We start from the raw sequence: 72,089 nt of genomic DNA, 5'->3' as shown, positions 1-72,089 counted from the left end.
ATTAGCTAATTCATCAGTGAACAGATGAAGCCAAGACTGTCAGGCCCAATATGATTATAAAATATTACTGTGGCCCGAGGACATCCTTTGTATTCATCAAGTGATAATGAAAGCAACCTATCACTAGGTTAGATTTTTAAACTTAAGAGAGAGAAAATCAAAAAGTGCTGACTAGATCCTGAAATGTGTCAAACTTGATCATGAACGACTTCAGTCTGATGTTGCCACTCAGTGGCATTACTACTAATCTTGAACATAGGAAAAATGGATTTAAGAAAAGGGAGAAGACAAATAGTACCATATTTGTAGTTTATACAATTCGATAGTGCACCAAGTACCAACAACTCAAAACAAGTACCAGATCATAATAACAAAATTCTGAGAGGAACAGCTCCAAATAATGACACTTACAACCTATCTGGTCACAACACTTGGGCTATAAATCTTTCAGAATACTCGCCAACAATTTCATTTCCAAGAAGTGAAAGAACATGGACATTGGTACAGTGTAACTTATTGCAGTAAAAGCTCCAATCAAAGATCCAATGGATCGAAACCAGCTTTTTGTTGTTAAATCATGAACCACAAGCTTCAAATGGCACAGCCACAATGACAATGAGAATTAAAGGTATAATGTATTTACCAAAGAAAATTATTACAAGGAGGACACTTCATGCCACCAAGGGATAAGAGCAATCCAAACAGCGTAGTGTTTTAGTTGAAAGAAAGCCAACAAAATACAGTTAAAAAAGATAACGAAAAACTCAAGAAAACCAGATGAGACAAACCTGCATATTGACTCAAAGATAAACATAAAAAATAAAGGATCGGAAGACAAGAAAACCATGCAGACAATTAACACTGGATATATTATATGGCACAGCCGCAAAGATACAGAGTCCAATTATGGGGCGAGTTGAGTTGTTAAAATAGGGCAATAGATTAGGGAACTAAAAGTTGTTCTCACCTGGAGTCTGGCTCTACGTTCTTCCTTACGCTGTGCGAGTGCAACATACAAAGGTTTTCCACCAATCATTTTGCCATTCATTTCAGCAAGCTACAGATAGGGGAATACAAAAACGTGTCATTTGATGAGATACACTGAAATGAACAAGGGAACAACTTACAGCTCGAGATGCTTCTTCAGGCGTTGAGAAAGCAACAAACCCAGATCCTCTGCTTACACCACTTGGATCCCGCATAACCTACATTTTTTTTTTTTTTTGAAATTAATACCAACCTATACAGATTTAGCTTTTGCATGTCAGTAACACAATTACACTCTTAGCAACAGTACCTTGCATGAAGTGATTGTACCAAACTCAGAGAACAAGTCTTTAAGTTTGTCATCACTGATGCTATCATCCAAGTTTTTCAAATATAAATTCACACCTTGATATTTATCCACGGCCTCTTTAATACTTTGCTCAAACCTGCCTTTCAACTCAGTCTCTCTTTCCGATTTCTTTTGTGCTCTTCCAACATACCAGTCCTTATCATCAACTTTCTTCCCATTTAGCTCCTGGACTGCTCTAGCAGCATCTTCAGGAAGCTCAAAATTGACAAATCCAAAGCATTTTGATTTGCCTTCAGAGTCTCTCATTACTACTGCACTGGTAATATTGCCAAACTTACCAAAAGCCTCTTTAATATCATCATCTGTTGTAGACTCTGAGAGATTTTTAACAAAAACATTCGTAAATTTTGCCTTGTCTGCAGCATTCTCTCTTTCCTGCTTACGTAGGAAAGGCCCGACAAAGACTTGTTTATCATTTAGAAGCATGCCATTGAGTTTTTCAATTGCATTTAGTGCAGCCTCCTCTTGATCAAATTGAACAAAGCCATACCCTTTAGATTGGCCACTTGGATCAATAGCAACCTTGCAGGAGAGTATATTGCCAAACACAGAAAATGTATCATAAAGAGCTTTGTTGTCTATTGTCTTGTCCAAATTCTACAAGATAATCCCAAACAAGGTATTAGAATTATAGACTTGATAAAAACCAAAGAAATGAATAACTAACCTTAGTCAGGAGTTAGAAAGGGAAAAAATTGTTGTTCGAAAGCAATAGATAAATACCTTAATAAATATATTAGCTGCCCCACTTTTGCGACTGCTAGGGTCACGGTTTGAGTACATTATTCGAATAGGTTTATTGTTAACTGGAGTGAAGTTCAAAACTTCCATAGCCCTCAATGCTGTTCACAACAAAACAAAACAAAACCAAAATGAGAAATGATAGGTGAAAACCACATTCTACATTGCATTATGCATCTTATTACCAACTGCTCAATATTATGAAATATGTATTCCATTGTCCAATCATGAGAGCTTTCATTCTTTACATGAAAAATACTTACAAAGATATGCTCACATGGCATAGGGTGGTCTCGGCTTACTTACACCTTTCAGATCTATGCCTCACTAAAAGAAGCAGAAAAAATAACTCAAGACCCAACAAAATCAAGCCGCCGATTCAATATAATACTATGAGACTATGAGACTATGATAGTAGTTTGCATTTCTCTCTTGCTGAGAATCTTTGAAATTTCAGATGAACCTATAAATAAATATGACCAATAAATTCTCAGTAGAGAGAAAAAAAAACAAACAAATATATCTCTATATGCAACTTCATAACATAAATCTCTAAATAGAAGTGCCAAGATCAAATTCACCGAACCAAATAAAACATTGAGTTACACAAATTTCAGACTGAACCAAGAGAATATTAGATCTTTAAGTGTCGCTCACACATCTTGAACAAAGCCTAAACAAGACCAAAGAGGTAAGTTTCCAAATTTATCTTAAATATGACTACTGGCCCAAAAGATGAGTTAAAAACAAAATTAACATAGTATTGACGCATGATGAGATATGCAACCATAAACAAGCATCAACATTGAGCACCGGCGGAAAAAAAAAAAAGAACAGAAATCAAACAACAAAGTATACAACCAAAATCCACCATTACTCTGTCTCTCTTCAATTTTACTAAAAGCTATTATCACGTCATACAGGAAAGCATTTGTTAGACCTACCATTTTCACCTCATTTGCATTGTCAAGAGTAATGATGACCATCCATAAAAAGCACCATGTCCAAGTATTCTCTCCAACCTAATCATCCTGTTAGATGATCTATGGAAACTAATTTCTAAACTAAACTTTCATCCAAGAAAAGAACAGACATTTAGTTGCACAAACAAAAGAAGAACGCATTAACAAACAAGTAAAACACAACGAATCAATAAAATTCCACCTTCTGTTCACCTTCAATCCAACCAGACACAACAACTCACCATCCATGGCGTTGCTATAGTTCACATACGCATAACCAAGCGAGCGTCGGGAGTTAGCATCCCTACAAACACGAACAGACACCACGGGGCCGACCTGGCTGAACAGATCGAACAATTGCGAATCCGTCACATTCAACTCAAGGTCTCCAACATACAGCGACGTCGTCGGAAACTGGCTGCCAACGACGCCATTGCCCGCCGGGCCAGTACCAGAATGCGGTGCCTGCGGCTGAACCTGCAACTGCGCCATCTCTACTCCTTGTTTTTCCGCCTTCTTTCACAACAAAAACGATCAAGAACTAGTCTTTGAAGCAAAATCAGAAAAATGAGATTGAAAATGAGGAAATGAGAGGCTTTTTCTAGGTCATTTTTTCGAAATTTTTTGGAATAACAAGAATGAGATCGGAGAGAGTTGGAGAGAAGGGCGGCGATAGAAGAGAAGAGGAGGGAGATACCGCAGTGGCACAGCGGTGTAGAGTCGGCGACCGCGTCACAGTGATATACGTCTCGAAACTCGAGTGGGAAACCCTAAACTGACCACGAAGAGAATGACAGCCGTTGGATGGGGAAGGTGGGGCTGAGATTGTCTGGTAACGGTAAAAGGACTGCCGTTACGGATAAGGGACGTGGCAACTGCTTCTTTGCCGCGGGTGATTGCCAGGGAGTAGTGTTGTCCGTTATCTTTTTTCTTTTTTAATAATGTGGGATTTATTTATTTTTTTTTTTCATGGATGGTAATGTGAAATATCTGAATTTTTGTTTTTTTTTTATGATAGTACATGTCTATTATGGGAAATTTTTTTAAAAATTATATATGTAATGGAATTTCTTTAATTATTTAGAGGTATGTGTAAATATATATTTTTCAACGGGGATATACACTCCTCGTTTATGAAAATATTTATGTAAATGTGAACTTTTAAAATATATACATATAAATAAGTTTGCAATTTTATATAATTTATTTTCTATACTTCAGATTGAGAAGTTTCGAGTTCGAATCTCTATTACAATGCACTTTTTTGGATCCCATGTATAAATTATATGTGAAGATTACTTCTCATTCTACTTTCCAAAGTTATATAATAGGGGGTTATTCTTAAAAGATCAATTAAACTATTATAATTAGTATAATTCTTTATTTATATATTCTTTGTTTTATCATTTATTGATTTTATTAAAAAAAAAAAATCAAACCTAATAACGTCTTTTTGTCTATGTATTTGAATCCAACAACTAAATTTTTTTTCTCTAATTTTTAGGCCAATTCCGCATTCGTACTACTAAAAAAATAAGATTCTTGCCGAAACAGTATATATAATCAGTATTGTTCTATTGTGGTCAATGTTTTCAGACCCAGACTGGATCGGGCGGTCAGATAAGATTGACTTTGACCCAGCCTTAAAACCAATCCGGTTCAATATATAAAACCGGATTTTAATAAAACCGGGGTTGAACCGGCAACCCGGGTGATTGGACCTGTGACCTGGCCGGGTCATCAACCCGGGTTTGTACCAATTTTTTTTAATTCTTATTTTATTTTATAATATATTAATGTTTGGGTTATAATGTAAAATTATAAAACTAAGGAAGGGAGAGACCAAGGGAATATTTTAATTTTAATTTTTTTATGAATTTCTTAATTGTGTATTTTCTTGTGAATATTTTTATGCTTCTCAATTAATTTTATATTAGTTTATTCTTATATTATTTGGTGTATTTCACATTTTTAATGTGTACTTCAATATTTATTTATATAAAATATTGGCTTAAATTTTTAAAAATCATATTTTTATTTTTTTTTATTTTTTATTTTTCAATATTAAATTTTTTTAATTATATATAATTAAAAATTATATTATTTTTAATAAAAATTATTGATCCAGTTTTAACCTGATTAAACTCCTTGACCCTATTCTTTTCCGATGTCTGGTTCAGGATTGAAAACCTTGATTGTGATAAAACAGTAACAATTTAGTGCCGCTAATTTGTTATTGTCGATATACCGATTTGAGTCTGTCTCACTCTATCACAACCTTTTCACCAACCTCTGACGAATTCTTTATAAATAATATGTAATTTTTATGAAAGTACACTAAACAGCTTTTTAAACAAATTGTGAGAAAACAAAACAGAATAAAGTTTACAGCGCCCCTCTATAACAAATAAAGTACATGAAATGATGTCTCACTATCACGTCAGATGACACATCAATTGATTAACTAAAGTTGACCAAAAGATATTCACCCGGCCACGTCATATGATTGACATGTAAATCATTTTTTTTTTACAAACATAACAATCTTCTTAAAAAAAACATACAGACATGAAAATAAATCAATTTTGATGGATTAATAACTACTAAAAATTCACCATGTGAATACACTAACACACAAAATAATAAAAACATATCAAATGCACTAAAGTAAATCACATTTTTTTCAACAAAATTCTCTATGAAATCAATCACTGTAGTAACTTCGCAATTGGTTACGAAAATATATTCTGAAAGCACATCATTTTTCTACAAATAACTAGAAGCACCTTAAAGACAATTCCTAATCAATTCCATTCTGTAAATTGAAGCTGAACATAGAATACATCCAAAAATAAGGTAAAGAAACAAGTTCCTAAGTAAACTATACCATATACACACTATTTCAATGGAGAGGTCTTAATAGTAACCGAGAAAATAAACAGAATGGCTCCGCTTGTTTGAGAAAGCTACATATTAATTGGATTAAATGATATCTTGGCCTGTTGAATAATACTATGGTATTTCTCTATGTAATCGCGAACATCGACTGCTGAAGACTGCATCACAGCCTATGTTTGGGAACTTCCGCGCTGTATGTGAAGCGCTGCTCTAACTACAGTTCCCCTTGTTATAAGTCCAACCTTGAAATGAGAATGGACAACATAATAAGAATTAAATGAATACAATTAGACCTTGAAGCAGCGGATGTTGTTGTAGTCTTACCAATTTGCCAGCACCATCAACCACGGGAAGTCTACGGTATTTAGTTTGAAGTAATAATCTAAAAAATGGGGGAAAAATTTAGCATTTTATCAGAAGGAAAACAAAATGGCCATAAAAATGTTGCGACGTCAGAGAATTCAGAAAGAACCTGGCTGCGTCCTCAAGATTCATTGTCTCATGAACTACCAAAGGATTGGTGGTCATCACATCGCCAATGACTTTACCATAAGTTTTGCTAAGAAGTTTCCGAATCTCATTAAATGTCTGCAACAAAACCAATATAGTAGAAGAATGAGCACAGATGAGGATTTTAATTAACATGGCAACAAAAAGTACGACTGACTACACTGATTTGAGTAGTATTAAATTTAAAAGGGAAAGAAACAGAAATTTTGCCAATCAAACAAGCAACAAATAATGATTATAGGCCAAGGCTCAAAACCTGATAGATGGCAATGAATTAGAAATTTCATAAGGGTGAGGTGCTCAAAAGTGTAATACTGGATTACTGATTGATGCCAATGAATTGGGAAAAAAACATAGGATGCCAATCCACCCTTGACAATTCATTAAGACCAAAGTTTTCAGACAAAAAACTTCGGGGAATTTTTGCAACTTATAAATACAAGGTTTTGTTCAGATGACTGCTCTACCAGTTAGGAGTCAGAGAATATCCAGCATCCCATTGATGGGTACAATTTTGACAATAATAGAGAATTTTATCTTGTTGTTCCGCCAAGATTTAAGTAAATCACCGAGCTCAGACTTGAAGTTCACAAATAGCAAATAAGATATACTATCTTTATCATGTACTACAATATTTAATCCAAACAAAATAATGACAAGGTATCCTTTTTGTTATCTCTTCAAATCATTAAAAAATCTCCAAACTTGGTGAGTGGTGCTAGATCATGACTTTGAGGAAGTAAAAAAACAAAACATGTAGCACTTCTACTAATGAGTAGATGGCGAAAGAACTAACAAGATCACAGGGTTACTTTTCAATAGATGTTAAAATATATGAATCCAGCTATCTCCCATAAGTCTCTTCAACCTTTTCACGTGCTACTAAAAGACCTTTAATCAAGAAAGGGAATACATTGAACTCAAATTAGTCAGCGGATTGAGAAATCTTCAATGACTCCACAAGATAAATGAGCACTTATCTATAAATGTGAAAAATATTAAAACCAGAAGTTTTAGCTAATAATGAAACCACACTATTTATCAAATGGAGCCTCCATAGCCAAATTTTCAGAATTTAGCATGATGCTCAAATATGGTATTCACAGAGCAAAAATTAAAGAAACACAAAGATCATCCTGATGATATGAAGAAGCTAGTTCATTGAAAATCTACAGAAGAGGAAGTAGTGAAACACAGTGATCCAAAACTGTCTTATATATATGCCACAAAATGCGGGAAACTAATAAACTTTCATTCTTTGAATGTAACTATCCTAAATGAAAGAAACTAGTTCACTGGTAGATGTTCACTCATCTACATAAAACAACAAGAAAAAAGAGAGCTGGCCAGACTTGCCTCTCAAGTCTCTCCTAGTTGCAAAGCCATTACTTTGTGCTTGTGCTAGGTTTCTAAAAGCAGCAGAAAAATCATATGTTCAGGTATCCAAACACAACACCAGGCAATCTCTGCCATAGTGATTCAGGTGTCAAAGAGGGGAGTGACCACAAAAACTAATCACGAAGTCTATAAGAGAGTGCCCTATCTAGTGGCTAGATGCTCAGCCACAACAATTTTTTTTCCTCTGATGCCAGCAAAGCATATGAGTAAGAACTGGAGAATGGAAGCAACTAACTCAAGATATGTGAGCAGCATTCTTTGACAGCACACAGCAAATTGACACATGCCTACTATGTAACACAAAAAAGCACATACATAATTAAGTTGAGGATTTTTTTAATTATTATTTTTTATTATTTTTGGCTATGAAATATCGGTATCTTGTTTAATACACAAATATTCACAACAAAGTGTACACCTTAATATTACCCTCGAGAGTTGAGCATCATAAAATGGTAATAATTTGGAAATTAAATCATTGGTGTATCCAACACATTTGGATATTCACCAACTTTGTAAAGGAAACAACACTGACGCTACTTTTCATTTCGCTTGCATGGGAAAGGAATTTGAGGGAGACTCTGACTGCTTAAAATCAATAATTTATCATCAATGGGTGATTTTTGTTTTTCCTGTGAACACCTTTGCATGTATATTTGTGTTGCTTAAGAAGAAAAGTTCACAAAAGCATATGATCAGATGAAGAAAACTAAATTTTACAAATAAAGCAACATGTATTATTTTTTTTATAAAGAAGCTAGTACAATGCATGTAAACACACACAGGATGTCATGATGATCAAACACTGAATTAGACATGAAAAAGAACTACTTACTTTCCAAGTGCTATCAACCTCAGGAAACAAGCCTGTATCAGCCCGTCCATTACCTAATCACAGAAGAATGGAATTTTAAGAACTAATACAGAATTTGCTCAAAAAAAAAAATACAATCACAAATTTACAATAAATAAAAAAATAAAAATCAAATTTACAAAGATGTTTCTATAAAATCCTAATCTTATCAAGCTAGAACCATAAGAATTCAGACTTCTCAATAACTTCAACCAATCATGCATAATAAAAATTGAAACCAAACGGTTTAAGAACTGGAGAATAATGAAATGGATCTTATATTCAATATCATATATGGCAATGAAATAGGAAGCTAGGCAAGCATCACACAAACCATCTATTAAATCCTCTGAAGAGAAGAAAGAGAGAGATGAGTATTACTACAAACCTGAGATGGAGTCTAATGCTAACAAATCATAATCAGAAACTACACCAACCTGAGAAAAAAGATGAATATAATATTGTTATTAAATGTTTAACCTCAAAATGGAAGTAGAACATACTCAGAACAAGAAGAGAAAAATATCTGAGTGGTCAAAAAGAGCATATATACAAAAAATAAAAACAACAAGGTGAATAACCAAATTGTTTTCTTTGTTACAAAGTAGGGGGATAGCTGGAAGATAATGACTTGCCATGGAAAGAAAAGGATATGGCACACAAAACTCTAATGATACTAACCAGAAGATTAATACAATAGATCGTACCGAAGAATTAGGCATAGAAAATTTACAGAGCAATCAAGGGAAAAACCCAAAAAGAGACATCCCAAAGAAAGCAGAAGGCATACCAGTGTCCAGTCATCATCAATGACAGGAAAACCAGTGATTCTATTCTCCACTAACATCTGCAATGCTGTCAACCAGAACAAGCCATAATAAGAAAATATAGTTCAAAAAGCAGGATCTGCCCAATAAAAATTCCTAGTACCTTCATCAATACTAGTTGTCGGCTTCACTACAACAAGATTTTCCTTCTTTGTCATAAAATCACGTACTGTAAAGGCAGAACCATTGCGCTACACAAACAGGAACATAAGTAAATAAAAAAAACCTTTCTTTTGTTAAAATTTTTATTTTTTAAGTTAAACTCGAATAAAGCATAGAATGCACAACAATTTACAATATAAACAGCCAAAGCATATTCTCAAAATAAATATATAAAAGCTTGTTCCAGCCTATCTTATGAATATCATAATTAGCTACATTCTTTCCCTTCTAGGAATCAAGCATGACTAAAACACAGAATCACTTCTCGGGATAAAGCAACGAAATTGAGCAGCTAGCTCACATAATTGATATCAGAAACTACAAACCAAGCATGATTTTGGCTTGCCTTACATTTTAAATATATTTGGATAGTTTGAAAAGGTACAATAAAAAATAATATATAATTTGAATAAGGCCCATCTTCGTCAGCGGTTATTCTTCAAGATCTTATTAAAAAAACTCAGTTCAATACTATATTTTGAACTTCTTTTCGTCCTACAAACCAATCACAAGCAAAACTAAGAACAGTATAATCCCCAGCCAACAAACAAAAAAAAAAGTACACTAGCATCAAACTCGCATCTTTGATACTTAAAAAAGCACAAATAAACAACAGAAAAATAATGGCACTGGGCAGAAGAGAAGACAGACTCACAGAGACAGGGCTACCAGTCATCAAAGCCCCAGCACGGGCCACACACGAAGGCGGCCGGCGAGGCAAAACGGAGCTCAATCCGACGACAGATGGAGGCCGGATCATCGACAGGGCCACAGTGCATCGGGATGCGACGGCAAGCATGGGGCGAGATGAGGACGCAAGCCTTGGGCAAACGATGGAGTCGGAAAGCAGTAAAGAATCCATGGGCAAGGGTTTGCTTGCCTTGTTACCTTCTCGCCTGGCTATATACCTCTTCTCAACGTCTCCAGGGTCGCTCTCGAAGAAGAAAAAAGGGAATGGAAGCGAAGAGACGGTTCAAAGAGAGGAAGAAGAAGAGGAGATGGAGAAGGAGAAGGAGGAGGAGTCGTGATTGGCGAGCGCCTCGTGAATGATGTGTCTATCTAAATTTGGGATATTTGTTTAAATTTTCAAAGGAGTATATTAGTGGAGATTTTATCCGCCAACGTTGAGGTTATGGATGGTATTTTATTATTATTATTATTATTATTATTATTTTGGCATGGGTAGGATTGTCAATTTAAATGTTTACTTTTTTTTTTTTTTGGGTTTTGTTGAAAAAATTGGGAATTTAAAGGAAGAAGGACTTGTATGATTATACTTGGCAAAATTTTTCAGGAAATCACTTGATTTTACTGTGGTATTAATTTTATCATCAAAGTTTAATTTGAATCAATATAGTCACTATTTTTTAATTTATTTTCACATGCTGGTGACTGACCATATTTTGGTCGCCCTTTGCTTATGTGGCACCTGAGAAATCCATGCATTCTGAGAATCGCCAACTCAGCATGCTTACCTGGCCAGTCCTCATCAGCAGCAGGTAAATTAAAAAAAAAAAACTAATGCCACATGTGTTTGAAAGTCTCCACGTCATCTTCATCTTCTCTGTTTCACTTGAAACCATGAGGTTAGACAATGGCGTTCCTTGGAAGATGATGAAATCGTGAGGTCTTCTGAAGCACCGAAATGCTCTCGCAATGGAGGAGGACTGAAGCACTAAAATGCTCTCACAATGGAGGAGGATTATGGCCTAGGACCCCCTACCCAATGAAGGCACACTCAAAGATGATAACTTTCTCTTCTTCAAAGGACTAGCACTTGCTCTAGAGGACAAAGGATTGAGGTGAGAAGGCAATGGAGACTTTGGTTTCATTAGCCAAACTCAATCTGAGCAGAGAATGGTAGCGATTTCTCATGCAAGGCAAGACTAAGTTCCATTGGTGTTCATCTTCTTTGTTTCAAAGAAGACCTTTTGATACAACAATGGTGGTGATTTTGGTTGACAAGGAGTGGTTCAAAACATGATTTTTAACCCAAGTTTGGGATGCTAGCAATGGAAGAGAGTTTTATAAGGTCTACTTCACTGACAAAGAGTTCATGCTCTTCTTGAGCTGAAACTAAGGAAAAACAAGAAAGGAAGAAGTAGATACAATGTTTGGAAAAAACAATGTAAATGAACAGGAGTATAAGGAGAGTAGATTACCAGTAAGAATAGGGAGATAGAGTAAGGAGCTGAGTGCTAGTGTTTTTCTCATCATCATCATCATCTTTTTCTTCTTCTTCTCGCTGTGAGAGAGTGAGAAGATGAAGATGACGTGGAGACTTCAAACACATGTGGCATTAAGTTTTTTTTTTTTTTTAATTTACCCGCTAACAAGTTCTGGCCAAGTAAGCATGCTGGTCAATTTCTCGGGTGCCACATAAGCAAAGGGCGACTGGAATATGGCCAGTCACCAGCCGGTGAAAACAAATTAAAGAATAATGACTATATTGATTCAAATTAAACTTTGATGATCAAATTAATATCACAGTAAAGTTAAGTGACTTTCTGAAAATTTTTGCCGATTATAATTAGTATCTTTACAATTATTAAGGGCGCAATAACTGAATAGTAATGAGTTTATTTCATGTACTAAAGAGTGTTTTTCTAAAATGTGGAAAGCATGTAGATTGCATCGATGATTTTCTTTTAAACAAATGCATACTCATCTATTGTTATCCTAAAATGGGTCATTTGATGTATGCTAATCTTAAAATTACCCCTGGATTAAAATCTAGATTCGTTTGGTGGATAAAGTAGAATATGGACGGATATAATATTATCATCGATAGGAGTTAAAAAAAAATATATGGTATGATAAACTTATATGCGCACTGGATAAACCATTATATATGGTTTTGTTATTTTAATTTATTTTTAAAGTGGACTAGATAATGACAAGATATACCTTTATAATATAGTTATATTTTTTTTTTTTAGATTTTTTTTAAAATACAATAAACCTAGATAAATGAGAGAAACCAAACATAATTTTACATTTTCAGGTGTAATGTGAATATTTTTTTCCCATTATAACTGCGAAATTTAATAAAATCTCAAAAACATCAAATTTTTAAAAAATTATTTGTATTTTTTCAAATATAATAATAGAATGTTTTTAATTCAATAAACCATATATATATTTTATATGAAAATATACTCATCCAACTGTTTGGATGTAGATAAAAATTATTTGAAATTATTTTTTAAAATATAAAATTAGAATAAAAATTAAACTAATATGTCATCCATCGTGTAACAGCTTCCCTCCCTCCATGCAAAAGAACTAAACTAATATGTCAAACAATATATTAATATATTAATTAACATAAATTACTTATTAATATAAATTACTTAAATTAGATACTTAATGATACTGATTAAATTGAAATAACATTTTTGTGTTAGTGATATATTTAATTAAATAAAAACAAGTACTTTAAATGATTAATTGCAATAATTAAAATAAATAATTATATTTAAAAATATTTTTATAAATAAAAAAATTATATTAAAAATATAAAAACAATTTTCTCATTGACAAATGATATCCATACATATACAGAAAGTTTTTTTATAATTTTTAATTAAATTAATTTATGGTTTAGACATACTTTGAAGGTAACAATTTGATTACAAGTTATACAACTATTAGTTTATAGTAAAATCAATCATGATTTATCTTCTTCAACTTACAATTTCAGCAGATTCATTGTAATATTTATTTCTCTGTTGTCTTGGTAGATGGAAGTGTTTTAAATGAATAATGCAAATAGGTAAAAAATTCATTTTTTAGCAGTGGAATAAATATTTATTATAATTACTAAAATTATATATATAATTAGATTTGTCTATTTATTTGAAAAGATCGCCAGAGGTCTCTACGACACTCACAAAGTCAAACAATCAAGACAACCAACCAATTAAACAATTCAATCAACCCATAATAAATCACAAACAGCACACACCAATTTATACGTGGAAAACCCCTTCGATGTGAAGGATAAAAACCACGAGACCGTTCAAGGAGTCCACCCTTTACTTCTCTTATTGATAAATTGAGGGCAAAAAGAACCCCCAAATCGGTCAACAAAAGGATTCACAACCCACCAACAATTTTCAAGAACAATAAGAGATCAAGATAGAGCAAAAAAAGTGTAGAAATCACCCAAAAACTCGCTGATGTCAGTTAAAAGCTGCGTTTCGACCAAATCAGAGCACCTGAGGACGATCCGACCGTTCAAAATGAAGCCCTTCTTGTCAGGAACAAGCTGGCCAAATTTGAGCAAAATCGGACCACGGGAGCACCTCCGATCGTAGAGTTGATCAAAACTGCGCACACAAAACCGGGAATAACAAACCCCTCTTAAGCTCTCTTTTCTTCTTTGATTGCCGTCCGCCTTTTTCATGTTGTACAGCCAAAACCAAAGAATAAAATCACCCAAAAGAAGATTCTCTTGGAAACCCTAATATCAATGCCAAAATGGACCCAAGAAATAAGACATATGAGTCCAACATAAAGGCCCAACATAAACAACAAAAGCAATATGAAATATTGCAAAATATGAGTCTGGACCCATAACAATCTCCCCTCCAGCCCTAACACGGGAAGATGAACACTCTTCAATCACCACTTGAAGCTCATACCCGCAAGCTTGACACAAACATCAAGCTTGCTTCCTGGGAACTCACTTTGGTTAACATGTCCGCACCATTCTTATTTGTATGAACTTTCTTCGGGTTTCATCATCTTTTTCTTCAATAATATTCCGCAACCAATGATATCGAACATCAATATGCTTGGTGCGGGCGTGATACATGGAATTCTTGCTCAAATCTATAGCACTCGACTATCATGAATACCACATACTCACCATGTTCCAAACCCAACTCTTGGAGAAACCTCTTCAACCAAAGCATTTCCTTACTTGCTTCCACAAATGCTATATACTCCGCCTCGATGAGTCGATAAGGCCACACACTTTTTGTAATTTGGATTGCCAAGAAATGGCTCCCTCGAAAGTGTGAACACATAACTCAAGTAGACTTTCTACTATCAAGATCACCGCCACGTCTGCAGATCAGTATATCCCTCAAGAACAGGGTTTGCCACCTCCATAACACAAACAAAGTTTGGAAGTGCCACGCAAGTATCTGAAGATCCACTTCACTGCATCCCAGTGAGTCTTACCTGGATTGGATAAGTATCTGCTCACCAAACCAACAGAATGTGCAATATCGGGCCTTGTACACACCATAGCATACATCAAGGAACCAACAGCAGAAGAATAAGGAATAGATGACATACTTGCTTTCTCCTTCTCTGTTGTAGGACAAGATCTCTTACTCAAGTTAAAATGTAATGCGAGTGGTGTGCTAACAGGCTTAGCATGCTTCATATTGAACCTTTCAAGCACACGTTCAATATACTTTTGTTGAGATAGCCATAACTTTCTAGCCTTGCGGTCACGAGCAATCTCCATGCCTAAGATTTGCTTTGCAGGACCCAAATCTTTCATGTCAAATGACTTGGACAAATCTTTCTTCAAGTTGCTAATCATCACTGAATCTTGCCCAACTATCAGCATATCATCTACATACAAAAGAAGGATAATGAAGTTGTCACCAGGGAACTTTCTGAAATACACACAAGGATCTGCAGAAGTCCGCTTATAACTATTACTTGTCATAAACGAATCAAATTTCCGATACCACTGCCTTGGTGCCTGTTTAAGCCCATAAAGACTCTTCTTCAACTTGCAAACAAGTCTTTCCTTCCCTTTTTCTTCAAAGCCTTCAGGTTGCTCCATGTAGATTTCTTCATGCAAGTCACCATGTAGAAAAGCAGTCTTTACATCAAGCTGCTCCAACTCAAGATCAAGACTTGCAACATACCCTAAAATAGTTCTGATAGAAGTCATCTTGACAACAGGAGAAAAAATTTCATCATAGTCAACGCCCTTTTTCTGGTTGCATCCTTTGACCACCAATCGAGCTTTCCGCTTCACTATCTTCTCACCATCTTTCTTGTTCTTGAAAACCCATCTGTTTTTCAAGACTTTCTTGCCTCTAGGAAGATTCACTAACTCATAGGTCTGATTCTTCTTCAAAGAATCCATCTCCTCTGTCATAGCCTCGAGCCAAAGATCTTTATCTTCACTAGACAATGCTTCTTGGAAACTCTCAGGCTCCCCCTCATCAGTGACTAAGATGTAATCTGTGCTTGGATACTTTGTAGAAGGTTTACGATCTCTGGTTGACCTTCTAATCTGAACATCATCCACTCGGCGAAGTAGGTTGTTCCACTCGCTCATGAACCTCTTCATCATCCGGTTGAGCATCATCAAACCGTGGTACATCATCATCAACATCAGGGTTGTACCTCCTCAATACCATCATGTGTTGCATCAAGATCGTCATGTGTTGGATGTTCAACGAAAATGTAAGGAACGGAAGAGTCATCGATGAGTATCAATAAAGCGAATCTGAGTTAGAATGATACCTTGCCCTTAAAAGTTTTTGCTCCCATCTCATGCTCAAAGAACACTACATCTCGCTTCTCGTTACCTTCTGCTTCTCGGGATCATAGAGCCTGAACCCATACTCTTCATCACCATAGCCAACAAACACACATGGAGTAGTCTTGGAATCAAGCTTCAATCTCTGATCTTTCGGCACATGCATGTATGCCTTGCATCCAAAGACTCTAAGATGTGAATATGTGGGATCACATCCCTTCCATGCTCTCTCGGGAATGTCAAGACCCAAAGGAATAGATGGAGAACGGTTGATCAAATAAACTGCAGTTTTCACTGCCTCTGCCCAAAATGATTTAGGTAGATCAGACATCTTCAACATACATCTCACTTTCTCCACAATGGTTCTGTTCATCCTCTCTGCAACACCATTATGTTGTGGAGTGCCAGGAACTGTCTTCACATGTCGAATACCTTGCTGTGAACAATAATTCCCGAACTCATGCGAAGTATACTCACCACCATTGTCGAGCGGAGGCACTTCAATTTTTCTTTCCGTCTCCCTTTCCACCATAGCATGAAATTTCGGAATGTCTCAAACACTTGGCTCTTGGTCTTCAACATATAAACCCAAGTTTTTTTCTAGTAGCATCATCAATGAAGGTAACAAAATATTTGTTGCCACCCATTTGACTCCACCTCAATGGGACCACGGACATCGGAGTGCACAAGCTCCGACTTAGTTTGCCTCCTAGTAGACTTCCCTAGCAAAAAGAAGCTCTATCTCGCTTTCCGCCGAGACAATGATCACAAGGGTCAAGAGCAACTGTAGTATCAGCGAGAATGAGAGATTTACCGCTAGACATTTTAAACCCTTGTCACTCATGTGTCCCAATCTTCGATTGCCACAAATTAGGGAATTCTTATCTTCCACTGCATTAATTTCATCGGAACATACACTCAAATATGTCTTGTACAAAGAGCAACACAACTCGCCTCGTCAAATGCATGTTATAGAACCTTTGGACAGTTTCCACTTGCCATTTCCAAAGGTGTGTCGGAAGCCTTCTTGATCAAGCACATTAGCAGAGAGCAAATTAAGGCGTAGATCAGGAATATGGCGCACTCCTTTCAATGTAAGTATGCATCCAAGACTAGTCTTCACACGAATATCACCTAAACCAACAATGCTTGCTGAGCTCTGGTTACCCATCTTAACACTACCAAAATCACCGACTTGGTAGTTCATGAAGTAGTCCCTTCTAGGAACACAATGGTATGAAGCACTCTGTATCTACAAGCCACTCGAGTCCGAACTATCAACATGATAACACTCAAAAGTTGCACAAATCAAAGTAACATCATCATCACTCTTAGAAGCTGTTGCTGCAGTGTTTTTGTCATCTTCCTCTTTATGTGAGTCATTCTTCTTCCTCTGCTCCCTTTCGGGACTGGAAACAATACTTCTTGATATGACCGAGCTTCTTGCAATAATGGCATGTAGTCACATTCTTCCCATCACTCGGACTTGGACCCGCTTCTTGGGTTATTGTGGCTTTTTGAAACCCCTACTCTTGCTTCTTCCTCTGTTCTCAACAACAAGAGCCCATGAATTATCAACTCCCATCTCCTTTCTTCTAATTTCCTCATTAAACATGCTTTCTTTGATGACATCCAAAGATAGAACACCATCCGGAGCAGAGTTACTAATAGTCACAACCAAGGTTTCCCAACTGTCGGCAAAAGAACTCAATAGAAACAAAGCTCGCAACTCATCATCAAGACAAATTTTTCATGGTAGTCAACTTGTTAATAATATCCCGGAAGTCACTAAGATGCTCGAAACGGACTTCCCACTTTTTCAATTTCAAATTAACAAGTTTCTTAATCAAAGAAGCTTTATTATGAGCGATCTTCCGCTCATAAAGACCTCCCAATTTCTTCCACAAATCATATGGGTGGGACTCTTGTGATACATGGTTGAAAATCTCGATATCAACCCATTGCCTAATAGTCCCCCAAAGCCTTTCTTTTTCAACTTTATCCATTCTTTCTCTTCCATCTTATCCGGTTTAGATGGTTTAGAAACACTACCATCAGAATTGGTGACAGTTTCAATTGGGTCATACAAGTCCTTGCAATATAACAAGTCTTCCATCATAGGTCTCCAAATAGAATAATTAGTTGATGTCAATTTTACCATCGAATGGCTACTACTCGACTCCATAATGTGACAAATTAAACTCGGCTCGATACCACTTTGAAAAAGATCGCCGGAGGTCTCTACGACACTCACAAAGTCAAACAATCAAGACAACCAACCAATTAAACAATTCAATCAACCCATAATAAATCACAAAGCAAAGACACACCAATTTATACGTGGAAAACCCCTCGATGTGAAGGATAAAAACCACGAGACCGTTCGAGAGTCCACCCTTTACTTCTCTTATTGATAAATTGAGGGCAAAAGAACCCCCAAATCAGTCAACAAAGGATTCACAACCCACCAACAATTTTCAAGAACAATAAGAGATCAAGATAGAGCAAAAAAGTGTAGAAATCACCCAAAAACTGCTGATGCATTAAAGCTGCGTTTCGACCAAATCGAGAGCACTCGAGGACGATCCGACCGTTCAAAATGAAGCCCTTCTTGTCAGGGAACAAGCTGGCCAAATTTGAGCAAAATCGGACCACGGGAGCACCTCCGATCGTAGAGTTGATCAAAACTGCGCACACAAAACCGGGAATAACAAACCCCTCTTAAGTCTCTCTTTCTTCTTTTGATTGTCGTCCGCCTTTTTCATGTATGTACCCGAAAAACCAAAAGAATAAAATCACCAAAAGAAGATTCTCTTGAAACCCTAATATCAATGCCAAAAATGGACTAGAAATAAGGCATATAAAGTCCAACATAAAGGCCCAACATAAACAACAAAAGCAATATGAAATATTGCAAATATGGGCTGGACCCATAACAATTTATACACAATATCAAACAATACTTAATTATATGTCACACCCTTTAATTATGTGAAACCATAATAACAAGCGTACATCATTATATAAATAATAACAGGTAAATCATGATTTAATAGTCGCCATTAAACATCTTTAAATTTTAATGCAAAGTAGTGGTCCCATGACTATAATAGGTAAATCATGATTTAATAGTCGCCATTAAACAGGTAAATGTATTATAATATAAAAATTTACTCCAAATCATTCAATGCAAAGTAGTGGTCCCATGATGCATCTATTGGTCGATTCATATGCATCGCCTTTACCGACCAAACCAACATCACTATTCTCATTTGTTGAGATTGGGACCAAGCTGTGAAAGAATCTGAATTTTCAGAGTTTTAATTAAATATTAATGAAATAATTAATGATATATACTTTAAAATACATTAATATCACTCATAATAAATGTATAAATATTAATTGGATATTATTAATAATAATTGCATGATTAAATATTAATTAAGTTTTATTTTTGATTAATTAGTGAATCTAGAGATGAGTTGATGATTGGGATCTCAGGTCCGTTGATAATGAAGAGATTTTTCTTGTTTTTTTATATAAATAAGTTAGTGCTAAATATTTTTTAAAATTAGAGATTTCAACAGCAAGTATTTATCAGCTAACTTTTAATATTGTTAATAAATTTTATAGGCCTAACTTTGTGTTGGAAGTTATGAGCACTAATTATTAATTATTAATTTGTGTATTCATTTATTACCAACCGACATGATATATTTCTTTGCACAACCCAATACGACACTCACACCTCCTCTTCATTGAAAACTTTGTTAGACCATTTTTATCCCAACTTAAAAAACCCCAATGTTGAAAATTATGATATAGAAAATACGTAATTAATTTTATATTAAAAATTGTATAATTGGTTGATGATATTTTATAAATTTAAGTAATTTTATTAATATAATTGTGATTATATAAATTATTCATTAATTGAACTAATTTGATTTTTTATTAAAATCATAGTTCAAAATATTTTGAATCAATTTATGATAAAGCTTTTAATATACTTAAATAAAATTCAACATAATTTTTTTTTTTTTGACAAATCGGCTTGTAAACTTGTTGTGGATGTTTTTCTATAACATAAAAATATATTGTTATGTGTGAAATTTTCAAAAAGCTCGGGACATGAATGACTCTAGGTAGAAAATGTGGCCATAATAATTAAATACAATTTTAAATTTCTTTACTCCTTTCTTATGGTCATTAACAACATTCTCTACAAAGAAATTGAAAGATCATTCGTGATATCCTAACATAATAGAGCTATTATTAATGAATAATTTAAAAAATGATCATTTGCTAAAAGTAATGTTTCTCACTCTTTCTTTAGGATAGTCAATTATTTTTAACGGTTCAAAGTGTTACCTCCTCCGCTGGATATATATCCCCTTCACTTATTATACTTCATGTGCAATCTATCTTTATTGTTATTTCTACATGTGTTGTAAATTTATTTGCAATTTCATTGTAAGATTTATTTAGTGAAATATAATATATATAATGTATTTTGAGTGGTTTATCCACTGTGTTTTAATATATATATTTATATATTTATATATTAAATCAAAGTTTAAAACCTTTTAATATCGAAATAAGTACAAATCCCATCACAACAGCTGTTGCTTGTGATGCGGGGAAGAAACAAGTGCAAAGGTTTAGCTCAACCGCATTAGGGTCCACATGCAACCTTGGGTTCATACTTTATGTGGAATAATGCTTACTAAAATATAAAATATATTCTAATTAAGGTTGGCAATCAGTACCCATCTGTCAATTTATATGTTTCATGTGGCAAAATAGAACACGAACAAGACATCATTAATATCTATTGTACATAACACTAGCACAATTTTTTTTATTGAATTTTATTGAGAGAATTAATTATTAAATATGAATATGTAAACCAGAAAGTAAAATATAAAACATTAAAAAAAAAAAACAATGGTCTATTATTTATTTTTTGTTTAATAAAATAGACAAATTATATCACAAATATACATAAAAGTAAATATTTTAATTTATATATGCCCTCATTTTGAGTGAGTTAAGGTTCGAGCTTATCTTTTCAGTAAGAATATAAATATAAACTATATCTCATATTTTTTCCTGGCTTTAAAATTTACAACATATCTTATTGATATATCAAGATGCAATATTCATATAGTAGTTAAGGCATCGGTTTCACCTTTTAAATAAATAAATATATTAATATTATTTATTTATTTTTACTACCAAATGAGATTGATATCGATGACATCTAAATGTACATATATATATGACATGTCGGCACTTGTTGCTTTTGTCATGTCAATAGTGATGATATTCGATAATATGGATTAGAAATTTAGAACTAAAAGTCCTATAATTCTTGTTTAATTACGTAAAACTCCACTAGCTCAAAAACAAAAACCATAGAAGGGAAATATATGAAATGGTGATGGTTAAATGAGGCTGTCTTGATTTTTGTCTGTGATTTTTAAATTTCATAAATTTTAATTGTTCTTATTTAATGATAATTATTGTTTGAATCTACTGTTATTCTATTACTACTACTAATAATTTGTTAAATGATGTATTTTCTCACTATCGTATGGGAGAAAATATTATTATGATTTTTAAAAGATCCGGTGTGTGTTCATTTGATATAAAAGTTTTTAAAATGATTTGAAATAATATCATTTTCATTAATTCTGATGTTTATTTTATATAAAAAAAAAATCTGAAATAAATTTAGTTCATTATTTGAAAATTATTTAAGTGAAAAAAATTTCACTTTCACAACTTTATAGCAAATGATAGTATCTTAAACAAGAAAAGTCAATCCATTTACCTACCATTTTAAACAAATAATGGCCTGAATGGATGATCATCAGTAACTTTTAAAATATCTTCTAAGTCTGCAAAACGTTTTCAATTTCTCCACAGTTTTCTCCTTCTTCTTCTTTTGTTTTCACATTCATACCTCAAACATCTCATTTATAAATAAAAATAAAAATTACCTTTTTTTTTTAATATATTTTTTCTTCATTTTCCTTAAGGAGCTACACTGGGGCATGCTAGACTAGAAGTGAACATAGCACATGGCTTAGTAAGACTACGGTGAGGCTAGCTTGGCAAGTTTATATTGCCTTGGAACTGACGCAAATATGTTTTGTGTCTTCTGTGTGAACTTGCAAATGCGATCAACCAAAAAATAGAAATACTTAAAAATAATAATAATAATAATATTTTCATATAAAATTAACTAAATAAAAAAAAATAGAAATGGGAATAGGTTTGAAATACAAAGACTTATAGGATTTTCGGTTATAATGAAGTAAGGGACTTTACACTCATTTAACATTTGTTTTCCTACAATACAGATTAAAATATTTCAAAAATATTATATAAATTTTAAACTTTTTAAAATTAAAATTATAAAAATACCAATCACCACTTTATATATTGGTATCAGAGCATTTACATATGGTGTTCATTTCATATATATATGGTGTTCATTCCATAATTTTCATTATGAGAGGAGTTTATGTCTTATTATCAAATAATAATAATAATAAAATAAAAAAATCTAATTTATTTAATTTATATATTTTTTTTCAACACTTGAGTAATAGATTAAAATTTAACTCCTCCTTAATGCATGGTTGTACTGTAACGGAATATGTACGGTGTCTTGTTCATATATATTGCTAATAAATAAATAAATAAAATTTCTCCATCTTAATAAAAAAATAACAAAGAAACTTAATACTAATTACCAACCAATGATTAGTGAGAAACACCATATCCAAATACATAATATTAATTTTAATCCTGCCTGGTAGCCTCTCCATTCCTCCTGTCAACAGGGCCCACATTTGGTGCAGAAGATAACCTGAAAGTTCCAAAACCAAAACATATACAATATATTCAGCTTATGAAAAAGAAACATCTGGATGCCGGCTTGGTCGGCATTGCAACTGAGAAAAATCGATAACAAAAAAATAAAATATTTTATACATAAAACTTTATGAATATATTCCTCATCAGTTACTCATCTATTTAATTAATTAATTAAATATTTAAATTACTAAGATAAGATAAGAACCAACACTAGTTTAGAATATTGGGAACCCCACTTAATTTCCCACTTCGCCCGCAAATCATTGCGTGGACGGTATAACTCCACCGACCTCATCAGCGTTTCCCAGCCGTTGGATCAAGCGTTGATGTTTTGATCGTTGATGGAAGCGCACGTGTCTTCGTGAACACGAGCGGTTTCCGTGGCTGAACTGGAAACGTCCTCGTCGGCAACATCACGTGCTGTCCCTCTGCCACCCTCTGCCACGTGGAGGCTGCGGCTTTGTCGGCGAAATAGTCCCGCATTCTTTATTACTTATTTACGATTCTACCCTAAATTCAAATACGTGGCCGCCGCCCCTGCCCGACAACCGCTTAAGCCAAATCACGACACGTACCTTCATGCTTTTGCGCGTCGGCCCTCTTAAAATGGCAAAATTGTCTCTGTTGTTACAAATATTTCTGATAAACCACCAGTGATCGAAATAAATGATTATACTGTTTTTTTTAAATAATGGATTAGTACTGCCCAGGAAATTATAACATTAAAACATTATTATATATATTTTAAAATTATGAAAATTTTAAAAAAAAATGTGGATTTTTTTATTTTATCATTATTTATATTTCTGAAAAAAATATAAATTTGAGAATAACATTTAAGTTTATTTATATATAAGTTTATTTATATATATATATATATATATATTTTAGAAAGATGACAAGACTGTAGAGCACAGGGGACGTCGATGTGTGGGAGAGCAGTCTCAACGCCGACCCACGCGTCTCTCACCTCACTTAGGGACATAAGGCTTGGCCCTCCCTCAAAACGAACGCCCTACGAAACGTAACATGACCAATCTGGATCCCAGAAGGGACGTTGATATTTTGATATAAATTTAAGTCATAATTTTTTAATTTTGTTTTAGCTCTTAATTATAAATTATTTATTTATTATTTATTTTTTTCCAATCATGATCCTTTATTTTATAATAAAGATGGTTTTATTAAATTTTATTTTTATTAAGAATAATCTCATATAAATTGGAAAAAAAATTTAAAAAAAAACAGAAAATAAAAATAATACAGGCACTTTCCAAACTAGAAAAAAACAAACAAAAAAGGCGCAAGAAATAATTATACTTTTTCTCAAGGGCCGGAGTATAAAAAACCCCTAAAATTAGAATTAAAAACACGCACATAAAACTCGGGACAAAAAGAGGGAAAGGAGGTGGGGCAAACGATACTAATGGGGGTTGCTGTTGCTCAGCGAGCGAGGAGGAGACGATGAAGACGGCGGCGCCGGCCCAGACGAAAGCGGCCCCAAACCAAGCCGCCACGGCGACCGGAAGGGGCCGCCCCTACAGAGGCGTGAGGATGAGGAAGTGGGGCAAGTGGGTCGCCGAGATCAGAGAGCCCAACAAGCGATCTCGTATATGGCTCGGCTCTTACGCCACCGCCGTCGCTGCCGCCCGGGCTTACGACACCGCCGTCTTCCATCTCCGTGGCCGATCGGCTCGGCTCAACTTCCCCGACGAGATCGAAGCCGATGGCGCCGATTTGGACGCCGAACCCTTACCGGCGGCTGCGATCAGGAAGAAGGCTATGGAGGTTGGGGCTCGCGTTGACGCCGCCCAAACCGAGCTCGTTCTGAATCATCATCAAAGCAAGAATAAGAATCCGGATCTCAATCTAAGGCCAAGTCCTGAGACTTCCGATGAAGATTAACAGCTTGAAATCCAAGAAAAATCATGGTAAAAATTGGAAATTAAGATGACCTCAGGTGAAGTAGATTTACCGGACTTTGTAGCGAATTTGGGTTTCTTTGTTTTCTTGTTAACAAGTTAATTAGTTGTGAATTTTGTTATAATTTTTCTTCTTTTTTTTTTTGTTTTGTTCTCTTTCTTCTTCTTCATCATCATCTTCTTTTTCTTTGGAGATTGGCAGTGGAGGTTCTAATTAATGTTTTATTTTTGGTTTATATATATATATGGTAAATTTAGAAATTTTAATAATAATAATAATTATTATTATTATATATGCATATGTATGTGTATATGGGAAATAAAATATCATAAATATGTATTTATTATGGTTTCTGTTTGGAAAGTTGAGACCTTTTGGTGTTTTAGACATGGCTGGCATCATAAACATTTGATTCTGTTAATTATTGTTTGGAAGATATTATATATTTTGTCATCTTGGTAATAATAAATTTCTTAATATTTTGATTATTATGAGATTGATTTTATTTTTATTTTTTATTTTTTAAACTGCAGTTAAACCACGAGTACGGCTTGAATATGAGCCCTGGATTTTTTAACAGAGAGAATAATTAGGAGATTAATTTTATTTTTTATTTTTAAACTCTGGTTAAACTAAACCACGAGTACCATTTGAATATGAGCCCTCTAGGTTTTTAACAGAGAGAATAATTAGGAGATTAATTTTAATTTTTTTATCTTTTAAACTCTAGTTAAATTATGAGTACCATTTAACCATGAGTCTTTGATGTTTTTTTTAACATAGAGAATAATTAGGAGATTAATTTTAACTTTTTATTTTTTGAACCGTAGTTAAACCACAAGTATGTTTTGAGTAGGAGCCCTCAATTTTTTATTCTTACAGAGAGAATAAAATATTAATAATAAAATACTAGTTACTTGTTATCCATCCATCAGTCTATTAGTCTATTACTATCATATAAATCATCATGTTCTATGAGTGAAGTTATGGGTCTGGTTTTTTTTTTCACCATAATGTACTATAATGTAATGTACTATAATGTGGAATTGCATGGTATAATTTAAAAGTGTACTAGAGTATATGGTATAATTAAAAAATTTATTGACATCTCCAACAATTATTCACAGGTGAAGTTATAAGTTTATTTTTTTTCAATAATTTTGATTTTTTTTTCATTATAGTACTGGATCACAATATGAGTGTGTGATATAATCAAAAAACTTTTATATGAGTGCGTGATATAATCAAAAAAATTTTGTACATCTCTAATATCACAATATAATATGACGGTGTGTGATACAATTAAAAAGTTTTTATATATTTCTGACATCACAAATGTGATTGTACATGGTATAATTAAAAATATCATGATCTTGTGGATATAATTAAAAAATTCATGTATAGCGCTGTTGATAGTGGTTTGGTTCATATTTATCAAATAATTATGTTAAAAAATTGATTTTATTTAAATATCAATAAAAATAGGTTTTGAATTTTCCACGATCCGAATAAATGAAATACCTTATTATTATTATTATTATTATTATTATTATTATTATTTTATTTTATTTTATTTTGTGAGTGGTCCCATTGTGTTTGTATGTTATTGTATTTTATTTGTTTTGGAATAAATATTTTAGTTTACTTTAACATGTTAAATTGTGCATCTTATGGCCTAAAATGAACTTTTGAAGCACAACAGAACTTACCAACAGAAACTCACTAAACTCAATCTTGCTATGACAGCGCCTAAATTTTTAAATTTTAAATAGAGAAAGTAATTATTACTAAAAAGTTTAATATTTTTCATATATACATAAAGAACCTATCAATATATAATATATAGAAATTAAAATAGAATCATGTGAGAAGATAATATATTAAAACAATCAATTATTATTAACAGTGCTTTCAAACTAGTACAACAATTGACTCCCTAAATTATTTGAATAAAATAATTATTAAATGTAGACTAAAAATTCTCACACCAAACAAAAAAGACACTTTTGAACATCATGCAATCAGTAAAAACATAATAATAAATTTAATAAATCAAAATAAAAATTAAAAATGGATTGGAGCCATTTCCTTTCAACTTGGTCCTCTTTGATTTTCTTCAGTTCTAAGTTTCTTGTTTATGAGTTTGTGACAATACAATTGGTGGAGACGGAGGAGGAGCTCATATTGTCTAAATTTAAAATCAGTATATTTTTTAATTTTGATCTAATTTAATATATGTTATTAAAAAAAATTAATAATATATATCAAATTATGATAAGTCAAAATCAGAAAATATCCGGTTCTGAAACAAAATAATATGAACTCAAGCCGGAGAAATAAGAAATAGATAAATGATAGCAAGTGGGTATGGGCTTGAAGGAGTTCTGCAGTGGTGGGGCCATGCATTTAAAGATAAGGGTGTTAGATTGAAGAGGTGGCAGAGAGAGGTGAGAGAGAGCAAGTTTGAGAATTTCTTTAGGTTTGTTGACTTGAAGCCATGATCTCTTTCAATTGCATCAGTGGTTCCATTTGTGGCCTTTTCCTTATTTTGTTGTCTAGTTAGTTTGGTAGTAGATTTGATTGCAAGAGATAAAGCCATTAAGAACACAAGTCTCACCTACTATCACTACGGATCATGCTGTTCAGCTTTGATTTAGGTGTTCTTTGACCTTTGTATATGTTTTGGGATTATGTTTTCCTTTTTTTTTTAAAAAAAAAAATATGGATAAATCATAAATAGAGTTGGTGTTAGGAGAGAGATGATATATATTGTCCTATGACATTGGTGGATTTTTTTTAAAAGGTTTTAAAATTTGGTATTGGAGAAAATAATATTTTAGTTTAAATTTTGTTTGAATTTGTAACAAAATAATATGTTTGTTTTGTATCCAATATAGAATTAATTGGAGTTTAATTTATATAGTTTGCTAGTAACATTGCTAGTTAAAATAGATTTAAAAAAGGTAAAAAAATAATGAATAGTATTATATCAATTAATTTTAAAAATATAAATTTTATTATATAAGCATAAAACAACTATTAGATGATTAATTGAGAAATCATATGCATGGCAGGTGAGTGGCACAGAGTCAAAACCATACATGCTAGTACTATACAGTATTGTGTAAAATTATTATAACAATATTGTATAGTATTATTATTTATCTATTTTTTTACTTTTTTTTTTATGGGAGGAGTTATATTCTTTATCGTTCTAAAGTTACTAGATAATGAGATTTACTACTATCAGGTTATGATCTCTGATCTATTATTTTGAGCGCATATCAAGCGGTCATTACTCCATATATTAATTCGCTTCACATGGTACATTAAGTTATTGTAATTGGTGTATCACCGTCCTCATCTATCTTTTTGATGAACTCTTTAATTTCTAGAGGATTTGTCTTCTTACTTAGACTTATATATGTATATATATAAGTCTAAGTTTCTAATCATATCAGCTATAAATACTGATATTTATCTATCAATTGGTTGTTGGTTTTTTTGTTGAAGTGGTACTCTCAACTCTGTTTACTTTGATGAAAATTAGAGTCAGCATGTGAACTCTCTAATCAGGCACGTTTTTTCCTCAATAGTTCAAACTGTTTGAAAAGCCAAGTCAAGCCCAACAGAGTCTATATAAAAGTTATTTTGAAATTTTGTTGAAGTGTCTTATTAAAAAAATAAAGAAAAAGAAAACAACAACAACAACAAACGTGTTGAACTTTCATTTGGAATTAATTAATTTTTAACTTAACTAATGTTGATTATAACTAGTGTCATGTGTTAAATTTAAGGTTTAAATATATTGCAATAGAAGATATATTATGTGGTATATTTTGTGACATATTTGTAAAAATAAGCTTTATTATATGTAATTATTTTTTTTAAATCAAATGCATATAACAACAAAAAACACTATTTATCTGTGGATATATCAAGTTTGCTGCAACTTTTCCACTTATATTAAATGTAAAATTCATAAAAAAAATAAAAACAACAATTAACATTGATAACTTGTGACTCGTGATCTTTTATGACCAAAATAAATAAATAAAAAATAAATATAATAAAAATAATAATAACTCCAATATTCAAGAAAAAAATAAAGAACCAATGAAAGGATATTAATTCAATTACACGATTGTAGATTAAAGAAAAAAAAGGGATAAATCTCTTTTTGAGAAATGGTATTTTTAACTATAAGTGCAACTTTTTTAAAAGTACTAATGTCTACATTACAAAATTAAATATATGTGAATCTTTTCACATAAATCGAATATTTATCGACAATTATATTAAATTACTTAAAATTGAAATAAGATTTTAAACATTGTTAATTAAGATTTCCTAAATAAATCACTATTGAGTTTCAAAGTATTTGGGATTTTTACATGTGGCACCTAGTTCAATTTAAATATAGAAGAGTAGAAAAAAAAAGTAAAAAAAAAATGCAAGAAGTATCTTTATTATGGTTTTTTTTTTGTTTATCGTCATTTATTTTTGTATAAGTTAATTATTTTATATTTTTGTCTGTTTGTACTTTTTTTCTAATTAACTTGTGTGTTATTTATTTATTTTTAAATTGTCAAAAATTAAGTGAATAATATTTGCGATAAAAAACATTTAGAACAATAAGTTAATAACTCTAGTTTTATGACTTGAAAGTGTCAATGTGAATGCTAATAGATGAGGGGATGCAGAGACTTCACGTCTTCTTTTTTATAAAAGGTATATTTAGAATTACAAAATATAAAAATAATATAAAATATATAAAAAATAAGACATCATGTGCCACCATGGCAAAGGCCGAGCGGTTAAGGTATAAAATTGTAAGAGTGCATCTTCTTTAATCTATTATTTAAGATTTGCTGTATTAATTAATTAATTAATTAATTGATTAATTATTATTATATAGGCAAGTCAAATTTCTTATAGTTTTCATGTTGCTACAAGGACAATCTATATTTTCTTGAAATTCAATTCTGTTTTTGCATAGGAGAGTTAAGATGATGTTAGTGTCAACGGTGGAGCATGATAGCTGTTTTTCTCTTTGATTTGATTATATTATTACATTATTGACAATTAGAGATCAATCAGGGTTGGTTTGCACATGCCTCAAGTTCTCAGCATGTATTATCATATATTATCAGTGGTTTACAAATAAACTACTATAATATTGAATGAAAGACATTTATGTTTTTTGTGATGGATGAGAATTGATTAGCAATTATTATTTTTCATGACTTAACACCTGTTTAATTTGTACCTGATCTCTTTCATGTTTTTCAGTGATTTGCACCATATGGATCAATCTATGGAGAAACACAATAGCATATATTTCAAGCTTAAAAATAAAAGGGAAAAAAAAGAATGATGCTGTAGGAAATATACTGAATAGCATGCAAATGCTATAAACAAGAGTTGTAAACCTATAATACAAAATCACAGTGATATAATAATTCAAAATAATAGTTAGAAATTTCCAGCCTGGGGTAGGCGTGCGGAAGCACCGCCCCTAACTCTGAATTGGCCTCCCTCGTGCATGATTTTTCCGGCTTCACCCAAGCGCAGGGATACACTAACCCGGGAAGGAAGAACTCTCGTAGCCTCAGCACGCTTTAGGCGTCGAGATATCCCAAGCGCACTCCACAAGGTTCGTGCAAAGAACCACTGAATGAGAACAGAATAATTGGGTTTTCCAGGCACGTAAAAAAACACACCCGGTTCCAGGCACGCAAAAAGCACACCCGGAAGAAAGAGAATATGAGAGAAGAAATAAGCAAGTGTGTGTTTTTGGTTCATGGTTTAGGCATGTATTTATAGAATGAATTCTTTTAAGCAACTCTCTCCACTAGGCAATGTGGGACTAAAGGTTTGAGTGTAAAACATGTGGGACCCACAGGACCCACATCCAACAATCCCCCACTACACTCATAACCTAAGTACGACCAACAATGATAGCGAGATGCAACAAAGATTTTTTTGGGAAGATAATCAATCAAAAAAATATGATCAAAAGAATAAGAGATGAATCGCTCGAACCTTGGGTTTTCACTTGATCAAGCCAAGGTGTCTTTCGAAGACTTGAACCTCAACTTTTCATTAGAGTTTCCAACTCGATAGAGACATGAGTGAACCCGAGTTCTTGAACTACAACTCCTTGAATCGAATTCAACTTTAATGATGATCTTGTGATCGCTCTTGGATAAACGGGGTTGGCGCGTTATCGCCATGCGCTCGATATCATTTCATGGAGATTATTAGAGAGTTAGCTCACGACTCTCATAGCTGCTACCCGACTGACTATCTCCAAATAGGTGAGATCTCCGGAGATATTTGTAGTGTAATATCTCGCTTAACCAAAGATTTGATCTCATTAAGAGCTATGCTCGACCTTTTACACCACTACATGAGAGCACACGTCATAGGAATGGGGTTAAAAGTACATATCTCAAATATGCATACAGATGCTTTCTCCCGATCAACCAATCAATAGCTTCCCTTGAACTTCTATCCTGGGATCTCCATTCAAAGAAGTAGGGTCACTATTGTTATTGACCTTTATGGGCTTAGCCCCATTCCCCTCGACGCCTCGGCTATCATTTGTCTCGATAAGCCTTTAGTCAGGCAATTTGCTAGATTTAGCTCTGACTTTATGTAATCAATGCTCACAACGTTGTGCTTCAGATGTCTCCAAACTGACTTGTGGCGGATCCGCATATGCCTGTTCATTTTATCATTAGTACTTTCACGTTTGCACAGTTCAATAGCATATTTAGAATCACAATGTATAGCAATAGGAGGCATAGGAGAACACATAACAGGAATCTCAGAAAGTAAATTTCTAATCCACTCAGCCTCTGTGCATGTAGAATCAAGCGCAATCAATTCAGCTTCCATGGTGCTCCTAGAATTGAGCTTCTGCTTAGCAGATTTCCATTGGATAGCTCCCCCACCAAGTAAAAAAATACTTGGCCCTCGAGGTTGATTTAAGATCTCACCGAGTCAGATATCCAGTTGGCATCTGTGTATCCCTTTACCACACTAGGGAATCCAGAGTACCTCAGTCCAAAAGTCATAGAACCTTTTAGGAATCGAGAACCCTCTCAAGAGCAAACCAATGTTCTTGATTTGGGTTACTGGTATATCTACTCAGTCTAGATACGGAATACGCGATGTCAGGTCTAGTTATGTTCGATAGATACATCAGAGATCCTATGATCTGAGCATAGAGATCCCCGATTTACTGTGTTCACCTTTGTTTTTTTCTTAAGGTGTACACTCGGGGTCAAAAAGGTGTAGCAACAGATTTGCAATCCGGATATCCGTATTTCTCCAACACTTTCTCAGCAGTAATGAGATTGGGATAATGTGATGCCATATACTCGATCTCGTAAGCTTGATTCCTAGGATAACATTAGCTTCTCCTAGATCTTTCATATCAAACTTCATCGCTCGGAAAAGTTCTTGACATTATAGACAAGATTAAGATCAGAAGCAAAGATAAGCAGATCATCAACATACAAGCACACAATAACACATTTGCCATCTACTAATTTCATCGTAGAACACACTCGTCATAGTTGTTTACAACAAATCCATAAGAGATGATTGTAGAGTCAAACTTGGCATGCCACCGCTTTGGGGCTTGCTTCATCCATAAAGAGATTTTTACAAGTTTGTAGACCTTGTGCTCTTGTCCAGGAATAACAAAGCCTTCAGGTTGCTCCATGTAAATTTCTTCCTCTAAATCACCATTTAGAAAAGCGCTCTTTACATCCATTTGATGGATTTCAAGACCCGAAAAGCAGAGGCAAGTGCTATAAGGATCCTAATGGTGGTGGTGCGAGCAACTCGGTGAGTAGGTGTCAAAGTAATCAAGTCCCTCTTCTGTTTGAACCCTTTTTGCAACTAACTCGGCCTTGAACTTTTCAATGGATCCATCGGGTCTCGACTTCTTCCCCGAAGACCCATTTACAGTCCCAAAGGTTTACTCCCAAGAGGCGGGGAAGTAAGTATCCGGGTGTGGTTACTCATGATTGAGTGATACTCATCATCTACGACTTCTTTCCAAAAACTCGAATCAACGTAAGCCATAGCCTCTTGATAAGTGGTAGGAGTATCCTCAATCATGAAGATGACAAAAATCATCACCTAGGTTCCTTTCCACTCTACCTCTTTTGCTTCTTCTAGGTTCCCTCGCATGTGGATAGGAACCCGATCCGAAAGTAGAGCTAGAGGTCGAGGCATGTAAGGACCGGGATTGGAGGTTGATCTCAGAGGGAAGATGTTCTCAAAGTAGACAGCATCTCTAGCTTCAATGATAGTGTTTCTAGTTATTTCACTCACCTCTGAGTTAATAACTAGGAATCTTCCAACATTGCTATCTAGAGCATACCCCTACAAACACTCGCATCTAAGGTTTTTAGGGCCTATCTTCCCGGGTTCTAAGATCGTGGGATCTTAACCTTAGCTAGACACCCCCACACTTTGAAGTAGTTGAGCGTGGGGCTCTTCCTTTCCAAAGTTCATAGGGTGTTGTGCTACGGTCCTTAAAAGGAATCCTATTCAGGATAAAACAAGCTGAGAGCAAAGCCTCCCCCCACAAGTTCTCGGGTACGCCAGAACTTAATAGCATGGCATTTACCATGTCCATCAATGTCCTGTTTTTCCTTTCAACAACCCCATTAGACTCAGGAGTGTAAGGAGCTGTAAACTCATGCATAATCCCATTCTGTTCATAGAATGAAGACATAGCATTAGAAGTATACTCTCCACCTCTATCAGATCTAAGAACCTTAACGGTCTTGCCTAGCTGATTCTCAGCTTCGGCTTTGAAAATCATGAACTTGCTAAGGGCTTCATCTTTGGATTTGATCAAATAGATATAGCAGAATCGGGAATGATCATCGATAAAGGTAATGAAATAACGGTTTCCCGCTCTGGTAGGAGGTCTACAAGAATCACAAATATCACTGTGGATCAAATCAAGAACTTCAGAATTACGGTGAATGCGAGGAAATGGTTTCTTGGGTAATTTGGCTTGAACACAGATTTGACATTTAGAAACTTGATCAATCTTGGATTTAGGAATCAGTTCAAGGTTCATCAACCTTCTAATGGATCCAAAGTTCACATGACCCAATCTTCCATGCCAAAGATCAGAAGATTCAATGTTCAAAATAACAGAAGAAGAGGAAGAAAGATAATCAGAACTTTCATTGATAGATAAATTAGAAGGTTCACATACATTGAGCTTGAACAGACCACCAGATACAAAACCTTTACCAATAAAAAGATTACTCCTGGAGATTACAAGACGGTTTGACTCAAGTACAATCTTATAACCAGACTGAATCAAAAGGGAACCACTGATAAGATTTTTTCTAATGTCGGGTACATGCTGAACGTCGAACAGAGTGAGAACTTTCCCAGATGTCATCTTCAAATCAATCCGTCCTCTCCCTAACACGTGTGCTACTGAGCCATTTCCAAGAGTTACACATCCTCCACTTGAGACCTAAAGAATGTCCCAGAGGAAGGTTCACCCATCTCAAGTACATTTACTTGCGGTTTGGGTGGACCGGAGTTTTTGCTGACAGGTTCAGTCTTACGGAAGAAGCAATCACGAGCAACATGGTTTGTCCTACCACAAACAAAACAATGTTTAGGACTTTTCTCATAAGGTTTAGAAGTAGAAGATTTGGGTTGCTGAGAGGTTTGAGAACGAGAATGGGTTGGCTTGCCCTTGGCCTTAAAGGATTTCCCTTTAGGGGAAAACTGACGACCTCTATCAGAAGAGTGGGTATTCCTAGAGCTTTTAGAGCTATTAGGGCTATCACTATGTTCAGTTAGATAAACCCGACCTTTATGAGGATCTACACCCTTAGAGAAGATTCGGTTGGCTTCCTCAATTCTAATGGTGTTGTAAACTCCTACAAGGTCCAAGGAATCAATCTTGTGTCTAAGTCCATTTGCAAAGCCTGACCAAGAAGGTGGTAGCTTGTTCAGGAGAATGGACACAATGTGGCTCTCATTGTACACAGTACCACACTTCTCTATGGCACTAAGGTAGTCCTGAAAGGTGTGAATCTGTTCTCCCATCTCTACTCCGTCTACCATCTTGTAGTTTTCAAACTCTATGCTCAGGTGGCTAATCCTAGTAGCATTATCAGGGCCATACTCCTTTTCTAAGGCACTCCATATATCCTTAGCAGTCTTATAATCAAAGTATTTGTCATAAAGACGATCAGAAAGGATGCTAAGAATTCTATGGCGGCAGTGGAAATCGATCTCTTCGAGAGTTTTTACTAGGAGCTAAGGAGCTAGATGTTTGGTCTACAGTTGAGATGGATAATCGGCGAAGTCCACTAGGATCAAGATCGGAGGAATCGAATCGGAGGATAGAGTAAGAGTCGTGGATACTCCTAAGGTGTACAACCAAAAATTCAAACTCGATGTTTCCACCTCCTAAAGTTCACCTTACCGTCAAACTTGACGAGGTTTACACGAAGCATCGATTAGTGCATCCATGTGTGTGTAATGTACGTTAATCAAGTTCGTGGTCTACTAATGTGACACAAGCAAGTTTTTAATGTGCGTAAAAGCAAAATACAATCATCGTAGAACTATATGTATAAGAATACGAGATACAATATTATATGTATGAATATAGTACACAGGATATCTATGTATAAAGTACAGTCTATAGTATTATGCGTACAAAATATAATATCGCAGAATATGCTTATAAAATACAGAAATATATTTGCAGCTAAACAATTTATGTATAAGACCCAATTCAGCGTTAGAATGTAGGAAATATACTACTGAATAGCATGCAAATGCTATAAACAAGAGTTGTAAACCTATAATACAAAATCACAGTGATATAATAATTCAAAAATAATAGTTAGAAATTTCCAGCCTGGGGTAGGCGTGCGGAAGCACTGCCCTAACGCTGAATTGGCCTCTCTCGTGCAGGATTTTCTGGCCTCACTCCAAGCGTAGGATACACTAACCCGGGAAGGAAGAACTCTCGTAGCCTAGCACGTTTGGCGTCGAGATATCCCAAGCGCACCCACAAGGTTCAGGCAAAGAACCACTGAATGAGAACAGAATAATTGGGTTTTCCAGGCACGTAAAAAAACACGCCCGGTTCCAGGCACGCAAAAAGCACACCCGGAAGAAAGAGAATATGAGAGAAGAAATAAGCAAGTGTGTGTTTTTGGTTCATGGTTTAGGCATGTATTTATAGCAATGAATTCTTTAGCAACTCTCTCCATTAGGCAATGTGGGACTAAAGGTTTGAGTGTAAAACATGTGGGACCCACAGGACCCACATCCAACAGATGCATCCAAAATCTAGCAAAGTCCTTCCATCAACCAAACCAATCAACATGAGAAACAGAGAAAGAATGTGTAACTAAGATGAAAAAACATGTTATTCTCAAAATCAGAATTAATATTAACATAACCTTTTTTTTTTTTTGGGTAGTATCCATGTTATTCTCAAAATCATAATTAATATTATATAAAGTTTGAGCATATGTTCCAAAGAAGCATTGGATATTCTCTTTGAAAAAATTTGGTAGTTATATCTTGAAATAATTGATTTCCAATGAGCATAATATCAACAAAATCAAGAGAGAAAACCAAGTAAGTGTGCTGCAAGACTTCAAATGGTGTGAAAAAGCAAGGCCCTCCATGTTACCCATGAGTATTAGAGCAATGTTAATTATTATTTTTTAAATAAAATGGGCAAGTTAGGTGTCAAATTAAAGACGCGCACTTCACTCACTGAGAATTGATCATCCAACTCATGCGTATTTATTTGAGAAACACAGAGATTAAATTGTAAATCTATTTCTACAATTAAAATTTTTTTTAGCACCATTGTATTCGTCGTGTTTTGAATTCTAGATAATAAAAATTTTCATAAAATATCTCTTGCGATAGAACAGTATCAGTAGATGAAGGCCTTTTGGGGCATGTGTATAATATTGCTAGCATGCTTTAAAAGCCACTTGTGAGTATCTTTGTTTAATTGATGTCAAAAATAAAGAATCAATGCTCCTAGCTAGGCCATTTTTACCCGTTTGCAAAAACATTGAATGGGACATCCATTTTAATTCATCCATGATGGTTGAGTAAGGACAAGCTGTAAAAATTCACCACGTATTGTGAAGGGTAATAAGTATAGCTGCATCTCTTAAACATACATATGAAGTTTGTTGGTGATAAACAGTGAGAAATTTTGGAATTTTTAATAGGAAAATTATTAAAATGTTCTTTGTCCTAATCCCATAAACCCAATTTATTGCTCATGAAAATCTCTGGTGTTACAGTAGGTATTATCCTTACACAATTTGTCCATTCAAAAATAAAAATAAAAATAATAAAAAAATATATATAATAATAATAAAAATAAATAATAATAAAAAAAAAAATCAAATGCCATGATACAGTTAACTCTTGAAACGGAAATTGACATCTCTTGTCCTCAGAAATAATGCATTAACAAATCAATTATTTTTTAGTTTATATTATATTGCAGAGATATGTTCAAACTCTAACTTATAGTTCATATATATTAAAGAATTAATTTTGTACCTATGCACATCTTTGATGTGGTTTGTTTATTTAAATAAAATAAATAAATACACTAACATTAACATTATAACCCATATACTGCTCTTCACTCCTAGTGGTCCTCAATGTTGATGACCATGAAAGGCCAAATACTGGATTGGTTTTCTTAATGCATCTCATGCATGCCCTGGTTCTACATTTAAAAAGCACTTCTAAAAAATTATTCTACCCAACTTAATTAATGGAACACCTTTTTCAATGCATGCAATCCAAACATGGCCTAAATTATTTTTTCATGACATTGTAGCAGTTTGGCCATCTTTTTTGTGTTTTACACTTTTACTTTATGGTTTTAGAGTTTCTATAAATAACAAAGCGTACAGTTATGGGCTCAATTACTTTTCCATGATAACCCTTCTCAATCTCCGTACTCTTAATATTTCCTCCATGTCTTTTTATGATAACAAAGAGTTGTGGGAATTGATGCTTGATTTTGGCACCACACTTAAATCCTGGCTTTTAATGGGCTCTGTGATGAAGCCACTTTAGTTATATTCGTAAGTGTGGTGCCAAAATCAAACATCAATCTTCCACAAATCATCTTTTATCCATTTCAAATATATAGATGTTGTTTATCTTTTTCTCAAGTTTAATTTTAGATTAGATGGATCTCATGTTATTTGGTTTGATATTTTATTATATTAGCTATTCTACTTTATTATTATATATGTATCTCTTTTAAACACTCAAAGGGAACTCTTTTAAGGAGTCAGACTCTACTATCAAAGATCATGTTTAGCCACCATGCATCCTCACCTTTCACATTAGGGGATGTTAAATTCACATCTCATCCTATGTGAAGGGGATCTTATACCGTCAAGTTAAATGCCCTTTGGTCTATTCATTTATAACTCAAATTTGTTATTTTTTTTATTTAATTTTTATAGCTATGATAATACTAGTAAAGCCCAAATTAATCTTATCGTATGAGCTACATAAAAACTATACATTGTTGTTAGTTTTGAAAAATTATTAAATTGATGGATAGATTTAATGAACTTCGGAAGTTATCAAAATATTAGATAATGAAATCAAATTAGGACATGTGCATTATTAAGGATAAATTGTTGTTTCATGCCAATACAATTTTATGGATAATATCAACAGTCTTTGGGTCAATTGGTATCGTGTCCTTTGTGTAGGGCGTTCGTTTCGGAGAGGACTCGGGATCGAATCTCATGTCCTACGCAAGGTTAGGGCACGTGGGTCGGCTGAGCTTGCTCCCACACGTCGCACGTCCCGGGGTTCTGCTTACGCCTTTTCTCCAAAAATTATGGATAATTATTTATGATTTATATTCAAAATTTTCTAATTTATTTAGAAGCTAGATTTTAGAGAAGCTGTAACTTGAAAGTGAAAGTTAGATTCATAGTTAGCTTGCAGCCCTCTTAATTAATGGATTTGCATATAAATTTGATTATAGATTAAGACAAACATAGGCATTGAGGAGGTATTAAAGCAACTGGAAAATGATACAACACTCATTATGTGGCAATGATGTTGAGAGAATGGTGTCATCACAAAAAAAAAAAAATTCCTATATTTTGAAGTTGAATATAGAACAAGGAAAATGATACAAGTACAACACTCATTATTTGGCAATGATGTTGAGAGAATGGTGTCATCACAAATAAGCCAAGTGAAACCCTATTTTTTAATAATTTCAAACTTTGGCAAGGCTGAAAACAAAGGATGAAAAAGGAAAAAATGCCGGTGAGCGGAAGATTTCGATGACATAGAATTAATATCGCATTAACTTGGTAGGTAACACCAATTTATTTAATATTCTTTCTCTAAGTTTTCAAATTGTCAAAAAAGTTTGGTTGCCACACGTTTTTCTAACATCTAAGTTAGAAATAAATAAATAAATAAATTTAAATTATGATAGTTGTTTAATAGAAGCAGCAAATATATATATATATAAACTAAATTTTATTTTATCGTTTTTGACAGTTAAGGATATAATATTGTATGTTTACATGTAAAATTTCTTATATGATCGTACAAATTACTATTATTATTATTTTTGACAAAGTGAATAAGTTACTGATTATTTATATTATTCACTATACATGAGGAGAGATTCAATTTCCTAACTTCTCATATGAGACTTATGTGCTTTATTGTTAGGCTGTACTATTTTTTTTTTATCATATGAATTATAAATTATAAAAAAAAACAAATAGTAGTCATGAATATAGATTTAATTAATTAGTAAATAAACAAAGTTTTAGTCAACTAAACATGTTTGAGATATACAAAAATTTATAATGGTCAAATTTGAGCCAAATAACTTTCAAGATGAACGAGTATTCAAATAACTTGTAGGTTATGATAAAAGATTTTCAAAATGAACGAGTATCCAAGTAACTTCTAAGTTATGATAAAAGGTTTATTATATTGTGCTTATATATTTAGTATAACTACTAACCTCAGACTTTATTTATTTATTTAACAACCAGGTTAGACAACTTTGATTTGAATTACTATTCAAGCTAATATAAATGAGTAAACAAAATTGAAATAAATAATATTTTAAAACTTTTGGCTTAAAAAATAAATATTAAAAAAATATATAATTGGTCATGGAATAAATTGTTATTTGGTTAATCCATGAACCATTTAAAAGATATTCATTCACAGAATATATAATTTTTTATTTTAAATATGTATAACTAGTGTTACGCTCGTGCTATGCACGGGAGAAATGAATGTAATAGAAGAAGTTAATAATAATATTCACAGTGAAGGCATAATTATCATAATGTTTGAAACTTCACTTATTCAAAATTTTTAAAACAACCAACTTAATTTAGATTTTAAAAAATAATTTATTAATTCTCCAATTTTTGACACATTCAATGATTCCCTAATTTTTATTTCTATAACTTCCTTTAAATACCCAATTAGGAGTTTGAAAATAAAATAAAATAAATACTTTCAATCTATGGACATATTGAGATGATATAATTAATAGAATATATAGAGGATGCATTGCTAATCACTTCAATTATTTTTTAATTCTCTAATCAAAATGGATGACTATTGATTAGATATTGTTCGTAATATTATAATAAAATTATATATAAAAGATAAATTCAATGGTCTTGTACTACATATTATTTATAATTTATTATTTTTAATAAATCATACTTAATTTAGGATTAAACTATAAATACCTTCATGATCCAGTAATTCGGTTAAAAAATTTAATTAATGATGAATATAAATTTAACTAATAAGTAAATTTAATTTTGCAATTCCTCTTCTGAAACTTGGGACCAATAGGCAATAGGCAGTTATTCTATTTTGGTAAAAAAATACTCCCTCCTTTCTTTTTTTATCAATCATAAACCTATGTTCGTTTTTATCTGTCATTTTTGAACATCAAGAAGCATTTATTATTTTTTTTTCCAAAGTTACCATAACACTATTCAATTCTTTTCTTGAAATTTAATATGAGAAAGAAATGTGAAGATATAAATTAGGGGTAATTTTTAAAAGATAACTAATTTTTTATTAAATTATCTGAAATAACTAATGGTATGTGAGATTCGGTTATTTACGACTGATAAAAAATGAAGAAAAGAGTAAAAATCAACATAAAAATAAATAGAAAAATTGGAACGGTTTGACCTGAACCATAAAGACAAGCCAAAAAAGCAAGACAGAAGCTGGAACGTATCACAATGACGGCCACCCGGGGCCCACAACACTAAGATGGGAAACGGGTTGGAAACGAGTGATGGGACGTTTCCCATTCTTCACTCATCTTCCCTGTCCTATATTAATTCTTCCCTTCTTCTTCTTCTTTTTGGTTGCGGGCCTTTAGAAAAAAAGAAAAAAGAAAAAAGGAGGAGATGGGGAAAGAGGAGGAGCCGGAGATTGAGAGGCTTCCAGTGGATATCCTGGAATTCATCTTCTCTCTTATTCCCTCTTTCAGCGAATTGGCACAGTGAGAGTGTTTTTGATTTGTGTTTTATTTGTTATTGTTGTGATTTCAATGTTGATTTGATGTTGTTGTTGTTATCTTGGGTTTTGGTTGAATAGAGCGAGCGCGGTTTGTAGGAAGTGGAAGCGAGGGGTGGAGCAGTCTCTGGCTCAGAGAGAGAGGCTTAGTCTCTCTGGATTCAATGTTGATGATGATATCGCCGCGCGAATCGTTCATGGCGCTTATGGGTTGAAGGAACTCGATATGTACGTGTGGTTCTTCAACTCTTTCTCTGCGTGTTTGAAAGTTTTTTTTTTTAGGTTTGTTTTGATTGAGTGGAAACTGGAAACTAAAAGCAGGAAGAGGAATTTTTGTTTTCTTGTGTTTGATTTGATTAGTTGAATTAGATGAATGGGCAAATGAAAAATGATTTCTTTTTTCTTTTTATATATAATATTTTTTCTTTATAATCTGAGATTTTTGCATATATATATATATATATATTTGCTTGAAAATGAGAAATTTTGGTCTATATATTCTAATGAATGAGCAGTACATCAAGAATGCTTACTTATATACGATATATTTCCCATCCAAGTGATGCTGGGATGGAATTAGAAAAACAATTCCATTGCTTTTATTGAAAATTTTACAGAATATTTTATTAACTTGTTTTTAATCTGTAATTCCTTGTGAGGCATGATTATTTGTCTTGTTTTCATATTTCCCTATCATTAGATTTGACTATTATTATCTTTTTGTTTCTATCCATGCTAGAATTTTGAAATTGTGCCTTTGTTTATTTTCTTGTGAAGCCCTTCTCATGTACTTTGTGTGTGTGTTTTTTAATAGTTCTCGTAGTTGTTGGCGTTGCAATTTAACTGACGAAGGATTATACAAGATATCTTTGGCAAAATGTGTTGGCAATTTGACATCTATATCCATGTGGGGTATGGCACGAATCACTGATAAAGGTGTAATTCCGTTGGTATGAACCTTTCTTTCCTCATAATAAACAATTCTTGAGGACTTTGTATATTTGTATTTATGACAGCCTCAGAAGGTCTAAAAGGATTTGATTATTACCAAGTGAAAGTTTGACTTTTTAAACCTTTTGTGGATTAATTATTGCCATTCAATTAACTAGTTTGTTGCTGTGTTAATCATCTAATCATCCTCTCTTCCCTTTAAAAATATTATATGAACTTTGGTTTAACTTCAACATGAGGTTCTTTTTCGATTGTATATATTGATTACACTGAGATCTTTTGGCCTTTTCCAGGTTTCAGAAGCCACTTCCCTTCGTCACCTGAATGTTGGTGGTACATTTATTACAGATGAATCTTTATTTGCAATTGCAAATAGTTGTCCGCATTTGAAGGCAAGGTTCTATCCCTGCATCATTCACCATTTGCTATTTTAGTATTGAATTTCAAGAATACCTGTCATCTAAACATTTAGGAAGATGCCTCAGTAATGACATAAAATAAACCTGAAAAGCAAACCAGCACTTAATAAAGCAGTTGGAAAATTTACATGTTTTAGATTCATCTTATGGGTTTAAAGTTTAACCCATTTTATTGTGTCATATGAAAGGATGCTTTTTTCTATATCCTGGATCATTTGCTATGTGCTATTATTTAGTATTGAATTTCATAGATACCTGCTGACTAAAAATCTACTAAGATGTTTTCATAATGATACTGAAGAAGCCTAAGAAGTAAACCAACACTTAGAGCTGTTAGACATTTGTTTTATGGTTTATTTCTGAGGGTTTAAGCCGTTTAATTGGTCTTTTTAGTGACTGGTAAAGATATGCCAATTCCACTTGTGAGCAAAACAAACTAGTTAATAATCACAAACACTATACATCTATTACTAAAGTGACCTAATTTATGAAACTCTCTTCTTTTCTAATGTTTTGATTTATGCTACTAGCCAATAATCAAACTCTTTGTGTACCACTATCAGATTTATTAATTAATGTAAATAGAAATTCCTGCATCTATTACTAATATAAACTACTTGTTGCTGACTTCCATCGATACCGCTGAGTATCTGTTCGACTTTCATTTATTAATTAAAGTTTTGGGTTGTTTGCTCAAGCTAATTACAGTGGGGGTTCAACTGCAATCTTTCTGTCTAGAATTTTCATTGCATGCTTTATTTATTTTCGTTTATGATGATTATATAGGCTATTGTTCTTTGGAGCTGTCGCCATGTTACAGAGACCGGACTCATCATGCTTGTAAATAAATGTCGCAAGCTTGAATCAATCAATGTATGGGGGATGCGTGTACCAAGAAATTTCTTTTTAGACCTGATTGCAATTAGTCCTGCTCTGCAGATAAGGCCACCATCACTGCATCCAAAGATAGTGAGAATGTGGTCTATCCCCCAAATCAGCAATATCTAATTGCTTGTGATTATATATATCCTTAATTTATATACTGAATAAAAGGTGTTGTATCTAAGATTGAAATCTTGTACATAACACAAAGAATTGAAACAATAATATGCAAGCTTGTATATAATGAAGAGACAACCGCTCCCAATGTAATTATTATTATTATTTTTCTAGTTCTTGTTATGGAAATGAAAATGCTGCGTGTTCTTCATTGGATAACATGAATATGCAGGAAGTGGGCATGCTTTCAGATTAAACATTAGTTAAATTATGTTTTAGTTAATGCGTAGAGGCATCAATCCATGATCACCTTTCCAAACTAATTGTGACCAGTAATAATTTCCCTTCATTTTATGGTTATCAAAATACTTTAATGTTATTTTGTATGATAATAAATTGAAAAATTATTCATTTACTTTCTTCATACATTACATGATGAACCAAAACAATCTTTACATATTTTTTGACTATTAATCAGCAAATACTTCCCATTTAAGAAATTATTAAAAGAACGGACAGATATGAAAGTAAACAGTGCATGATCAATACAAAAATACTATTATCGAAGGAAAGATATGAACCCTTATCCTCCCCCTTGCACTCTTATGTTGAATATATATCAATCTATTTCATTATCTGATGAATACTCCATAAATTACAGTTAATAGAACATTTGAAAACGTAAGTAATATTCAATAAAGCTAGCACAGCTAACCATGATAATCCCCTTCCCCAAAGGCAAAACCAAAAGAAACCAAAGAAAACGAAATTATATATATAGATGATAGTTGTCTAAGAACGTAGGGTACACATCGTTGCAGTTTTTCCAGCCTGAAAGAGCCCACTCAAAAACGGAAAAGCACAAAAAGATGCGCACCAAATAAAAATTAAAAAAAACACACACATCATCATCAAGGAGGAGAAAAAAAAAAGCCATTGGTTAGACGACAAACTGCCTAGTATTTATACATTGATGATGAACCTCCTTGAGAGGGTGGTGGTGGTGGCAAACGATTGGGTGTGCGTCGGCTGCCAGAGTTCGAGCCTGAGTTCTCATCACCATTCTGTGTCGGATCACTATATCGCCGGCTGTGACCATTGACACTGTTGGACCGAGAATCACCAAATGATCTCGAGAAATTCGTGGGACCATTTGCTGCAGCATCAAATGCAGATCTCCAATCATCACCCGAAGGTGCGCTGGTTCGCGTACTGGCTTCTGCAAATCCAGTATGTTCATTTAACTATTCGAAGTCCAAATAATAAATAGATCATAATTCTGAAAAAGTTAAATAATAATGTCCTTTGTAAACATATTGTACCGCATTAAAAAACTTGATCACAGTTATCAGTAACCCAAGTAACAAGCGTTGGACTAACAAGTGATGGACTGAATAGCAAAATCATAATACAAGTAAAACAACCAAAACATGATACAGATTGAAGGTAGTAAGTGATGGACTGAGGCATTAGTGTGTCACCTAATTTTCCATTGAGAGTGAATTTCAAAACGATATCATTATACAAGTCTATAAAAACAGTAGCATTGGAAACCTGAACATTTTATAGTAGTATGCATGGATTCTGCCCTGAGAGTTGTTCGTGATGTCTTTAACCTAATCCAACTTGGCAATGCTTGCATATAAAAGCAAACAAATTCAATAAATAAAAATTTATTCTATAAGCAAGTCACCTCCATTGCCCCCATTGGACCAGCTAGCAGCAGCAGCCCGGTTGTCATGGATACCTAGTTGGCGAGTAAGCTTTGATAGAAGAGAGGATTGCTTTTGAGCACGCTCACGCTTTCGTTTGACATTTTGGTCTTCTAAAAGTAATTCTTCAATCCTTGATGCACTTTGAGCACTAATCACAGAAATTTAAACAGTCTGATTTGATTTTATAAAACCAATTTTAGAAACAATAAATGATTTAATGATTTAAACTCTCTTTTGTTCATCATCAAATATGAAATAAAACAAGAACTTGGTTTCCATATATATTTACTTTTGACACCCTACCTTCATCTAGTCTCCTTAAGTTGCAAGTTTTTGATCACGATCATTTAAACCTAAGGTCCTAGTCTGTAAATTTACAAGAGTACATATTCATCAGGGAAAATTATTTCGCAAGCTTGTCATAATAGAATTGTGTTCTGCCAACATGCATCCTTGAGTGTAAGATTTATACCATAGGAAAACAGTGTACTGCAAGGGAAAACTCAGATGGGATTTATAGCATCTGATAATCCATAATATATGATTAAAAATGAAGCAAATCACTAAACGAGTTGCTATACACGTGTCTCATAAATGACAAATAAAAAAGAAGCTAACACCATAAACGCTTTGCCGTCTACAACCTTCAAATCACTAGAGTAGCTGCTTAAATTAAGAAAAAGTAGGGGAAAAAAACTAAAGGGAAAAAAAAGTAAAAGATGAAAAGAAAATCAACATTTAAATGGTAAATTAAGGTGCAAAACCTTGAAGAACCAAAATCGCTAATGTCGAACCAGAAGTTATAATAGTAACTAACTAATCGATCCATGATTAATTAAAGCTGTGACTTTATGCTAAGGGCATCTTTAAACTTTTATTGTGCTACTCCTTTCCATACTACTCTACTTTGCAGATTAAACTTAAAGCTCTCCTTCACCCACTTGCTATGGTAGGTGGGGGTAAAGATTTCCATGGCCCACAACAAGCTCCTGCTGCTCAACCCCATCGGGATGGCCACTCTAGGGCAACAATTGTGGACAAAGAAGGGAAAACAAAATTTGAGCCCCAAATGCAAGTGAAGCCTATAATCAATATGAAGAAACTTCGATCATTGGTGACAAACTCAATAGTGGTGGACGCTAAATATTGTTCTAGAATGGAACTTAAGATGCAATCAACATTGTTTCGTAAATTCCTGGGAAAGGCCATCCTTCTTGATCAACTCCGAGACACCCTGATTTGGTTGTGGGGCTCATCTGGGACCTTCACAACTGCTGATATGCCTAACGGGTACTATCTTATCCAAGGCCAAACACCTGAGATGGTGGATTAATTACGGTGAGAAGGTCCACGGACGATAGGTGGAATGGTTTTCTAGCTGATGCTATGGAGTATGGAGAGGGAATTTTCAACTGTTGTTCGAGAAATTAGATTTGGCAACTGTTTGGGTGCCACTGCACCATTTACCTATGGAATTTTGGGACTTTGAGATGCTAAAACATATTGGATTTTACCTTGGAAGATTGGTTAAGATCAACGAGCATACAGAGCAGCTGACCCAAGCAAAGTTTACAAGAATATGTGTTGAAGTTGATTTGACACAACCCCTTAAGCAAGGCCTTTGGGTGGAAGCAAAGGGAAAGAAGGTTCTGGTTCCTTTTCTCTATTGGAAAAACTACCTGTGTTCTGCTACCGGTGTGGCCGTATTGGGCATGAAAAAGTAAAAGGTTAGTAGGTAGCCAGCAATCAACCAGACGGTGCTAGTTCTTGGGATGGAAAGGCAATCACTCTTCCAACCTAGGGAACTTAGCATAACCGGTGTGGCGGGGCTGGCACCATCTTGGAAGTGTTTGGCCAAGGTGAGGTGGAACCACCATTACAGATAGTGGGAGGATCCCCGGAGCTACAAGATGAGATAACCAAAAATCAACCAGATGAGGACCCCTTGCTTGGATTGTGGATGGTGGTGCAGCGAGGCTGGGGAAGGGACGGGGCCACTCATCGACAACCATTTCCTGGGAGCAAGCTGTGTGCCCAGAGCTTGACATGCGCCGAAAGGATGGCTCCTTTGAACAACACGCGGCAAGGCTCCAGTTAAACACGTTCTTTGCATGGGGCTCATGGAGGAAAAGGAAATTTAACAGTAGATCTTCTCAATCATTGGCACATCTTGAGGAAACGGTGCATTGGAACAAAGGGAAGAAGAAGAAGATAGGGGAGTACGACCTCGGGATTTAGCAGGAGGAGTAATCTTCCACAATCCTGATGGCGCCGCTTTGAAAAAAAGGCACTAGTGATTCTTTGGGGAAGTTAACAGACTCTGTGAATGGGATGATTTCCTAAACGAAGGTTAAACCGAGAAGAGGACATGGATCAACATGCGTTAATGGAAACCTCTGCTCAACCCCGTCTAATGACATCCCTCTCCTTTGGTAGAAAGCCCCTCGGAGTCCGAAGGACCAATTGAACTAAGAAGAATCTCACGATATGATTGTAGACAATCAACAGTGCCCTTAATCCTAAAACCCAGTAACTGTAACCCCCAAAGATAATATCATGATGAAGGAGCCTGATGATGAAGCCGAATTTGAGACAGAGGATGACCTTGATGATTAGAGCAATTTCGAAGCGATGTCGAGGAAAGAATGCCTAAGACCCGACAATCGGTCCAAGAAGGGCAGATGCACAAAGAGCTAATCTTTTCTCCTTCATCTGGTGAAGCCGTTCCTTTTTCATTCTCTTTTTTACCGTTAGCTTTTCATGACTTCTCTAAGAATATTTTGTTAGAATTGCAGGGGTTTGTCGAACCATAGAAAACTTGACAACATCAAGAAGTGCATTGTTAATCTTAATCCAAGCATCACCTGCCTTGTTGAAACCCGCACAAACCTTGAATTTTGCAATTCTGCAAAGGTTTCACCAAAAATTAGGAGTGGGTGATTGTCCCATCTTGTGGATTCTCGGGAGGAATCATTGTTCTTTAGCGAAAGCACTATAATGAGATCACCCTCATCCCCTATTCCAGGTGCTCTCTAGACCTCGTTATCTTTGGGAGCAAGCCAAACCACTTGATTCTTTTTTTCATCTATAATGCCCAAACTCTCTCCCTGGAAAAAGCTAACTGGAAGCACTTATATGGTATGTCTTCTCTTAATATTCCCTGGCTGCTTGTAGGTGATTTTAATGCTATGGTCTTTGATTTTGAACATAGAGGTGACATTTTTTTTGTGTAATGATAGTAAAGCTAGACATTTTAATGCATTCATTTTGCTTAATCAACTTGTTGACCTGGGTTTCTCTGGCCCACAATTCACTTGGTGTAATGGTCAAAATGGCCTTGCTAGATGATGGGCCATATTAGACAGGTTTTAGCTAATTCTTCGTGGCTTTTCATTTCGATTCTCTCTCCAAACATCATTTAGCTAAAACCATTTCCAATCATGCCATTCTGTTCCTTAATGCCAATTACTATACTCATAGGAAAAGTAATGCCTTTAGGTTTAACAATTACTGGCTTGATTATGTTGGGTGTCACAATGTTGTAATTGATGCTTAGAATTGTGATGCCAATGGCTCTCCATTTCATGCTTTCTCTCATTTTGTGTCCCGTATGAAGCATTTTCTTATTGACTGGAGAGTCCGTGACATGTCCGCTTTGGATGTTTGCATCCAGAATGTTGAGAGTGACATCCATAGGCTTGAGAACAAGGACGCTGATTTAGATCCCAACCTTAGTATAAAAAATGATCTTAGAGCTTTATATAACAAACAAACTGCTCTTCTTAGGCAAAACTCCATCCATTGGGCACAATGAGCTAAACTCCTTTGGTTAAGGGACGGGGATGCTAATACTAATTTCTTTCATAATACTGCCCGCATCTGCAATCATAGGAAAAGAATTGACCATTTGAGGGATTCATTTGATCGTGACTATTTTGATCCCACAGCTATAAAGAATTGTTTCTTAGATTTTATGACAAACTTTGGAATTCTAATTTCAAAATCTCTACGTCTAACATTTGGAACACTCTCATTGTTGATCTTAGGACCCTTTCCACCATGGACAAGGAGATGTTAATTAGACCAGTAGACCTGTGACCATAAGAGAGGTCCACTTGACCTTAAAATCCACGCCCCATGGAAAAAATCTTGGTCTAGATGGGCTTAACACTGAATTTGTTTTAATTTTATTGATATATTATCGGTAACTCCTTATTCAAAGTTGTAAACTATTTTTTTTTTTCAAAATGCTTCTCTTCCTTTATCTTGGGGTAAAACTTATGTTGTTCTTATCAAAAAAATAAAATAAAATAAAATAAAATTGTGTATGACTTTAGATCGATTTCTCTTTGCAATGTTTGTTATAAATCATTTCCAAAATTCCTTATAAATAGGCTTAAGATGGTTTCACAAACTCATCCGTCCAGAACAATGTGGTTTCCTTGTGGGCAAGTCCCCTATTGATACAGAAGTTACTCTCTTGAACAAGATTCCATTTCCCTCCCTAGGATGATGTTTAAGGTAGATATAGAAAAAGGCGTATGTCACTTGGAGTGAAGTACCCTTCTTACTTTAAGGAAAATGGAGTTCCCAGACATTTCGATAGCTTGGATTAGCGCATGTCTAACATCTAGTAGTTGTTAGAATAAGGCTATATGGAATATAGAGAGAATGAAGAGAGGAAGAATGAGATGAAGAATGATATGAAGAGTTATTTTCATGTAGTGATGTATACAAGTATATATAGAGAAAATGGGCTATATAGTAATGGGCTCTTTAACAGTAGTTTTGCCTTTTTAATTAATGGGAAACTTTCCGGATGGATAAAAACTACTAGAGATGTTAGACAAGAAGACCCAATATCTCCTTGCCTCTTCATCCTTGTTTCTCAGAATTTTTCCAATACAATGAACTTTACTCTTCACCAAAATTGTATCCCAGGTTTTGATGCTAAATTGAGTGTTAACTTTAATGACCTCCTTTTTGCTGACAACATGATCATTGTTACCAAAGCTTCTAAAACTGTTGCTAGGGCCTGCATTTTGTGTCTGAATAACTACAAAAGCCTTACTAGGCAATGCTTTAATCCTAGTAAATCTGTTGTTTATTTCCCTTCATGGTGCAATAAGAAACTCTCTAAATCCATCAATAAAATCCTAGGTGTTGGTATAAGGACTTTTCCTTTTAAATATCTTGGTGGTCTTCTTGATTCCGCATGAATCACTACCAGCACCTCATTGATAGAGCTAACAGAACTACTGCAGCTTGGAATTACAATTTTTTCTCTTATACTGGTAAGACAATTCTCATCAACAGCACCCTTTTAGCCATTCCTAATTTTTAGTGTTGTTCCTGACATGGTTCTAGAAAAGATTGATTAGAAAGCTAGAAACTTTTTCTTTGGTTCCGAGGTAGCAATCGTAGTGGCACGCGCCCATTCCATCACTTGGAACAATACTACACTTGATAAATCTGATGGAAAGTTGGGTATCCGGAATCTCAAACACACCAAAGTAGCTCTTATGGCCAAAAATACCATTGCTATCCTTAACAATTCCAATAAGCTTTGGGTTGATATTTTCAAGCTCAAAATATGGCGACTTTGACATTTGGAACATTCAAGAAATTTCAAACTCATCTAGTTTTTTTAAAGCTTTTACAAAAACTCTGAAAAGATTCGCCCAAACCTGTCTTATTTCGTGCAATCCTTTGCTGTCAAATTTTTGTAAAAGTCCTGGGTTGTTTGCTATTCCTTTGGCTTTAAAACCTACATTCATCAACATGCATTTGGAAATGGAAAGCATTAGTTTTAATGATGTAACTACTAATAACTACCTAAATCTAGATACTTTGCAGAACTTTGTAGTCATTTAGATTGGAATAGATTGGCTCTAATGAAGATTAATGAGTCTTGTTCCAACACTTGGGTTTAGCAACTGGTGACCACTCAAAACAAAGTAGCTAGTGTGATCTACAATCATCTTAACAACAATTCCTGATATGGAAAGCCCTTGGAATGGTTGGAGTGCTTTATGGAAACTTCAAATTGCTCTGAAAATTAAAATGTTTGTTTAGAAGATGCTATATGGTAATCTTCCTATGTTCTCCAATTTACGTCTCGTCAATATTGGACCTGAAAATGTTCGTTCTGTGGTCTAGTCCCTTAGACTTCGGAGCACCTCCTATGGAAGTGCTGCAATATCAAAATATGCTAGAGACTTGTTGAGAACTATACAGGTGTTAATTTAAACTTTAGGATAGGGTTTACTGGAGGAGATTGGATTTATGGTCACTTTAGACCAGATTTAGGGAGAATAAGCTTAAGGCCTTACTAGCCACTTGTGCCTATACCTATGGGGAGCCAGATGCCGTTTGAGCTTTCAAGCCATAACACCAGACTTCAACATAATCTTTCACAAGGCTTTGGAGTACTCTGAAAATTACATAAACAGTAAAGGCAGAAAAGTCAGGGAGTTTAATATCACTTGCCGGATTGTGGGAGATATCATTGTCCTTACTGATGCTTCGTGAACAACTGATTCCTCTTGCTGTGGCTTAGGATTTGTAATTCTTTCTGAGTTCAACCGTAATACTCTTGCAGGTTTACTGGCTAACAAAATAGATTCTAGCTTTCATGCTGAGGCTGTAGCTATGTTGAAAGCTTTGAAGTGTTATATTAAAGGCCTGCAACTTAATAGCATCCTAACAGACTGCAGAGAACTAGTGGACGCAATCAACCACAAAGACCCCGTAATGACTTGGTGAATTTCTGGAGTGCTGAATGCGATCAGATTTTGGCTCAAACATTCTCCATCTATGACGATTGGCTATCTCCCTCGAATTGCAAATAATTTTGCTTATCACTTGGCGAAACAAGCCTGTTACCACCCTGAGTTGACACTGTTCCATAGGGGAATGGAGTTGCCTAGATGGGTAATTGATGCTGCAGAAGAAGCCGGTTTAGCTTTTTATTGGTGTCTGCTTAGTTCTTTGTTCTAGCTTTCGTTTAGTTTGTCCCCCGGCAAAAGGTGGTCAACAAGGATATGAATATATAAATATATATGTCTGGGATCTCTCATCCTATCCACCTAAGTTGCTGGATTGAATTAGATCCAGGAAATACGTGTAAGCAGCAAATATATTTAAAAATTAAATATATAGACAAGTGATCACTACGTAACTTATGTTGTAGATGGCATATGAAGTTATCCATATTATCTTGGATATAAAGAAAAAACAACCTCACAGAGCTGTATAATTGGTTCAGCATATCTTCCTTTGCTTTCTCCACTTGGAATAACACAACAGCCTGTTAAATTGCAAACTAATGATGACTTTTCTAGATTAAATAAAATTGAAGATCAAAGTAGAATTACTTGCCTTCGGAACATTTGCAGCAAGACTATTCATAGCAGCTTCTACATAACCACGAACTTCTTGAGACATCCACCTAAGCTCTTCCTCTGGATCAGCAGGTCTTCTTGTCATGGTGTCCTATAATAATAGAAACACTGGATGAGTTCCAACACAATAACCTAATTCGATGCACATTAAAAAAAAGAAAAAGAAAAGTTGCACATCTGGTTGGAGAACAAATGAGACTACCCCTTCGAGGAAAATTTGCTTATGAGATTTGATTAAAGTCACTATAAGGCATTAAATGTATATCGATGTATATATACATAGAGAGTTAAATAGACATGCTGACATTGTATGCTGCCAAAATGTTCATCAATTTTCTTGAAAATTGACCACAAATAGGGATATTTGAATATCTGAACCAGTGAATGCTAGTGATGCATTATTCACTTTCATAAATAAAAAAGTATTACCCTAGCATCATCAAATTAAGTCCAGACTTATCCACACACTACTGAGCTGTTTAAATAGGACAACTTTTCTGCCGAGTGAACTTTTGAATTTATGATTCAAAAGAGAATTTTCTTAAATCACAAAATAGAGATCTAAATTGATAATCACATATGGTATTTATTTTTATATTGTCTTAACCAATGTTAATCTGGTTAATAGATGGATGGACGCTTAACATTATTTTTCAACTTCATAAATAAGCCCAATGACAAGAACAGTAAGCTGCACTAGAAAAGTGAATGAGAATAGAATGTTGAACATTCATTTTATCTGAATAATGTGCACATGAAAGTGTAATATAATTCACTTGTCTCTTTTATGTTTTTCTCTTTCCTTGCATCTTAATATCATAGAAAGATTATTTTCAGATTCTTTAAGCTTAAAATTTAATCTGAGCTTCAGTATTTGATTACCCAGGTACTTGGACATAGGAATTAGACAATTCAGTCCCCATAATATCAATGCAACATGCAATAGTAAAAAGGTAAATCGATAATGCTTAACAACATTTCTTAGCATGGAATTCAAGAAATACTATCCAGAGCATTCATCTTTCGACATAACACAGACTAGAAGGTAGTCGAATATATAGCAGAAGGCAATGTACTTCCTATGCGCTTCAAATATGAGTTTTTAAAGAAAATAGCATTATCATGTCATGTTTCTGCCTGAAATACATCTAGTAAAATATTAGAGCCTTAGAGGAATTAACATATAACAGCAAAAAAACTGGAACATACCAAGGAGCCATCCGAAAGACTTTGCCTTATAACAGTTCCTGCTTCAGAAGCAGATGTCCCTTTCCCTTTCCCAGAAATTCCATTAGAAGGCTGGGTAATGTTCCTAATCTTATTTACCCACTCTGTCTTGTCAGCCATATTCTCAGCCTTCAATACAACAGCACTATGAGCTGCATGCATAACATACACATCGAGCTAAGGTAATCAAAAAATAAAATAAGCATATTAAAATCAGCATAGCAGTCCAAAAATAAAACAAGCATATCAAAATCAGCATGGCAGTGGAGGCACCTTTCATAACAGTCTTATATGGAACCTTGCTGGTTATCTTGAATACAAGGCTAGGACCTTTCCCAGACTCCGATCCAGAAGATTTTTTTGAGTCCTTCGAACTTTTGGTTTCTTCCACATCCAAAGGCTCTTCAACATTACACTCCTGCAAAAATGTTTACACAATTTGCGCTTAAAAATATAGCTAGTGCAATCTTGAAGACTGCACTGTCTTTGGACTCTAGGGTAAAGACAAGGCGCAATGAGCTTGGAACAGTTATTTGTCTTGTGCGGCAAGCCAGTTTTCAATTTCAATTTTCGTTCTACGTCAGAGTACAACTTAAGCAAACCATATGACAAGATACTGACAACCCTAGAATAATTTGTGGAAAATCTCTAAACTAGAATATTTGGCCGTCAACATTACAATTGACCTAATGAAGAAGCACAAAGACTCATGGGAAGTCCTAAGATGAGATAACAAGTGCAAATCAAGATAAAAAAATGGGATTGAAATATGGGACCTAGGAAGTTGTGTAGGAGCAAACAACCACTCTTAACACTTCACTGCCACTGTCCTACTTAAAGAAACTTTAAAGATCAAGCTACAGCTTTAGTTTGTTGTACACACTTGGGATTGAAATCTCTGGACAACCTAGGCATCCACTTTCACAACATCAGGTCTGGATGGTCAAAATAATGCTCTGAAGAGCTGCTGCAAAGATCTGAACTCTAGCTTTTACAAGGCTAATATATGCCCCCGAAGGAAGTCTAAATGTGGCGCCCCGCACCCAAACACACACACACACCTAGATCAGTTTTATTAAGAATTGAGAACATAAACCAATTTAATTTTATAAAAGTCAAAACAATAAATATATAGGGCTTACAAGAGACTGTTCTTGCCCAATGTTGAATATAACTATACAATATAACATAGAGGACCAACATAATATGATAAAGAAACACATATTATTAGCAGAAATTTGCATTATAATAAAGTGATCTCAATTGTACATATGCACCAATAGAATATGCTATGTTTTTAGATGACTTCTGATCATGCAATAAATACTCCTACCTTTCAGGATGCTTCTTACTATCAATAGCATCAATATCTTCGAAAGCATTGGGAAAGGCATTGCAGACATATAAATTTGATCAGTATAGCATACCTCTAATGTGATAACACCACGGAATTGCCTTTCTTCTTGTTTCCTGGTGTAACCAAGCTGCATCAAAATTTACAATACATCGGCATTGCCATTCTCAAAAGATGAAGCCAATAAATGATCAAGACAAAATAAACCGTGAAGCTTAACACTGACCTTTCCACTCTTTTCATTTAGAACAAACCATCTCTTGCTCCAACTGTTCGACTTGGCACTTTTCTTCAACAAAAAACCTGCAAAAGGAGGAACAATTTATGAATGGATGTCTAGATACACAAAGATTATAGAACAATCACAAAGCAATGCTAAAGTTAAAAATAATTGCCGTTTCTTTTTAATAATGACAATCCCCTAACAGATATTAAACACAATATGTAGATTATGCAAGTTAAAAAGAAGTATGGCAAGAAATAGGTGAGAGAAGATACAAGTGAAGAATTAAATGCCCTGAAAGAAGGTGGTAAAACCCATTAAAGGCATGACGGTGGTAGCTTGTTGAAATCATCATATGAAAGATTATATTCAAGACACTAATTAACTCCTTGTAGCAACATAGAGAACTGATTGTTGTGACAAGTGGGAAGCCAAGCATGGTAAGATTCCAGGTAGTTAATAGTTAATTAGCGGCTAGTGGTATTTTCGTAATAAGTTTCAGGACAAAACTCCGAAAGCAAAAGATTATGAGAAATACACAAATTGCTACAAAATGGCACAAACGAAATTACAGAAAGCCTGGAAGTTAACACCAAGATGTCACATGTATTACTGTATGAAATTTCTGCTTTTAAGATTGACCTAGTTTGACAAGGTTTCATTCTCTCAACTTAAGATTTTTGTATATATCATGCTTGAATTACAATATAGTGACAGCAAACTGCCTATATTTCTTGTAACAGTCAAGGGTTCCTCTTATTTGAATAAACTAAGATTCTACATACCTAACTACCTTCATAATCACAAGAACTTTCCCTGAACTATGCTGGGTCAGTTGGGTTTGTACAACCTTCAAATAATGTCCCCAAGGTCAAGGGGAAAAAAAGAATAAAATCCAAGAAACCAACTTATCCAAATAATATTCAATTGCCCAGGAACCATAAACTGACACATTGAACAACAATTACCTCGCATGTGCCTCAATAAATGACCATAATCAATATATTATATAAAAAATAATACATTATTTACTTCGGCATGAATTATGTCAATAATCATTTATTAAGCAATTTGCATAGGATAGCTTATTGCAGATAACAGAGATTAAACACTTCTTTCAATTATCACTATTCTGTCATCCATCGTTTAGATAGAGCTGATACATGGATAAAAGCAACCATGATTATGAAGGCTATTAACTTTATCAAGCCAATCATGAAAAAGTGCACAACAGAAATTCTCACAAATATATGGATTCCACTTATCCATAATATGAACTCAAATCAACAACTAAGGCTACATATGTTGGGCAAACCTCCATCAAAACTAACCTACATGAAAATTTAGATAGAGAGCAAGTACATCCCAAAACTTCTAGAGATCTCCTCAATAAATAACTGATTAAAAAAATATAATACTTAAATTTTTACCTGTCAAACAAGCAAGATATGATAAAAATAAAATCCCCAGAAAATTTGATAGATATTAACCATGTTTAATGTTAATATGGTAATCCCATATAAAACTAAGTCAATTCTTAGGACTGCAATGTGATGTTCCACACTTCCACACTCACATTGAATTTGCGAATCTTGGTAAATCATTTAAAATCATAGTTGATATACACCTGCTGTAATTTCTCCAGAAGGACCAGCAATCTGCAAAGCTGAACCCTCTTTTGCATCTTTGTCAGTGGACTGCTCTTTCATGGACTTCAAGCTGCCCCCTGGTTGTTGCAAACCTGCCTGGGGACTAGTTGCCTATTTGAGAAACAATTATTGACTAATAAAATCAACTGAGAAAAGGGAATGACGAACAAGCTAGCAGCGCCAACCAAAAAATTATAATGATACAAATGTGTGGGCGTGCATGTGTGTATGTGTCTGTGTCTGTGTGTGTTGTGTGTGGGTGTATATATATATAAAGAGAAACAGATCTCACTCTGTTTAAAGTGGATTGCTCAGCCTCATTTCCCTTCCTAGACGATCGGTTCTTAATCTCCTCCTCACGGCGCTGTCTATCCATACTGTTCAAATGAAATCCAAATAATTAAAGGAAATAACATAAATATTACATCAATACTTGTGAAGTGAAAAAGCTTATAATATTTTAACTTGGGATTAGGTCTAATTCATTCATTAATAATACATCTTGTCAGATATTTTTGCTTGCATATTATCCTTTTGGTTCGGTTTACTGCTTTGGAGTTCTATATGCAGACGGTTGGAATTTGTCATGAATTATGTAATTATTTGAAGCATTTTAGAAGAAAAGAGATGAAGAGAAGTTGAGGAGATAAAAGAGTATAAAGCAAAAGGACATCAAGGCACATGACCCATCAATGTCAACCACCATAGGCATGAAGCACAATGAAGGATCCAAAGAAAACCTTAGCTTATTTTATCTTACATAAGACCATTGAGGGTTTTCAGAAGAGGGATCTTTGGTTGTCGTAATTAGAGTTTGAGGTTTAGACGCATCAAAAGACCAAAGCATACACCAAAGAGGGAGGAGATCAAGAATTAATTGAAGATTTATCGACTTTCAACCTTGGAACTCATCGATCAATATGAGTTTTCTTAATTTCTTTTATTTTTATCTATTGATGTTTGGTTTGAATATCATGGGTTGTAGTTCAAACATGAGTGAGTAGATATATCTTTCTAAGGTTGGGGATTAGCACCTTAATGAACAAATAAATTTTTTTTATTTATATTGACTTTTCTTTTTAACTTCAATGTTTAAATTCTGTTTGATTTAATCTTTTGACAAATAATGCTTGTGGATATGATGGATCCCATATTTGCATGACATTAGACGCCAAAAGAAAAATTGAAAGGTAAAGTGCAGTGTTAGAAACCCTAGGATTAAACCTAAAACCCTAGATTTGGATTTTTTTTTTTTGGATTAATGATTGTCACGAAACTCAAAGAATCTAATTAGATTCAATTTCCACGAAATAGGAGTTGATCTAAGTTAGATACCTCACTATATTCTGAAAGGAAATAATGAGTATTTTGAGATAAACCACCTTCAAACAATTAAGCATAATAGAGAAAAAATCAATACATGATCTCTTGTTCATCATTGCGGTGAAACCCTAATCCTAGAAGCCTTTAAATTATGAAATTTTCCCTCCTTGCCACTAGCCATAGTATAATAGTTATAGTTTCAATTACAATTAGTTCTATTCATTTTCTTTATTCATATTTAGATTTGTCTAAATAACCCCTAGTTGCAAGAAATTAGTAATCAACATCACAGTCTTCATGGGAACAATAACTTATTTACTACTACTTGATTACTCGTGCACTTGTTGTTCGCATCAATACTGCAGATTTTAATTTCTATACCATTCTTCTTCCTATTTTTAAATAAAGATTTATGAATAATGACATCCTAACATACAGACTGCACTTTTTCATGTATCTTTTTTAGGGATAAGTGGAAAAATGATAAAGACTCCAGATGTTGAACTGGGCTGGGTCATGTCCATCCATCATCTACTTTCCAATCAATTTAAAGACAGTTCAAGTGTCAAGGTCAAAAGCCCTTCAAATAAATTCATGCATTGGTATCAGTAAACAGTACATAAAAGAATATGTGCATAACCTCGATTGTTATTGGTGCAAAGTTCCCAACTAAAGGGGGAGGCCCCTGCTTTTCAAAAATACACAGTCCAAGAGTACCTACAAGTAAGTGGGCACAAACTAGCCATGCCAGGGGGAAAGCCTGGCAATTGAAGCAACACGCGGAGAAGGTGCCAATTGGTACTATAGCTCTATTTATCTAATGCCCAAAACATAAAGAATCAATCTAAATGACTCCAACTATTTGCTTCTTTGAATCCAATATGACAATTTAAAGAATTATAATGCAACCACCATTTGATGGTGGGGTATTCTGTCCACAAAGAGGTGTGTGACACCAATTATTAAAAGACCTTAGCATTTTCATCGCTTATTAACTCAAGTGATCTTACCCTGTAATAAATACTTCCACAAACAAATAACTAGATGAGTATTGAAAATTCTTCATCAATATTACTTTGACTGCTTTAACTCGGCAACATGAACTTGGAATGCTTAGCACCATGCAAACAATTTTTATGCTGTCAAAAAGTTGCAATTATATTTGCGAAAAATGGTGTTCCAATGTACTATAGAGATGGTTAAAAAATAATATAAACAGACGGCAATCTTCAAACAAATATTATCTACGATGTCACCATAAATCTAGTGCTTCATATAAACAAACCAAATGCTCAGTTATTGCATCATGTGGATGAAATTTAGATCCTTGAAAATATATGTTAAGCATCACTATAAACAAAGAGCAATGAAAACAAAATTCTAGTAGACTGGCATTGAACATGGATGTTTATTACACACATGATCTCCTTTTCCCCATTGGAGCCAATAAAACACAGAAAAGATTCAAAAGAAATATAACATTCAGAATAGGTTCATAAGATGTATTAGATGACCTTTGGCTTTCAACAATTTACGGAATCACATCTCAAGGTGTTTGTTCTTGATTTGAAAAGAAGATATAATTGTAACAAGCTATAGATGCACATGGAGCATCATATGGGCAGCTACATAATTAATAGCAACTAACATGCCTTCAGAAATATAAGCATCACGGAATTAATTGAAAGATATTAGAAGTAAGGCGTAAATCTTATGTGCACTTTATACAACCTACTCTCTTAAAATATGCTCAAATTCATTCTTGTATATAATGAAGTGAGATAAAATAATTTCTTCAATGTGAACACTTCAATTTTTAAGATAACTAAATGTATTCCACAAACTAGGGAAGGGTGAATGAACTTGCATATGGTTTATTATATTATCCTTGTGTAAGATAGAAAACAAAAAATGTCAAGTAGAAAAGGATACTGGCATCATCACTAGGGCAGAATGAGCAAACCTTTTTTGCACCAATCGAATGAAGTGTTGAGGAGGAACATAAGCACGTTCCATGTCAACAAGGGCAACGACCATTTTTTTTGCTTCATTTCGAAAATCGTCTAAAGCAGCAGATGCAATCGCAATAACCTTGTTGCAAAATTTGATAGCGTTACATTTCAAAATTTATGAAAATGCAAATTGGAAGCTTAGTGCTAATAAAAATGCAGTTATAAATGATATACCTCCCGTTTGAATGGAGGATATCTTCCAAGACCAGGTGTAGCATTTGCAGCAGCAGAAACGATATCTATCAATACACGATGCACCTGCGGAGTCATGTCAATCAAAACAATTACAAAAAAAAAAAATTGAAAAAGGTAACATTCTTGTAATGCAAAGGTCAATATTCTTGTAATCTTACTATTGTATAAAAATATATTATAGGTCAAAATGAAGAAAATTACACACTATTTCAAAGGACAAAACTGAATCCAAAGAACTAGAAAATCCAAGTAGGGCAGAACCTTAAAGGGATAATATGAGAAAATTGGAAAGATACTGTAGAAAATAAAAAAGGTATGTAAATGATGCAAGTTAGATTCAATAGATCATGCACCTCTTTGAGTGGCCTAAGAAACAAAATAGAATTTCCTGATTAGAGTATCTTACCTCATCAACACAAAGACGTGATGGCTCTTTTGCAAGTTCCAACACTCCTTTTATCAAGGATCTCACCCCTTTTTCAGGGGATATCAGGTATGGCTGATAACCATCTGCTTCCAACACAATCTAGAAAAGGGGGAAATTATAAACAGTAAGTATAACATCAAATAACAGAAATTGTTTTTCTTCTGATAATAGGGAGTACAAAACCACAGGCATTGAAAATTTCAAACTCCATCCAGCACCAAGACCTCCACAAGGTAAGGGTTGCCACTCACACTAACTAACCTACCCAACCAAAACCTGCTGCCAGATCACAAACAACAAACTTGGATGAGGTGGGAAAAAAAGCATAGAGTTGACCAAGAGAACAAGCTTATTAGAGTTAAAAAAACTGGCCGTACAAAGATGAATGCAGTGGCAGCACTGTGCAATTTGGTTACTGACTTCATTATGTTAATGCCGAATTTGGCTATCAGAGGTTGGTTTTATATCCATAAACAGCATTGCAGACATAAATGTACTATATCATATCTATACTGCATCTTGAAGATAACAGTACATATCACACTCCGTTTTGGATCATAATGATTGGAGAATACTGGGATTAACATTGAATTTTGCATCATAGGGTGGTTTCAGTTTGAATTCACACATAAATACAGCAAAAACTTGGACTTCACAGCCCTCATATCAAATCATAGCGCAAGCAAGGAAATCTGGAAAGATGAAGTTCATAAGTTAAATACCCGTTTAACATTCTTGATATCAAAATGCTTATCCAAGGGTAGCTGCTTAATCCTATTAGGAAAATTTCCTTCGAAACTTAACACCACTTTACAACCTCCACCCTGCATAAAATTCCTGCTCAAGTTGCTCAATAGAATAATGGGCAATGATAAGGAATGTCTTGATCAATGAAAGGTTACATTTACACTAAAAAATGCTAGGACATGTAGTAAGATTATGTTCTTTCAATGCAAAGCATCAAATAATAAAGCAAAAACCAAATTGGAAAATAAATGTAACATGCAAATTTCACTATGGCTTGTTCAACACAAATGCTAGTCTCAGATGCTACAACTGTTCACATCAAGGTAAGGTGGCATGAGGGGCATATATTTGGATGCTGCACCTCTCTGTGTATTGTATATACTAGGGTTTTGTGCAATTCACATGCATTAGTTTTTACAAACTTATTATTTATTGATTTTAAACAGTAAAATATATCTTAAAGTTTCTCTAATGATCATAACTTAATATATGTGATTATATATCTTAAAGTAATTATATTAATCATAATTTAATATTTGTAATTATATGAGATAAATATCAATAACAGTCGCATAGCTATTGAAACTTTTACTGACATGATATGGAAATAGTTTATTTCAGAATACATACTTTTTTAAATTATGTATAAGTAATTGTAATATAGCAGGCTGTAGTATGAAACAGTTGGCTCATAGAATTGTCCACATCATACAGTTAGAACATACTACTAACCTCACCAGAGGAAATATGCTGGAGGAATTTATCCTCAAATTCTCGGCAAAGCTCCAAAGCTATTGCCCTGGTTCCTTCAGCACTATCCACCATTTGTGCCCCAAGCCTGACTAGCTCATCCGCAACCATTTGGGATTTGCCCTGCAACCTGCATATACATGTAAAAGCAAGAAAATAAGACTAGTCCAATCAATTAAGCTCTCTAAAAGGATCTTATCAGTCACAAATTGCCAATTTACCCAGAGAGGAGGTTTGGGAGTCGGACTTTAATACGATTGCGTATCTGTTTAGCAATAGTATCAACCAAAGCCACCCTACCAAGCTTGCTCGGAGAAGCCCCAGTGAGAATGGATCGAAGACTTTCACTCTCAGCTCGCCAGGCAGTTTCCAGTGAGTTGTCAGAGCCAACTGATCCAGCTTGTGCTGAGGCAATAGAAACAGATTGCCCAATTAGAGCAACCCAAGTAACATCAGATGCAAGCCGTGGGCCCTTATCTGATAGAAGTGCCTGAACAGCTGCAAGAGTTTTCTGGTCTCCAGATGCTTGATCAATCTTGCTGATAACACCAATAGTTCTGGTACCTAAAACAAATAATAGAGAAAATAAATAAACAACTTACAGCAGCAAATGTAAGACAGAATGCCTAACCTTGTGCTTACAATAATGGTTTAATAATTTCTAATAATTTGCAAGGGCAGTCACCAGGGCATATTGCACATACCTTCTGAATCAAACTCTTTGGCCAACTTAAGGGCTCGAGATGAAGAAATTTCAGGTGATTGGGCAGCTGGTATTATGACCAGCAATATAGCATCATTGCGTGCAGCATAGTCACTGATCTGGAACAACAACAACAACAACGGAAAAAAACAAGGAAAAAAAATCACTACCCAATATACTACCAAATAACAGAAATCAATCCAAGAAAATCATCAGTCAACATGACTGTGAGGTACAAAATTCTCAAACACCTATTACAAATTTACAATCAACTAACATCTGGCACTCAATTCCAACAATCATTTTCCTACATTATATAATATAAAAATTACAACTGAAAAGGAAAGTAATCAAAGATAAAAAGCAACATCAGTACAAGAAAGCACATACCATGGACTCATCCATAGCTCGCTGGTCAAGTCCAGGTAAATCTATCAACTTCAATGGAGGAGCTGAGGAAAGAAAAATATGCTTAGTGAGAATAAAAACCTGCAAGAGCTCTTGTGCACAAATTTTCTCAATTTGGTATGTCAAAAGAAACCAACTTCCAAAATGCAGGAAGATGGATATGAAATATATTTAATAAGGTCAAAAAATAAAAACCAAGCAATACACCTGTGCTAGTGCGTAACTTCATGTAAATTTCATCAGCCCGGCTTTTTCCTGAACTATGTACCCCTGCACCCTTGCTAAGCCTGTCCTGAAGAGAATGCCTGAGCGCACCTACACAACAGATCTATAAGCCACAGAACTATCACCCATTCAATTTAATGATGGGAAGTAAGTGTTACAATGTGAAATAAACAACTTTTGACTAATTTCAACCAAAAGCAGATCACCACAATGTAGAAACACCCACAGCAGCCAATTGATTAGGGGAGCTCTGAAGACTTACTTGCGGAAACCTGCTGAGACTTGTTGTCAATCTGCAAGACAATTGATTTATTGTCGAGGGAGTTATCTCTTTGAAGGTCAATGCTGATCGGTGCTCGAGTGGCACCATTTTCTCCTGTGGGCTGTCGGAAGCAAAAAAAGAAAACATGTACCAATGATACATTATACATGAAAAATTAATAAAAAGAACAACCCAACCTCATACAGCAGATCTAATCCAAATTGCAGCATACCAGGACAGGGTGACCTATCAAACTGTTCAAAATTGCTGATTTACCAGCTCCCTGGAGAACACATTGGCATAGTATGAAAGTGAATTGGAGGAAAACAAAATATATATACAAAACACATGATTTGTCAAAAGAATATCAAGAAACAAGAATTCAATAAAAAAAAATACCAAACCAAACAACTAAAACTGCATACTTGATCAAAAACACAAAAAAAAAAAACTCACAACAACACATTGACATGGTCCGAAACTGGATTGGAGGAGAACAAAGATAAAAAAGAACAAATGATGTCGCAAAATAATATCAAGAAACAAGATTTCAATGAAAAATAAATACTAAACCAAACAATCAAAACACCATTCTTAATCCAAAATACTCAAAAACTTACGACATTGCCAAGGGCAACGACATTGAGGAATGTAGCAGTCCTTTTCGATGGTGTAGTCTCGTCGACATCCTCATCAGCGAGAACGGCGGCCGCCTGAATCATAGAATCCGAGAGCTGGCTCAACTCATCGATGGCGTCCATGGCGCTGCCCGTAATGGTGCTCACAAGGGAAGATATCTACAATTATGGGAAGAAAACCAATTGGAAGGGAGATCTTGATGGCGAATTCGATCGGAATGGAAGGGATGATCGGGAATCTCGAATGAGAAGGAGAGCGTGGAAGGAGGAGGAGAATCCTGTTCACCGCTTTCTCGTCCGCTTCTTGAACGGTTTGATTTAAAAAGGGGCGTGCTTGAAATTTTGAGGGTGTATTTTTCAGATAAGCCCTCGTATTTGAAAATAATTTCACAAACAAATTGATAATTATCGAAGAAAAGTTTCAGTACATTGCGCTATTTTCTATTTTCATGGGGAAATTTTTATATAGACCCTTGCATTTGATAAGAATTTTATAAACGAAGTGATGAAAATATTGAAAGAAGAGTTTGAGTGCATTTCACTATTTCAGGTTGTGTTGTGTTAATGGGGAACCATGATGACGTTTCATCCACAAGTGATAAGTATGAAATTTAAATAATAAAATAGCTCGACTTGAAGCACCATGCCAGATTTTTTTTTTTAATTAAATATATAGTTTTGATTATTACATTGCAATTGTTCAACCATTTATATTAAAAACATATGATTTTTATTAGTGGAAATTGCCAAAAACACCTTGTAAGTTTGCAATATTGCCAAAAACACCCCGTTAGTTTTGCACTCCTCAAAAACCCCTTCCTTTTGAATTCAATGATTTTTTAAACCCTCCAAACATCTAATAGTGATTGATAGAATTAATTTGGAATTTTTTGGACGAAATTGTCCCTTGCGTGGGAAGTTTTGGCAAGTGTGACAGGATTTGACTATAATGCCCTTGGGTGCAATGAGTTTCTATTTAAAAATGAAGCTTCTATTTAAAATATGAGGTATGAGGTTCTGTTTAAAAAATGAGTTTCCTGTTTAAAAAATGAGTTTTCTATTTAAAAAAATGAGTTTTTTGGTTTAAAAAAATGAGTTTTCTGTTTAAGAAATGAGTTTTCTGTATAAGAAATGAGGTTTCTGTTTAAAAAAAATGAGGTCTATGTTTAAGAAATGAGTTTTCTGTTTAAGAAATGAGGTTTTTTTGTTTAAAAATGAGGTTTTCGTTTAAGAAATGAGTTTTTTTGTGGTGTATTTATCACCCCTAAAAAAACTCTTTATTGCGATTAGCTTTGGGCAGATGAGACAAAAGCATGCGGCTCACAATCACGATCACGTTGCATGAAAAAAATGGGATTTCAAGTTCAGAGAAAAAGGTGCAACCTTTCGATGCCTTCGCTCGACGACGAGGAGCATGCGGTCTTCCCCGAGGTCGACGACGAAGAAGATGAAAGAGATGAGGTCAACGACAGGGAAGACGATGAAAACGAAGACGAAGACGGCGAGATCGAACCCTCATCGGCGCCGCTTCCTCCCTCCGTTCCTGTCACCGACTTAGGCACCATGGATCCAAACCCCGGAATGATCCCTAACCCTAACCCTATTGCTATCCATGTTGCGGTCTCCGCGATCGAGAATGGTTCCGTTCGAGTTCACTCGTCTTATCCAGACGTCGCCACCGAAGACCCTCACCACTCCGACCGCCGAGGAACGTCGCCAACCGGATCGCCAACGCCGATAAAGATTTTCTCCTTTAAGACCCCACACGAGCAGGCCACCTTCGAGATCGCTCGCCAGATCTGGAGCTCAGCACTCAAGCGTTCGCGTGATCAGCGACGATGAGATACTCAATGTCCCTACTCAATGAGGTCTCTGTTTAAAAAATAAGCTCTCTGTTTAAGAAATGAGTTCTCTGTTTAAGAAATGAGTTCTCTGTTTATATGCTTGTTTGTCTTTGTTTAACTATCAATGTTTCTGTTTAATATATTGCGTTTACGTTTAAAAAAGTGCTTAAATATCGTTGTTTCTATTTAAATATGTACGAGTGCAACCTTTCGATGCCTTCAGCTCGACGACGAGGAGCATGCGGTCTTCCCGAGGTCGACGACGAAGAAGATGAAAGAGATGAGGTCGACGACGGGGGAAGGCGATGAAGACGAAGACGAAGACGGCGAGATCGAACCCCTCATCGGCGCGCTTCCCTCCCTCCGTTCCTCGCCACCGACTTAGGCACCATGGATCCAAACCCCGGAATGATCCCTAACCCTAACCCTAACCCTATTGCTATCCATATTGCGGTCTCCGCAGTCGAGAATGGTTCCGTTCAAGTTCAGCTCGTCTTATCCGACGTCGCCACCGAATACCTCACCACTCCGACCGCCGAGGAACGTCGCCACCGAAGACCTCACCACTCCGACCGCCGAGGAACGTCGCCAACCGGATCGCCAACGCCGATAAAGATTTCTCCTTTAAGACCCCACACGAGCAGGCCACCTTCAAGATCGCTCGCCAGATCTGGAGCTCAGCACTCAAGCGTTCGCGCGAGATCAGCGACGATGAGATACTCAATGTCCCTACTCAATGAGGTCTCTGTTTAAAAAATAAGCTCTCTGTTTAAGAAATGAGTTCTCTGTTTATATGCTTGTTTGTCTTTGTTTAACTATCGATGTTTCTGTTTAATATATTGCGTTTACGTTTAAAAAACTGCTTAAATATCGTTGTTTCTATTTAAATATGTACGAGTGGCCAAGATTAATTGGTTTTTATATCCAGGATTAATTTATCACGTAAATATTTATTTTTCTGTTTAAATATTAATGTTTTTGTTTAAAAAATGAGTTTTATGTTTAAAAAAATGAGGTTTCTGTTTAAGAAATGAGTTTTCTGTTTAAGAAATGAGTTTTTTGTTTAAGAAATGAGGTTTCTGTTTAAGAAATGAGTTTTTTGTTTAAGAAATGAGGTTTCTGTTTAAGAAATGAATTCTCTGTTTAAGAAATGAACTCTCTGTTTAAAAAAATGAGCTCTCTGTTTAAAAAATGAGTACATGCAAAAAGGAATGCAAAAAAGAATGAAAAAAATATATGCAAAAAGGTTTAAGGGCAATGATGGAATTTCATAATGCAGGGGGTAAAAAGGAAGTGAAACAATAAAGGAAGGGTTGTATGAGGTATGCAAAACTCACAGGGGCTGTTTGGGAAGTTTTGAAATTATCGAGGGGTAAACAGTAATTTTCCCTTATTATTACTATATCTCAAGCGTTCATATTGAATATATTCTTTTTATTATTATATTTCAATCATTCAACTATTCAACCTAAAAGAGTTAAGCTTTTTATTACATGATTACATCCAATCATTTATTATAAAACAGTTGAATTTTCGTTTAAAAATCAAATATTTTAACTAAAAGACTAAAACTCAATTTATGTTTGTGATGTTTATATTTCATATCATCCTATTTAGGTAGAATAACAAGTTCACTGTGGCATTATTTTTGAAAGTTAAAAATGAATTTTAACATACAATGAAATTTCATTTTATTTTGGGATTTTTCCTATGTTAACGGTCCTTTGATTTAATATTGTCAAAACGGCCGTAAGCAGTGGCGAAACTAGAAACAAAATTAAGGGGTGCTGCATTCAAATTTTAAAAATATATATATATGAATTTTGAATAATTCTATTAATTCAAACTTGAGATTATAATAATAATCTATGTATACATACATCTAAAAATTTTGGGTTAAATGTAAAAAAACTATTATACCTACATAATAAACAATTAACTCAACTTACTAGTAACAAATAATGCAATTAAAAAACAACTTAATGCAAATTCATAATCTAATTTAATTTGTAATCTATTGAACAATCAAAATTTTCACAACAATTAATAAAAAAATATTTAACAAATTTTCATAACAAATAACAAAACAAATATTTAACAAATATAAAAAAAAATCAGAAAAAATAATAAAATAAATAATGAATCAAATTAAATTACATAAAAAAAACAAGATAAGTCTCACATAACTCAAAAATTTTACTATTACGCTTTTGACTTATAAGAGAGAGAAAAATTGTATTTGAACTTGAGAGATAAGGATTACATCTTAGAGAATTTTGATAATTTTAATTTGATAAATTCAATAAAAAAATTATTTAAAATATAAAATTTTAAATTGATACAGGTATTATGTTATTATTTATTATTATCACTGAACATTGATTTTTTTAAGTGAAAATTGCCAAAAAAAAACCCTTTAAGTTTGTAAAATTGACAAAAACACCCCGTTAGTTTTGCAATCCCCAAAATCCCCCTCCTTTTAAACTCTATGTTTTTCAAACCTCCAAACCCTGTAACGGATGTGAACGGAGTGAGTTTCAAATTTTTTGGACGAAAATGCCCTTGCATGGGGAGTCGTGGCTGCAGCCATCTCGGCGATTTGAGAGGAAGTGGGCGGTTTTCCGTAGGGTAATCCCGAGAGACGAATTTATTGGAGCCTTTTACTTGCTTTTTCTCAACTCACGTCTTAAGTTGTCTCTACCGGCGAAGCCTCTGTAATTGGCATTTCATCAGCTTTTCCCTTTCCACAGGTATCTCGAAGGAGAAGTCCCCCGCGCAACTAGTTGGCATTTCATCAGTTTGAAATCTAAGGTATTGAGTATGGTTTTATGTTAAGCTGCTACATTCTAAAGAAAGATTTTTTTCGGTTTTGTTTTGTGCTCCTGTTTTTGTTGGAAGATATTGAAGTCTGCGAGGGATTTCTCGGTGGGGTTTTGTTAGTCTGCGAGGAGATTTCTCGGTGGGGTTTTGTTTTGTTTTGCATTTTTCGTATGTATACACTATCGAAATAGTTTTTTTCGATTGTTATGATTTATGTAATATTTATAATGTACATTTTCCCCTTTCGTTTGATATGGTTTGCGGTTCTGAAAAGGAGGTTGACGTTTAAGAAATGAGATGTTACAGTTTAAAATTTGTTGTCTCTGTTTAAGTATTCTCGTCTCTGTTTAAAAAAATGGGTCTCTGTTTAACATTTTATATCACTGTTTAATAAGCGAGAGTTCTACGTTTAAAAACCTTATATTTCCGCTTAAACTTTTTGTCAATCTGCATGTTGAATGTGTTGTTATTGTCGCGAGCTTGTGATTATGGCGGTCGACCCTAGTTAATGGGCGATGCTATTTGAGCACGGTTGTGGAGACCTTAGGCGAATTGAAAGATAACATGACCCCTCGACCTTTGGGAGATTATTCGAAGGACACCGTTTGCGGCGTTCATTTGAGTGGAAGCTATATACCAGAGAGGGCCCTTCTTGATTCTCTTTTTGCAAAGATACGATGGTCGCATCGATAAATTCGAGGATTGGGGAAAAGCTGCTGAGTTTCGAGACCTCAAGATGTGACCCTCGTTCTTGATGCTGCGTTGCGATGGCGGCAGCGATGGTCTTCGAGAAGAAGAAAACCGGTCGGTTCGAAGGGCGGTATCTATCAAAGACCTACGAGAGGCAGGAGACTCCATCAAGAGCACTCCGGTGCAACTTGTTCGACGAGAGGGAGAAGAAGATAATTTTTGTCAAACTCCGATGGTGTACCTCATGGGGACGATCCTCTTCCCAAATACATCATGCTCGGTTCGAGGCGGATCGTTGATTACGTCGATGATCTACCGACCCATGAGGGCGATCACGCGTAGGCGCGGGCGACGCACAAGTGGCTTATGGAGGATATTCCTAGCGGCCGCCCGAGTGCAGAGATAGATCGTGCGGGAAGAAGACCAACACGAGTACATTAAGGGTTGCTCGGGTCGCGCTTAACGTCCGGTTTCTGGTGGCCGGAGCAGGGGAAAAAAAGTCCGTTTCGGCAAGATCCCAAGGATCTTTCGTGCTACTGGTGAAAGTACTTACGGAAGCAAGCGATGGTAGAAACAGAGCTTGTCGTCGCTCGATGGAAAAGAGGTAATAAATCATGGACAATGTTTAACATAAGTCTTTAATGTTTAAACATTTTATTTAGCGTTTAACTTTAGTATTTACCGTTTAAAACTTATTCATACTGGTTTTAAATATTTTGTTCTCCGTTTAATTATATTCTATAACGTTTAAATATATAAACACTCTGTTTAAATATAGTTTTTTTATAGTTTAAAATGAATGATTTACTTTGAAATTGTTTGGTTTACATATGTTAGTTTCTGAGTGATTCGGTGAATCTTTGAAGAAGAAATATTTGTTAGGGGCCAACCGAGCGGATGGATGCCATTGCTCCGGAACCACTTGCTCGAGCGGGATGAGAGGCGAGCCCTCTATCAGTGCTGTGGCCCGGGCGCCGTTCTCCTACTTCCGACCCACCGCGCGACGCATTCCTCGGCCGGGAGAAGCCCTCCCCTACCGCAGCGGTTCTGACAACCCCCTACCACGACAGCGAGCGGTCCCTCCGATTGTGGCGACCCCGACCATGGCGGCCCCTCCGACCGTGGCGGCCCCACGGTGACATTAGGCGAAGATGTCACGCAACTCTTATCTGAGGCATGCCGGATATTGATGACCGAGTTTCCTCGGCATCGCTCGTGTTGGTATCTGGAAGGGACGTTCACAACCAGTTGCGCCATCCCTCGAAAAAAGCTGAGCACCCGGGACGAGCAGGCGTCGGGAGTTGGCGAGCGATGACATCATCGGGAAGGTCATTCCAAGGCGGCCACATTCGAAGAGACTTGCGAAAAAGAGGAGAACAATACTGCCTCTGTCTCCACGCCGGCTGACGATGAAACAATAACAACACCATCGTGGTGATCTTTGTT

At 34.7% G+C, this 72,089-nt stretch overlaps 5 protein-coding genes and 1 long non-coding RNA gene across 8 annotated transcripts in view; 3 read left to right on the top strand and 3 right to left on the bottom strand.

Moving 5' to 3' along the window:
- Positions 1 to 3,552, bottom strand: part of LOC120266883 (polyadenylate-binding protein 2-like) — an 8,819-nt gene extending 5,267 nt beyond the window's left edge. The window contains exons 1-5 of the mRNA XM_039274532.1: positions 3,303 to 3,552; positions 2,081 to 2,199; positions 1,298 to 1,954; positions 1,128 to 1,205; positions 968 to 1,057 (exon numbers count right to left, since the gene is read on the bottom strand). Of these exons, the coding sequence (XP_039130466.1) occupies positions 968 to 1,057; positions 1,128 to 1,205; positions 1,298 to 1,954; positions 2,081 to 2,199; positions 3,303 to 3,552 (1,194 nt within the window). The remainder of the gene's footprint in view (positions 1 to 967; positions 1,058 to 1,127; positions 1,206 to 1,297; positions 1,955 to 2,080; positions 2,200 to 3,302) is intronic.
- A 2,207-nt stretch (positions 3,553 to 5,759) lies between these two features.
- Positions 5,760 to 10,765, bottom strand: LOC120266448 (CBS domain-containing protein CBSX1, chloroplastic-like). The gene is made up of 8 exons (XM_039274077.1): positions 10,364 to 10,765; positions 9,650 to 9,737; positions 9,510 to 9,574; positions 9,108 to 9,156; positions 8,702 to 8,754; positions 6,431 to 6,546; positions 6,283 to 6,340; positions 5,760 to 6,200 (listed from the first exon to the last, which is right to left on the bottom strand). Exons 1-8 carry the CDS (start codon positions 10,568 to 10,570, stop codon positions 6,129 to 6,131), a joined length of 708 nt encoding a protein of 235 aa, XP_039130011.1. The 5' UTR covers positions 10,571 to 10,765; the 3' UTR covers positions 5,760 to 6,128.
- A 13,739-nt stretch (positions 10,766 to 24,504) lies between these two features.
- Positions 24,505 to 25,051, top strand: LOC120267507 (ethylene-responsive transcription factor ERF010-like). Its single transcript, XM_039275183.1, has one exon. The coding sequence runs from the start codon at positions 24,578 to 24,580 to the stop codon at positions 25,016 to 25,018; it is 441 nt and encodes a 146-aa protein (XP_039131117.1). The 5' UTR covers positions 24,505 to 24,577; the 3' UTR covers positions 25,019 to 25,051.
- A 16,466-nt stretch (positions 25,052 to 41,517) lies between these two features.
- LOC120267522 (F-box protein At5g67140) lies at positions 41,518 to 44,204 on the top strand. Its single transcript, XM_039275198.1, has 5 exons — positions 41,518 to 41,645; positions 41,741 to 41,887; positions 42,474 to 42,609; positions 42,904 to 43,002; positions 43,816 to 44,204. Exons 1-5 carry the CDS (start codon positions 41,551 to 41,553, stop codon positions 44,035 to 44,037), a joined length of 699 nt encoding a protein of 232 aa, XP_039131132.1. The 5' UTR covers positions 41,518 to 41,550; the 3' UTR covers positions 44,038 to 44,204.
- A 574-nt stretch (positions 44,205 to 44,778) lies between these two features.
- LOC120266366 (dynamin-2A-like) lies at positions 44,779 to 65,575 on the bottom strand. Of its 3 annotated transcripts, none has more exons than XM_039273992.1 (22): positions 65,272 to 65,575; positions 64,884 to 64,934; positions 64,652 to 64,772; positions 64,372 to 64,479; positions 64,147 to 64,208; positions 63,758 to 63,875; positions 63,275 to 63,617; positions 63,036 to 63,183; positions 62,279 to 62,380; positions 61,536 to 61,655; positions 61,109 to 61,192; positions 60,886 to 61,013; positions 57,892 to 57,976; positions 57,578 to 57,710; positions 55,954 to 56,030; positions 55,801 to 55,857; positions 54,647 to 54,791; positions 54,356 to 54,525; positions 53,124 to 53,237; positions 52,985 to 53,052; positions 45,722 to 45,891; positions 44,779 to 45,247 (listed from the first exon to the last, which is right to left on the bottom strand). In XM_039273992.1, the coding sequence occupies exons 1-22, from the start codon at positions 65,410 to 65,412 to the stop codon at positions 44,985 to 44,987; spliced, it is 2,808 nt and encodes a 935-aa protein (XP_039129926.1). In that variant the 5' UTR covers positions 65,413 to 65,575; the 3' UTR covers positions 44,779 to 44,984. The 3 variants fall into 3 exon arrangements, with proteins under 3 accessions (XP_039129926.1, XP_039129927.1, XP_039129928.1); XM_039273993.1 differs by having other exon boundaries at positions 64,372 to 64,492; positions 65,272 to 65,359; XM_039273994.1 differs by lacking the exons at positions 64,884 to 64,934; positions 65,272 to 65,575 and having other exon boundaries at positions 64,372 to 64,469; positions 64,652 to 64,722.
- LOC120266367 lies at positions 46,047 to 52,816 on the top strand. The gene is made up of 2 exons (XR_005538148.1): positions 46,047 to 48,881; positions 52,345 to 52,816. It is a non-coding gene; the product is annotated as an uncharacterized LOC120266367 (long non-coding RNA).
- Positions 65,576 to 72,089: the final 6,514 nt, after the last annotated feature.

This window comes from Dioscorea cayenensis, chromosome 8 (assembly GCF_009730915.1).
Source record: "Dioscorea cayenensis subsp. rotundata cultivar TDr96_F1 chromosome 8, TDr96_F1_v2_PseudoChromosome.rev07_lg8_w22 25.fasta, whole genome shotgun sequence".
NCBI lineage: Eukaryota > Viridiplantae > Streptophyta > Magnoliopsida > Dioscoreales > Dioscoreaceae > Dioscorea > Dioscorea cayenensis.
The sequence above is the reverse complement of the archived record's forward strand: the minus strand, read 5'-3'. Positions and strand labels throughout refer to the sequence as shown.

Bases quoted from the DNA above. Each gene is read 5' to 3' on its own strand.
- LOC120267522 (XM_039275198.1), top strand. From the start codon at position 41,551: ATGGGGAAAGAGGAGGAGCCGGAGATTGAGAGGCTTCCAGTGGATATC. The intron at 41,646-41,740 runs GTGAGAGTGTTT...TTGGTTGAATAG, and splicing joins TCTTTCAGCGAATTGGCACA to AGCGAGCGCGGTTTGTAGGA. The intron at 43,003-43,815 runs GCAAGGTTCTAT...ATGATTATATAG, and splicing joins ATAGTTGTCCGCATTTGAAG to GCTATTGTTCTTTGGAGCTG.
- LOC120266448 (XM_039274077.1), bottom strand. From the start codon at position 10,570: ATGGATTCTTTACTGCTTTCCGACTCCATCGTTTGCCCAAGGCTTGCG. The intron at 9,575-9,649 runs GTACTAGGAATT...TCTGGTTGACAG, and splicing joins GACAACTAGTATTGATGAAG to CATTGCAGATGTTAGTGGAG. The intron at 9,157-9,509 runs GTATGCCTTCTG...CTTTTTTCTCAG, and splicing joins TTGATGATGACTGGACACTG to GTTGGTGTAGTTTCTGATTA.
- LOC120267507 (XM_039275183.1), top strand. From the start codon at position 24,578: ATGAAGACGGCGGCGCCGGCCCAGACGAAAGCGGCCCCAAACCAAGCC.
- LOC120266366 (XM_039273992.1), bottom strand. From the start codon at position 65,412: ATGGACGCCATCGATGAGTTGAGCCAGCTCTCGGATTCTATGATTCAG. The intron at 64,935-65,271 runs GTAAGTTTTTGA...TGTGTTCTCCAG, and splicing joins TCGTTGCCCTTGGCAATGTC to GGAGCTGGTAAATCAGCAAT. The intron at 53,053-53,123 runs GCAAGTAATTCT...GCAATTTAACAG, and splicing joins TTGCTGCAAATGTTCCGAAG to GCTGTTGTGTTATTCCAAGT.